This window comes from Ipomoea nil, unplaced genomic scaffold (assembly GCF_001879475.1).
Source record: "Ipomoea nil cultivar Tokyo-kokei standard unplaced genomic scaffold, Asagao_1.1 scaffold2516, whole genome shotgun sequence".
NCBI lineage: Eukaryota > Viridiplantae > Streptophyta > Magnoliopsida > Solanales > Convolvulaceae > Ipomoea > Ipomoea nil.
This window is the reverse complement of record NW_017618944.1, coordinates 862,440-934,360: the sequence shown is the minus strand read 5'-3', so window position 1 is coordinate 934,360 and position 71,921 is coordinate 862,440. Positions and strand designations below refer to the sequence as shown.

The 71,921-nt window shown below is 34.7% G+C and overlaps 6 protein-coding genes across 9 annotated transcripts; 2 read left to right on the top strand and 4 right to left on the bottom strand.

Annotated features, from left to right (window-relative positions):
- Window positions 1-19,708: 19,708 nt before the first annotated feature.
- LOC109153652 (protein COBRA-like) lies at window positions 19,709-21,877 on the bottom strand. Of its 2 annotated transcripts, none has more exons than XM_019301518.1 (4): window positions 21,770-21,877; window positions 21,563-21,645; window positions 20,631-21,096; window positions 19,709-19,992 (listed from the first exon to the last, which is right to left on the bottom strand). In XM_019301518.1, the coding sequence occupies exons 1-4, from the start codon at window positions 21,843-21,845 to the stop codon at window positions 19,940-19,942; spliced, it is 678 nt and encodes a 225-aa protein (XP_019157063.1). In that variant the 5' UTR covers window positions 21,846-21,877; the 3' UTR covers window positions 19,709-19,939. The 2 variants fall into 2 exon arrangements, with proteins under 2 accessions (XP_019157063.1, XP_019157062.1); XM_019301517.1 differs by having other exon boundaries at window positions 21,764-21,861.
- A 2,321-nt stretch (window positions 21,878-24,198) lies between these two features.
- Window positions 24,199-27,376, top strand: LOC109153651 (solute carrier family 25 member 44-like). 2 transcript variants are annotated; one of them, XM_019301515.1, is made up of 6 exons: window positions 24,203-24,509; window positions 24,785-25,166; window positions 25,494-25,690; window positions 25,886-26,027; window positions 26,793-26,949; window positions 27,179-27,376. In XM_019301515.1, the coding sequence occupies exons 1-6, from the start codon at window positions 24,454-24,456 to the stop codon at window positions 27,211-27,213; spliced, it is 969 nt and encodes a 322-aa protein (XP_019157060.1). In that variant the 5' UTR covers window positions 24,203-24,453; the 3' UTR covers window positions 27,214-27,376. The 2 variants fall into 2 exon arrangements, with proteins under 2 accessions (XP_019157061.1, XP_019157060.1); XM_019301516.1 differs by lacking the exon at window positions 27,179-27,376 and having other exon boundaries at window positions 24,199-24,509; window positions 25,886-26,111; window positions 26,740-26,797.
- Window positions 27,377-37,147: 9,771 nt separating this feature from the next.
- Window positions 37,148-60,960, bottom strand: LOC109153653. Of its 2 annotated transcripts, XM_019301519.1 has the most exons (3): window positions 60,758-60,960; window positions 43,853-43,946; window positions 37,148-37,405 (listed from the first exon to the last, which is right to left on the bottom strand). In XM_019301519.1, exons 1-3 carry the CDS (start codon window positions 60,861-60,863, stop codon window positions 37,225-37,227), a joined length of 381 nt encoding a protein of 126 aa, XP_019157064.1. In that variant the 5' UTR covers window positions 60,864-60,960; the 3' UTR covers window positions 37,148-37,224. The 2 variants fall into 2 exon arrangements, with proteins under 2 accessions (XP_019157064.1, XP_019157065.1); XM_019301520.1 differs by lacking the exon at window positions 37,148-37,405 and having other exon boundaries at window positions 43,652-43,946.
- Window positions 53,244-59,147, top strand: LOC109153650 (ABC transporter B family member 25-like). Its single transcript, XM_019301514.1, has 18 exons — window positions 53,244-53,319; window positions 53,416-53,517; window positions 54,070-54,144; window positions 54,243-54,278; window positions 54,995-55,069; window positions 55,236-55,360; window positions 55,595-55,694; window positions 55,929-56,100; window positions 56,433-56,551; window positions 56,627-56,737; window positions 56,845-56,989; window positions 57,231-57,363; window positions 57,497-57,572; window positions 57,712-57,777; window positions 57,886-57,993; window positions 58,079-58,186; window positions 58,273-58,470; window positions 58,781-59,147. Exons 2-18 carry the CDS (start codon window positions 53,434-53,436, stop codon window positions 58,982-58,984), a joined length of 1,935 nt encoding a protein of 644 aa, XP_019157059.1. The 5' UTR covers window positions 53,244-53,319; window positions 53,416-53,433; the 3' UTR covers window positions 58,985-59,147.
- Window positions 60,961-63,225: 2,265 nt separating the features above from the next.
- On the bottom strand, window positions 63,226-65,117 carry LOC109153654 (protein SPIRAL1-like 3). Its single transcript, XM_019301521.1, has 3 exons — window positions 65,010-65,117; window positions 63,796-64,088; window positions 63,226-63,471 (listed from the first exon to the last, which is right to left on the bottom strand). Exons 2-3 carry the CDS (start codon window positions 64,051-64,053, stop codon window positions 63,385-63,387), a joined length of 345 nt encoding a protein of 114 aa, XP_019157066.1. The 5' UTR covers window positions 64,054-64,088; window positions 65,010-65,117; the 3' UTR covers window positions 63,226-63,384.
- Window positions 65,118-65,819: 702 nt separating this feature from the next.
- LOC109153649 (glutamate--tRNA ligase, cytoplasmic-like) lies at window positions 65,820-71,382 on the bottom strand. The gene is made up of 7 exons (XM_019301512.1): window positions 71,272-71,382; window positions 70,343-70,491; window positions 69,604-69,700; window positions 69,328-69,481; window positions 67,749-68,827; window positions 66,987-67,454; window positions 65,820-66,420 (listed from the first exon to the last, which is right to left on the bottom strand). Exons 2-7 carry the CDS (start codon window positions 70,477-70,479, stop codon window positions 66,178-66,180), a joined length of 2,178 nt encoding a protein of 725 aa, XP_019157057.1. The 5' UTR covers window positions 70,480-70,491; window positions 71,272-71,382; the 3' UTR covers window positions 65,820-66,177.
- Between the last annotated feature and the right edge of the window lie 539 nt (window positions 71,383-71,921).

Below are 71,921 nucleotides of genomic sequence, written 5' to 3'. Positions count from 1 at the left end.
TTGAATCCCCGACCGTAAGGGTTGGCCCCTCACATTCCAGCCTGACAGAGTATTTGGGAGAATATAAATCTCCGCTGGGCCAAATGCCGGTGCGCACAGGGATCTGCCCACTTGGCCACTTTGGACATAATTTCCACACTGCCGCTGTTGAGGTTGAAACCTTCGTCTCTTCTCCCAAATATTGCCCACTAAACCATTGAGCTAAGCCCGTGCGGCATCACAAGCAATTCTTCTATATGTACGTTCTAGCTTTTAAGTAGTAACTTTTCTTTGGACAAATGGAATAATATTGGGTCGCATTATTCTATTTTCCATTTCTCTATTTTATTTTTTCATAATTTTCTTAGTTTTCTTTTTAAAAAATAAAAAATAAAAAATATATTTATCAACATATATTTTCCATATTATTTAGGATTGCTAGTAGTTTTCTATCTCCCACAATTGCCTCCAAATATGCATTTATTACAAGTGATAGGGTATTAGATCATTTTAGGGCATCTACGACAATTCTTTCCTTATTTTCTCAATTTGTGGGCTCTTCTGCATCACTATATAATCTCATATTTTATTTTCTCTCCAATCATTCTCTCATTTTTTCCCTTTTTGTGAGCCCGAATCTTTCACACTTCGAAATTAATCAAAAATGTTACAGATAAATTAAACCTGAAAAAAAAGTTAAAATAAATAAAGAATAAGAACTTAAAAATAAAAATAAAATTAACCTCAAATAGTCAAATGACTATTGAGATCAAAATATCAAAACAACCCCCAAAAACAGCACCTTGGAGGTTACTTTTCTTTCTCTCTTCTTTTTATTTTTAAAAATAAAACAAAGGGTAAACACCCTCTGCGCACGTCATCTCATTGGTGCATGATGACCCCCACGCTGTGCGCACAGTTAAAGTTACTTCAGAGAAAATTCTCTCCCTGAAGTAACATCTTTCTTACCACTCCATTAATTTTCTCCTTTTTCTCTCCCTATTTTCCCCTTCATCATCCTAACGTTGGAGATGTCTTTAGGAGTTCTCTAATTTCTAAATTTTTGGAAGCCCTTGTTTGTGCTAAGCATTGAATGAGGTTTCCCAATCATCCAATAGGAGTAGAGAAAAATATGGATGAAGTTGAAAATGTGGAGAAAGGTAAGTAGGTAACCTTTTTTTTTTCTTGGGTTCTAAGGTAATGAATGTTTAATGATATGAATTCTAATGTCATACTTGTTTTCCAAAATTGACAAATGGAGGGAGTGGTGGACCTGGAAGTTCTATTCCTACAATACCTATAAGCTAAGTTGTAAATTTATTATTCTCAATTTATGCCATTAATTCTATTATTTAAATTTCTTGATTAAGATTAATCTTTGTCTATGTTTGAGAAATATCAAATATGTTCTTATAATTCAGGAATGATGGAAGCGGACTTAATTGGCTAAGTTGGCATGTGCGCATATGGCTAGGCAACTTGATATTAAGGTCCCGCTGGGTAAATGACTGTTAGCTGATTAAGTTAATTAGAGGGTATAACTAGTTGATAACGTTTGTTGATTGTAGAAGGGTGTTTGGTAAATTAACTAAATTGATAGTTGTTTGATATAATTTCTTTTCTCAAAAAGTTAATTAAAAAAGTTGTTTTGAACAGCTTTTTTAATTTTAGTATTTTGGAGTTGTAAAAAGCTAATTAACCAAACATTTATGTTTACTTTTTAACCAAGTCAAACAATTAATAGTGATTAAATAAGAAAATTGACTGATAAGTTAACTATTTTACCAAATAGGACCTAAATGTTACGTTGCAACCAAGTTGTCACATACAAAGTTGGTAATGTAATGTTGGTAACCTTTTGGACTATTGGACAGTTTGTAATCTAGTATTTTTAATGTTAAAGCCCAAAGGTTAATCTAGTACTCCGTATCCCATTATCCCTTACTCTCTTTCTCTTTCATGTATTTTTAGAATTTTACTTAAGGTATTAAGTTAGCTATGAATATATTTTGGACATTTTTTGTCATTTCGATAACTTTTCTTGTGAAACCCTATTTTACAAAAGGGTATTTTTAATGACAAAAAAGAGGTTTCTCCCTCCCCTCTCTCTCTCTCTCTCTCTCTCTCTCTCTCTCTCTCTCTCTCTCTCTCTCCAACTATAGTAGATGATTAACATAATCATAGACTAAAACAATAGCGGTAAGACTGAAGGTGACCGAATGGCCACATCTTAAGCTTTCCAACTGTATTGCAAAATGATTCTCCCACATCCGAAGGTCCTTACGTACTAGGTATCGTCATTGACGAATGAAGATTTGGGTTTGAGTTGATGGCGATGAAGACAAGCGTCGGGTGAAGGAGATAATGCAATCTATGGCTGAAGAAACGAAAATCGGGAAAAAAATGAAACAAAACAAAAAAAACAAAACAAAACAAAACAAACCTTGCGCATAAAACCAGAAAATTCAAAAAAAAAAAAATTTGAAGAGATGAAAATGATAAAATGTTATTGCCTAAAATAGGGTTTCACTTGAAAAGTCACCGGAAGGACCAAAAGTGTTTAAAATATGATATTCTAAGTTGTTAAATGACAAAAATGATTGTTTGTGACTAAATTTGAAATTGCACAAAAGATAAGGGACCTCCACTAGATTTAACTTATTCAGAAAATAATTAAAAAATTGAAGAGACGAAAATATTCTTACATGAAATAGGATTTCACCAAAAAAGCTATCGAAATAATAAAAAATGCATGTCTAAAATATGATAGTTTGCGGTGTTAAATGACACAAACAATAGTTTATGACTAAATTTAAAATTACCACAAAACAATGTATCTTTGATAGAATTCACTCTTCACTTTTGCAAGTTTGCCTCCTAAATCTTTAAGTTATGGGTGCAAAATTGGCATGTAATGTACCATCATAATGTTGAATGAATTCAGCTGCCAAAAATTGAACCGTGCGAACACATCTTATACTATACGCACGCCTATATCAATAACAAGATGGTGCGTTAATGGGTGACTAATAGTCATAGAGAATAACAATGGTAAGGGTGTCTAACATTGTCTTTATATTTTTTAAGTTTGAGTCTGAAAGTAGAGATTTACAATGATGCTTAAGTTTATATATAATTATTAATGTAAAATCTGAAGCTACTTTGTTAAAATTGAAAATTTACAATGTAAATTTTAAAATTTCAAAAATTCTAAGTGAATCCACAAAATCAAAACCGACAATCTCAGTTGTTCGAAAAAGTTAGCCTGGCCAAAATTAGACTAAGTGACCTAATTGACATCCCTAATCTTTACGCAACATTACACAAGCAAGCATGACAATAATGGAGGGGAAAAAAAAGACACATACTATACACAAATAGTGATTTTTAAATGTTTTTTTTTTTTTTTTTGGTGAGAAATACACAAATAGTATTAATCATGTACAAGGCCAACTAACCCTCCGTCGGCTAATGGCGTCTGGGGAGACTAAGGAAATCATCAAGAACGTGAATGTCAACCCACCCACACGAACACAACATATTACACATATACCATGTTTTTTTAGGTCTTTTTTTTTCTTCTTCTTTTCTTGTGCTTTATCTTTCTTTTTTCTTTTTTCTTTTTGCCAAAAATAATTTAATTCATTTTTTTACAATGAAAAATCCACAATCACTATTACAAAGTATGTATTAAATAAACTCTACGCATTTGTAATAGCTCTAAAAACCACACAAAAAAAATACAAATAGTATATTAGAAAGAAATAATTTGAATTCTTTTATTGTTGTTCAATGTTCATTGAACAGAATGATGCAATAATTGAATTTTATATAGATTGATAAGGCCAAAGTTGCACGAGGCCTCTCTTTTGTTCTCTTGTACTTTTGGCTACTAGCTTCACTCGGTTGGTTGGAGACCATCCCCATCCACCCCCTCCATTATTTCCACAGCTTTTCACCATCGTTGCAGTTGTTACGTTGCATGCACATAATTAACCCTTAGCCTCGCTCTCTCTCTCTCTATATATATATATATAGTTACGATCATATGAGATCACATGTTTAGATGAGATTGTGAGATCAAATTTTATGCATCAATTTAATTAATTTTAATGATCTAGATAGATTAATCTAGATTAAGTGTGTGGGAATGCAATTAAGTGTGCGTGAAGACGATTGATCTAGATTGGTCTAGGTGAGATTGTGAGATCAAATCTTGTACATCAATCTAATTAATTTTAATGGTCTAGATTGATCTAGATTAAGTGTGTGCGAACACGATTGATCTAGACCATTAAAATTTATTAGATTGACGCACAAAATTTAATATCATAATCTCACATAAATAGGCGATCTAATAGGAACCTTCCCATATATATATATATATATATATATATATATATATATAGCAAAATCTCATTTATTTGTATTGTACTGTTTGTTTCAACTATCTTTGACAGAGGTTTTTCTAGATGTATCGTAGAACAACAGGACATGACCAACACCAAACGTACCACTAAGCTTTCCAATGTATGTACCACTGCTACTTTTTTGGCATGTCAGACAATAATGACTGTCCAAAGATTCATTTTGCCGCACCAAATGTTTTGTGAATATACCAATAATTCATATTTCATACTTTGATTTACAGAAAAATTTATAATTACTATTCAAAAATATAATTTAGATGAAATATGTCGGATGATCTTGACTGGTAAAGGATCACAAGTAAATCAGCATAAATTAATTATTCATAATTGATCAATTCAAATCATTAAAATTAATACACAACTTTCACAAGAATATTTTTGTTTTTTTTTAATGAAATGAAAAAAAAAATCAATTTTGATCTCTCAATATTATGAGCATGCATGTAGATTTACTTTCTAATCATTCATGATGTAGATTTAGTAAATCTATTGTTATTAATGATGGAAGATTTTGATTATAAATTTGTCAATTTGATAAGAACTAAAAGAGGGACTAATAAATTATCACATTTAATAATAATTGATCAGAGAAACTAATTCTATTTTATTATCATTGAATATTTTTGTTAAATTGTTTATTAGACTTAAAGCGGTTGTCAGTCATGCAACGTAGCCTCGCCTTGTTGGTTGTGACATCAATTTCTATCCTTAATAATAACATGATGTAATTCCTTTGTTGTCCAAACAATATAATGAAAAATTAAATATACAGGCTAATTTTTAATAAAATATTTTATACTATATATCATTATATAAAATTATATTTGATTAAACTACAACTAAATCATTTAGTTTACAAATAATTAGAGCAACTTTGAGTTGCCAATTAGGAGAAAAAGGAGAAAGAATAAGGAAAAAGAGAGAGAGAGAAAAAAAAAAAAAAAAACAGAAGACGCCCCAACCGGCGCGTGCAATACAACCCGGCTGGGCACTGTATGCATGTGCGCGAAACGCGCAACAGTGCGCCAGCTTCTCCAATTTCTCTGTGTCGCAGGACCCACAAAAAATCATCTGCGGGATGCCCCCAAATATTCTCTCCTCTCCCTCTCTCCTCCACCTAATCTTTGCCTCCTAAAAAACTTACCCAAAAAATGCATTGATGGGGATTATCTTAGTGATGTCAACGTACACGACACGTGTCGCACAAATTACATCAAATAGAGTACAAGAATTGATATAAAGAAATTTGATATAATCATGCAAAATGTATTTTTCTTCTGGATAATACTATATAATACTAAGTCATTTACTTCAAGCAAGAAATTTTTTGTCAAAAGTGTCGAGTAATAATTGATCGTTAGGCTGTCAATTATTGAGTCAATAATCAATCATAATACAGATCGTCGACCGAAAAGATTTGTCGTGGTTCGTATATTATATTATTATATACTATAATGGTCCATCATGCATGATTGAACGTACACACGCATGGTTTCAAGTATCAATCCAATTGGGATATAGTTGCAGAGGAAATGGAGAGCTGGAATCAATTTTCTTCACACAAATTAAAGAATTTTATTAAAATAAATAATTTAGTTTACAGTGATAAAGAAAAGTGAATAGTCGACTTTTTGTTGTTTACTTGTTTTGTACGTTATGTCTAATCAGAGCAGGTAATAAGTAGGGTGGTATGCAATAATTGACCGCACGTGTGGCAGGTCAATCCACGTGGAGTGGGTCTTGTCCATAAATTAGTTTTGTCTCCTCACAATTTTTATTATGAAAATTGTACGTTATTTGCTTAGATTTTATGAAAGAATCAAACGCAACACTTTTAAATTAGGTTGCTTAGAATTGGAAAAATAAAAAATAATAATAATAAGAAAATGAGACGCAATAATTTTTAAAATATAAGACACAAAATACATAAAATGCATACAAATATGGAGTAAATATAACTACGTTTTCATGTGTATATATATAATCAAATTCAAATGAGAACAAAATTTATTGTAAGAATCTGCAAATTGAACTCGTCTCATTTGTCTATCAAAGATAATTAAAAGTTTAAAATTTAAAAAAAGTAAAAAAAAAAATTGGTAGTATTTTTGGTAATTATTACTATGCATTAAGAAATAATTGATAGTACATCTGTGAATAACTAATAGTGCATACAATTGAGTATACTATTATAAATATGAGTGTTATACACGGATGCACGATCAAACTTTTTTTAGTGCATCATAATAGTTACGAAAATGTCATCACATTTTTTTAAATTTCCCGTCATTGATCATCATAGATGTGTGGATGAAATTAATCCACAGACTCTTACAGAAAGTATATATAATTCTTATTTCATAGACCCAGTTAAGCACAAAAAGTTATTTTAGGACTGAATCGAAAAAAATCACTATGGTGAGAACTAAATTGAATATTAATCCTTTAATATTAGTTATAACCAAAGTATTTATAAAAGTTACTACTTACAATTTTAATTTCTCAAACACTCTCATTGTTTTGTAAGCATTTTCATCTTCTCATTTTTTTGATTGTGCTCGAGCCCAATCTAAACTATGATCATTTGATTCAAGAGTCGAGCTAATAGAGACACACTGTTGATGGATATATTGTGAATGGATCCGAACTGACCCGAGAGCATGGAGCAAGAACGGGGCCTCGGGGCGGTGCCACGTACCTGCCCCGGCGCGAGGCCTCGGCACAAGCTTGGCTGGAGGTCGGCCCGAGCTCGGCAGCCGACCACGGCCGCGTTGCCCGGTCTCCGGACCGGGCGCGGTCAAGGCGAGGATAACCGTTTCCCCCGATTTAGGAGGACAGTTAGGAGGACATGACTTGTATAAAAGGCCTTCCCTTTGTCCAATTAAGACACATTCTATCTATCTTACATACTTTGTCCTAACAAATCATTGTAATATTCTATTTACAACATTTAATACGATATACGGTCCCCGCGACCTTTACAACATCGTTTCGTTCGTCTTATCTTATATTAATTACGTTCTTATCAGGGTTTAATAATTCGGACCACCCCGAATTAATTAAATCCATCAACTGTGATTGTGAAGACAAAGGATCTGATATAATTAAGCCACTCTGCCATTTCACCCACATATCTAGTAGACCTAAACAATGTGGATGTTGATTTTGCAATTGTCTTCCCTTGCCTTATTACTTTTTTTCCGTATTGAATCAACATATATTATTAATACGTTCATAATAATAACATATGTTTACTAATATAATGATGATTTTTTCGGGACCAGATCCACCATAAACTGAGTGTATGTGGAAGTACAGAACGGGAGGTGTAGGTAGGAAAATAGTAATTTTATTCTTCTTGAAGACTTTCCCATTCTTTTTATTCTTCTTTTCTTTTTTTTTTTTCTTTTTTTTTTTCTTGTCTAGTTTCTTCGAGAATTTTGGACTTTGATTCTTCATGTGTCCAGTGTTTCCACATTCATACCGCACAATATCATCTCCCTTTTATTTTCCTTTGTTACCTTTAGATGAAGATCTCTTAGATGATTCTCTGATCCCTCGCTACATTTCTTGAATTTCATATATCTTTTAAGCAAGGTTGTAAAAATCGCTAGGCGCCCTCTAGGTGCCTGGGGACCGCCTAGGGCGTCTAGAGTGATTAATCGGCGCCTAGGTAGCCGACCGCCTAGCGCCTAGGCGCGATTTTTGCAACACTGCTTTTAAGCATGGCCATCTCTTCATCATCACGTTCATATTCTTTAGTTGGTGCCACTTTAGGAGCTTTTTCTTCTCTAATGTTTAAGGTTATTGTTATTTTAACATTGTTCTTTATAGCTAGCTTATTCTTGGCAAGATACACTTAATTGAGAAGTGACCCCCAAAGATCATCCACTACTGCACTTTCATGGTCTTAAGATCTTTATTGAGAAATGTCCAACAATCAAATTTTTAAAACAGAAAGTATTGACGGGTCTGTGTAAATTAAAGGGGTTCACATTACCTTTGAGTAGGCTCGGGGAAAACATCCAATTCTAACCAACTACTAGAACGCTTGATGGGTTCCCTGCCAGGTTCAATACACCTGTTGTGGTCTACCTTTGAACCAATGGGTTTGTTCAATGGATCAATTGAACCCATTGATTGCACCACACTCTAAATGGATTGGTTTGTTGACCTCGTTGAATATATAGTACCTAATAAGGTATATCCTTCGCTTGTATGATCATAAACCTGTTTGTTATATATGCTGTAGGTCACGTAGGCCTCATCCCGAGCTGGGCCGACCCTACTCGAGTTCAAGTATAGTTTCGCCCCTTCAGACTGATTGCAGTTATGCCTCACGCCCGGTGATCAGAATTATCCTCCTGACCCAACATACTCAGATCGACTATACCAAATTTAAATTTCTCAACATTAAGGGATAGATGACACTACTCCTCTTTAACTGGTCGCCTTGCACCAACGCAAATGTCAGGAATCACCAACCAAGTGGACCTATGGGAAGTGCCACGCCAACCACACCACTCCACACCTGTGCATGGGGAAAGTGTGGTAGGCATGCCGAACGCACGACATGTGATTCCCAAAATCCCTATAAATAACGCATTTAGTGTCGGGTAACCTTCTTATCAGCAATGCATCTTAGCTTGGAAATGCCGAACCCACTGTCTCTGTTACATGAGCTTGTACACATATACCGTGGAGAATACTTTAGCGTATTCGTACATCTCAATGTATTTACCACATCAATACTGTTGCTTTCGATCTGCTCCTCGATCACTTGTTTAAAACAATTGCAATTGGAATTCCACACTAGGAGGGAGGTACACAAAGTATAATGAATTAAAATATAATGTGTACACTCCATTACAATTGTTTGTTAACATGAAAATCAAGATTATATAGCATATAAATGCTAACATATTCTAATTTTTTAAGTTAATAAATACAACTTTTGACTTTTAATTTGATGAGTTTCATTTGATTTTTTTTTTTAACATTGTTGATTCTTTACCATGTAGTATTTGTTCTATACTTTTTTAATTTTTTTCAACTCAAAAAATCAATGTCTTCACCGCCACCAAGGTTCGATTATGTTACCATCCATTTGAAATGATAATAAATGTGTCATCACATTAAAACTTAAAAAGTAGAAGATCAACTTGAAAATAATAGTATCTACCTCTTATATATATATATATATATATATATATATATATATATATATATATATATATATAACACGGCATTAAATAAAATGAATAAATCTGTCACAATAGTATCTACCTCAATCAAATATCAATGTCGTCAACACTATTATTATCACTCTTATCATGCTGCTGTTCCCTCACTTCTTTGTCTGTTTCTGCAACTTTCACTTTATAATAAGTCGGCCAAAAACAATTCATGAAGGATAGGGTGTATGGCTAACTGTCATTTTCACTCTCAGCTTTTTATCCCCAAAAACTACTCAACCTGGCGTTGGGTAAAAATTAATTCTCACATTCTAGTCAATAAAAAAATTATAACTTAAAAATTAAAAAAACTACTGTTATACAAACACAACAATTGTGTTAACCGTTATGTTGAATTAGTATTAATTATGAAGTATTCTTTTATAATTATAACAATATTAATAATAAAATAAAAAATAATTAATAATAACACAAAGTTAATAATAAATTATAAAAAATATTTAAGAGTTAAGTAAATAGCACAATACACTTATGCTCTTATAGGTTGTTTTACATGAAATCATCTAAAAGAGCAAATAATTAATTTATCAAACACCTTTCTATAAGTAGCTAATACTATCAGTTAATCAAACTAGCTAACACAATTAGCTATCACCTATCAACTAATTTCCAAATACTCCTATGTGTTTGTAGTTAACATATATTTACATTTGTAAATAATTTGAAAGCACGTGCATAATATGTTAACTACATACGCATAATATGTTAACTGCAGACACATAACATGTAGTTAACATATTATGTTATTGCAATTAACATATTATACGTCTGTAATTAATATATTATATGCATGTAGTTAACAAATTATGTGTTTTAAATTTATTTACAGACAAATAATTTATTAACTGAAAGCGCATAATATGTTTATTATAAACATATAATTTTACCAAGTTGTTTGTGGTACACTGGTATTTGGTTGCTCCCTTATGTGTAAGGTCTAGGGTTTAAGCCTTGGTGTAGGTGTAGATTGAATATGTGAGTATCTCCCTATTTCTTTTGTAATAAAAAATAAACATATAATTCGTCCCATGTGTGGTGGGTTGCCTCGGTGGAGGCAATTACAGTGACATTTGATATAGTACTGTGTGTATCTCATTCTTTTATAATAAATAAACGTATAATTCTTAGACATAATCCATAATACACAATCGTTATATCGTGCACCCCTAAAATATTCACGGTTTCGTATGTACAGAATTGTATGGTAGAATACACATAACTCTTAACGTAATACACATAAATTCTTACACATAATACACATAAACTCTTTAAAAAAAAAAATCTGTAACGGGATTGGATGGACAGAACAGTGTCCGTCGCGTCAACTCCCTCAACTTATAAAAAAAACATCATTTTGGATCATGGCGTACAATGCATTGTGCCTTCTGATGGATCGATATAATTTGCCTATAATACAAGGTGAACCAAGATCCATGATATAACAATTCGCAAATTATGCCCTGGAAACGTGTTCACCGTGAATGATGAACACAAGTCCAAACGGCGTCGTTTTTACGCAAAAAAATAAAATAAAATAAAAAATAAAAAAATCGCGGATGTGGAGTTAACGACGCGCGTTTGATCAAATTATGAATTTTCTGTTATGAGATTATGAATGTAATGTAAATTCATAATCTCATAACAGAAAATTCATAATCGCATAAAAGTAAAATATTTATTAAATTATGAATTTTCTGTTATGAGATTATGAATGTAATGTAGATTCATAATCTCATAACAGAAAATTCATAATCTCATAACAGAAAATTCATAATCTCATGGTTCCAAAGTGAATGTGTAGGCATGGTTCCAAAGTGAATGTGCAGGCATGAATTCATAATTTATGAATGTTCGTGATTTCCGACGGGAATGTGTATGGTTCCAAAGTGAATGTGCAAGCATGAATTCATAATTTATGAATATCCGAAATCATTGCTCACTTCAAATTAAAGTGAAACCGCGAAATGTAAAAATGAAGAAGAAAAGTCACGCAATTAATTAAAAGAAAAAAAAATAATAACAATGTACTAACACCGTTGGAACCGGTGTTCACCATTCCATGGCATAACGATTGAGGCAAATTATGCTGTGCATCCGTATGCACCATGCATGGTGCATACGGATGCAAAAACGACGTCGTTTTAATAAAACGCGCGTCTCTCCTTTAAAAAAAAAAAATCAGGTTCGATTCCCAGTAACAACATATGAACTAAAATTCCATAATCGATGAACTATAATTCCATAATCGATGAGCTATAATTCCATAATCGATGAACTATAATTCCATAATCTAATCTATGAACTAAAAATTCCAGAATGAATGAACTAAAATTCCATAATCTATAAACTAAAATTTCAGAATCGATGAACTACAATTCCATAATCTATGAACTATAATTCCATAATCAATGAACTATAATTCCATAATCTATGAACTAAAATTCCAGAATGAATGAAGAATATAATGTTGTTGCTGGGAATCGAACCTGGATTTTTTTTAAAGGGGAGACGCGCGTTTTTTAATAAAACGACGTCGTTTTGACATCCGTATGCACCATGCATGGTGCATACGGATGCACTGCATAACGATTGAACGATTGATAACAATTGCTAGGGTGTCACTTATTGTCTAATTACAATTTAGAGCCCAGCGGCAATTTGAAATTGGTCCAAATTGGTCAACCCTGCCCATATGTTAACAAGCCTGCACAAGGCCGGTACTTTTTTTTTTTTTTTTTTGGTCCCATTTACCTAACTGACACGGTAACTGTATTAACTGTGGTGCATGTTTCACTTTTTTGCAGGTGTTTCACTTTTCTTGGCAGCTTTAGATTTATCCACATCGGTCTTAATAATGCACTGTGGAATCTTTCTGTTCTCTTTGCTTTTGCTAGGAGTGGAACCAAAACAAACCTTATCTGTTTCTGTCAAACATGCGACCCATGCATGTATGTAAGCTAATTAATTGTGCACGAATGGATTAAGATCGAGAGAACTATACAATTATGGATGTATGTATATGTATATATGTGTAAATATTACGATGAATCAAATTAAAGAGAACTATACAATTATGGATGTATGTATATGTATATATGTGTAAATATTACGATGAATCAAATTAAAGGTGAATCAGAAATTTAAATTCCTCTTTATCAGCCTCTCTCATCATGAAGATAACAATTGTTTCAAAAGATTGAATTCTTAATCCCCAAGAGCTTTAATTTCCACATCCTAACCCGACAGTTAGAACATTTAAGACGATATAAATTATAGTGACTCAATAGTTCAAAAAGCAGGATCAAATGTCAATGTGAATCTGTTCACTTTGAACATAATTATTATATTTTTACAGCTGAAGTTTGAATTTTTTATCTTTTCTCCAAATATGTTTACTGAACCAGTTAACTAAGCTCGTGACTGAATTGGTACATTTCTTAAGTTTAAAAGAAGAGATCAGCAATATGGGGAAACGAGGTATGGCGACTGCATATACCTAGTAACCTAGCTAGCTAGCGCAGCTTTCTATCCGTTGGTTTGATCAGATGTGAAAATTATGTTAGCAGCAGATTAAATGGGCAGCGGATTGGTTTGGAGAAGCAGCCAAACCTCATCCGGACCCGTCTACAGAGGATGCCCATCATTATTAATTTTAATAGTGGAGGTGAAAGACTTAGAGCATCCACAATAATAATATGGGGAGAATGCAGCATTAATTCACTCAGTTTAAATTTATAGTTAATGTGATGGAGAATAAATTTGGAAAGAATGCCTCTACAAATGTAAAAAATTATGTCAGAAATCAAAAAATGGAGGAATAGATGTTGTGCGCGTTTCGCGCACAGCAGCAACCCATACAGGCGTGTGCAATCAGGTGGGCTTTAGTTTTTAGTTTTTTTTTTTTCCCCTCCCCTTCCCGCATTCTCTTTCCTAATCACTCTCACATTCTTCCCAACTGATAATTAAGAGATTGAGTTGACTATAAATAATCATTTTGGTTATTTGTATAATACTTTTTTTTGGTATGTTTAGGGTTTTCACAATGACAAATCACTTCGTTGGATTGTAGATTTTTTTTAGATGGTTGGATTTTAGACACCTTTTTTGGGTAGGACAACTGGCCTAGAGAATCGAATCATTGACCTTTGATTAAGGATAGATGAGTCTCTTCCACTCAACCACACCCCTAGATTTAGTAAAAATTATATTGATGGAATAATATTCAGTATGAGAAATCTAACATGGCGTTTGGTTCAAAGAATAAAAATAAAGGGAATAGAATAGAATCCAACAAGAATAAAATAAGAAAGGAGTAGAATATGAATACTATTTTGTTTTTCATTGAGAGCATCACACTAGAAAAATTATTTCCAGGCTTGAGACAAAATAATAATAATAATAATAATAATAATAATAATAATAATAATAATAATAATAATACTCCATCTGTCATATTTTATTTGTCTTACTTACTATTAATTGGTCAAACCAACTATTTATTCTTTGCTTATTTTTATTAGCATTTTCTTATAATTTTTAAATTTAATTTTTTTTTGTGTGTTTAATAGTACTTTAATTGTAGATTTTAAATATATAAATTTTACATACTAATTTTAAACTTCATATTATAAAAATTTAAATTGTACTCCGTAAATAACTTCAGTTAAATTTTGTTAACTGAACTCTGACACATTAAATGAGACGGAGGGAGTAATAATAAAGGGTTATACATTGGTCGCAACCCAATATTAATGAGTTAGTGGGTAACACATTGATTCATTTTGCTCATATGAGGATATACCAAAGAGGTATATATCCATAGATGAAGCACAAAGACTACTATAGGATGATGAAACATCCAATTGATGTGCTGGATACAGAAAGTTCGTTGATCCTTGAGAATTAAGAACATTTGAATAACTTATCACATTAAGGACAATGTGATTTTGATGAGTACGGAAATAATACACTCATGATGTAATGTTGTATGGGCAACTCAACTGATCATAAAGGTAAAAATTGAGCAAAGGCCTAGCCTCTGTGGTGCATGTTCAGTTGAGTTACCATAATTTACATCCTTCCAGATGCTCTGTCGGGCCGGGGTATGAGGGACCCTTAGGGTTGGGGTTCAATCTTTTGGAAAGAATGATGTAATGTTGTTGTTGTTATTATTATCCTTTATCCTTTATATAATAAAGCTATATGGTTTGGAAAATAATTAATGTAACACCATACTTTATTATAAAAAAAAAAAAACACAACATTTAAAAAAATAAAATAGCTATATATTATATAATCATATAAAAAATATACTTTTGAAAAATAAAATAGCTATATATTATATAATCATATAAAAAATGTGTTCAATTAGAGTTTAAATTTACACATACAAAATTTGAAATTTGCTTTCCAAATGTAATTATCTTAGTTATTATTTGTATTGTGAAAATTATAATATAGATGAAATACAATTAAGAATAAATCAATGTAATTATGTAAATTATCTCTATAAGTTTATTTGAATATATGCACATAATTAGAGATTATATTAACCATACAAAATTTTAATTTTAATTTTGTATTCTATAAAAATAATAAATACTTGACCAATGAAAGCTAAAAAATATTATTATATTAAATAATTTAAAATATTTTAATTTTTCTATTTTTTATTTATATTTATAATAACATAATTTTTTTCCGTGCATTGCGCGGGTGAATTACTAGTTTAAATAATAACAACTATTCTAGGCATTTAATTGACAGTTATAACAATTTACAAATATTCTAGTTGAATAACAACTATATAGGCATTTTATTGACAGTTATAACACTTTACAAATAATTGGGTTAGTGGGTGATTTTTATGATCTTGTATATATAGGCATAGAGTTACCTATGCAAGTGAAGAAGGAACCAAATAATATATTAAATTGGTTTGGAGACTTTATGTTCTCTTATCTCTATTTTTTGGAGTTGATGGTCACTTGAAGCATAGTCATATCTTTTTTCTCCCACTTTCTTTGAAGTTTAGATCTTGATTTGAAGAATATTTCATACAATAAATTTACAATTCTTTCACTAATTTATCTACATTCTTACAATTCTCTCCTACTTTCAAAAGTGATCCACTTTCACATCTCATCTCATTATTATAATATAATATCAAAATAATAATATAATAATAAATAAATTAATTAAAAAGTACAAAAGTATTTTGAAAGCTTTCAAGCCACATAGGCTTAAAAAAATTAATAAAAAAATCCACATAAGTTTGAAAGTGGGTGCTAAACTTGTTGGCGTGCATGGTGCACACGGAATTGGATTCATAATTTCTAGATTATAGATTCATAATTACTGAGCTCTATATTCACAATTACAAAACTCTATGTTCATAATTTTCAATGTTCATATTTCCAATTGTTGAACTCTGTATCACAAATCACTTAACTATACGTCCATAATTTGATAATTATACAATTTATAAATCATGAATCTATAGTATAGAAATTATGAATCTATATTATAAAAATTATGAATGTATAGTATAGAAATTATGAACTTATAATATAGAAATTATGAATCCAATTTCGTGTGCACCTTACATGGTGCACACTGTTGCATAGCATAACGCTCCAAACTTGTTAGGATAAAAACAAAAAACAGCCCATGCATCGAGCAAAAATTAAATTTGTGGAATATTGAGCTTCGACTTATCCATACATGAAGCACTTTGCTTTTGGATTTTGTATACAGCAAAAAGAGGGTAATTGACCCATCACAATTTTTATTTCAAATTAAAAAAAAACTATTTTAAATAAAAAATAATCGAGCCCAATGGGGAGGCCCAACAAGCATGGGAAGGCAAATTATATCGTGCACCGCAGTGCATAATAGACTATGCACCGAACTTCTAAATGACGTTGTTTGTTTAATGAAAAGAAACGGCACTCATTTCGCACTGTTTTGCACTGTTCCACAAAAAGTAACTCTTTTATTCAGTTTCATTTTGTATATACTGCAGTTTCATTTTAACACAACCACAGTTTCATTTTGATATAACTACAGTTTCAATTTGATATTTATACACTCAAATTTGTGAAAATGTTATTTAATTTTATTTTATATACACTATAGTTCATTAAAACACAACTACATTATCATTTCAATATAACTATAGTTTCATTGCACAATATACACCCAATATGTGAAATGTTATTCAGTTTTATTTTGTATACACTGCAGTTTCATTTCAACACAACTACATTTTCATTTCAATTCAGTTGCAGTTTCATTTGATAATATAAAAATAATACCAGAGACAGTGTCAGTTTAGATACAATGTAGTTTCAGTTGGTAATTAATACACCAAACATGCGCACCCCCGTTAACTGTAATGGCGAGCCGTTTCTTTTAAGTAAAGAAACTACATCGTTTTTAGACCGCGGTCCACAATATAATTGCTGGCATGGGAAAGCTACAAATTAAATACAATATTAGTAAGAGTAATACAACCCACTCGCCCCAAATGTTTCCGTAAAAAATGTAGTACTAATTAGGAATAAAGTGTTTATTCTTTCAAGCACCTTGTGTTCAAATGACACCTCTATGGCTCTTTATTATGAAGGAAGGTCACGGGATCGAACCCTGGTGGTGGGTAGGGGTGATCGCAGTTCCAATTCCGATTCCGCAAATGGTGAAACCGGAACCAGAACCTTATATTAAGGTTCTGGTTTTAAACTGCCGTTTCTGTCCGGATTTTTTTTTTTTTTTAAAACTAATGTTAAAAGTTTTGGCTAATGGCCATGCTATTGGCAGCCAGCAGGCCACTGGCCTACGCTAGTGGCCTGGTGGTCTAGACTTTTGAAAAGCCAAAGCCTTGCTGCTCTGGCTTTTCAAATTTCAACTTTTTTTTTTTTTTACGGTTTGGAACCGGAACCGTCCGGTCTCGAATCAGAACCAGCGGTTCCGATTCCAATATTTTGAAAATCTTAACCGGAATCGGAACCGTACGGACGGTTCTGAATCGGTTTTGGTTAGCACAGTAACAATTACGGTTGAACCGAACCGTGGTCACCCGTAGTGTGGTGGGTTTTTAATAGAGTCAAAAGTACTAAAAAAAAATGTGTTTAACCCTTACATAGGAAAAGTTTAATACCTTTGATTAAAAAAAAATGTAAAAGTTTTACATTTTGACTTAAAAGTATTACATTTTTTTCTTATAAGTATTACATTTTCTCTTATAAGTAACAAACACTTGTCAACATTACTTATAAGGAAAAATGTAATACTTTTGATGAAAAATGTAATACTTTTACATCAAAATTTATAAGTATCACATTTTCTACTCAAAAAATATTATACTTTCCTTATAAGTAATAAACATTCTATTCCTGATTAGTATTAGAGTAAAAGTATTACATTTTTATATTGAATGGACCTGACCTATTTCACATATAAGGATCCGTGAAACGGTCTCACCCAAATGTGACCCATTATTTATATCAACCTAACTTACTTATCTGCGATTAGAGTTAGTCATTATTTAAATTATCTTAATTAATTAAAGTCATATATACTAAAATCAAACACAAAAATATAAAACATGCATATACAAGAATATTGTGAATCTTGAATCTAAAACGTCATTTGACATATTAATTTGAACAAATTGCATTTTTAGTCCTGTGAGTATTAGGATACTGACAATTTGAGTACATGACTTTCAAAACTCCCAATTTAAACCTTTACCTATGCAAAAATTGGCAGATTTAGTCCTCCGGGCCAAATTGCCGGCCAATTTTGGCCGGAAAAACATAAATTGGCTCGAATTTATTTGTGTCGATGGCAAAATCGTCATTTCACTCCCTTCTTCTTCATTCTCCATTTCTTCTTCGTTCTTCTTCTTCTTTTTCTTCTTCGTTCTTCTTCTTCTTTCTTTCTTCTTTGCTGCTTCTTTAATCTATTACTTGTAGCTTTTGTTATCATTAATAATTTATTTTGAATTTCTAAATTGTTAAAGAATATATTAATCATTTCGCAAAATTTTCTTAAATTCCCTTCATGAAATAATCTTCATATATAAATCACTATATCCACACGCTTATGGAGATGCCTTCCGAGCTTCTAAGAACGGACAGGGCGTCGCCGACAGTGACGGAGACGGAGAGGGACCTCAGCGGCGGCTTGCCCAGGCAGAGCTCGGAAAGTTCATGAGCCAACAATATATGTTTATGTATTTATTGATTACATATATGTTTTTATGTACAACCGTATTATTTTTATGTATTTAGGAGAATGGAAAATGGGTGATTGTTGGATTTACCAAATTTGGTTTGAGAGAAATTTAGATGATTTTTGTTTTTATTAAATTAATTAATCATGGCTCATGCATTGTATTGGGTCGGTAAAAAAGCAGCAAAGAAGAAGAAAGAAAGAAGAAGAAAGAAAGAAGAAGAAGAACGAAGAAGAAAGGGAGAATGAAGAAGAAGAGAGTGAAATGACGATTTTGCCCTCAACACAAATAAATTCGAACCAATTTATGTTTTTTCGGCCAAAATTGGCCGGCAATTTGGCCCGGAGGACCAAATTTGCCAATTTTTGCATAGTTAAAGGTCTAAATTGGGAGTTTTGAAAGTCACGTATTCAAATTGTTAGTACCTTAATACTCACAGGACCAAAAGTGCAATTTGTTCTATTAATTTTATAGTGTTATTGGAACGACTAAGCCTGATTCTTGTACTTGTTAGGTTCCTCCCTCATATGAGATTTTTATTTTATTTTACTTTTTATGGAGTGATTAAATTTTTAAAATGTATTTAAAGTTTAGAATATATGATCTATCACTTTCAAAAAAAAAGAATATATGATCTATCAAAAGCGTTGAAAAATTTAACTAAAAAATTGATTAGACGGTAAAACAGGCATGAAATATTGAGATTGATTACCCAAAATGTTTCACAACACTAGAATCAATTAGGGTATGTTGTAAACGAAGATCTCTAATCTTTGTTTTAATGATTTTTAAATATTTGAGAATTTAAATTTTTCATTGAAAGATTAATAGATCAATTAGTATGTAAGTTGGATTGTCCCATCTCACTGGATATAAGTGCCAACAGGCTACAAGCAATATGATTAATAAGTAAATTCATAATTTTCAACGGAACAGGACTGAAGTGAAAAAAACTATGAGGATCATATATATATATAGCCCTCTAGCTACGAGGCTTCTTCCGGAGCATTTTGTTTTGAATGAGGATGAGGAGGAGCAGATTATGCAACTTTTGGAAATTTGTTCGAGTACAAGCAACTCAGCTTCCATGTCACTGCCATTCACAAAAATCACAATCGAGTAATTAATGAAATTGTTGGGTGAGGTTAGTGAAGGACCAAGTCCAACATCCTACCTTTAATTTTGAAAATATGACTGAATAAGAAAATAAAGCCGTGTTTTTTCTACTAGCTATACCTTTTGGCATAATGGTAAATGATTATCTAAAAGAAGCTATGGACGAGGACAGTTGTGGACAGTCGGTGTTTATTTTCTTCATGGTGTCGGACGGCCGCGGAAAAGTGGGTGTCTTTTTTTTTTTTTTAAATAATTTTTAATAAATAAATAATTGTTTTAAAAAATAAATTTAAAAAACATGTGTCAACACCGCAAAGATTTAACCTGCTAAACAAGTCAATTTGGACTTAATTGAACAATTTTACTGATTTAGGGGATTTGAATGAAACTTTTTATACTTAAGCAAATCTAATTACACTATCCAGTTGACATAGTGGTCAATTGGACCCTTTTTCCTAATTTATATTATGTAAATTCAGTACACAAATAATATATTTTTAATATATATTAAAAATATATTTTTTTTATGGTCCAGGACCATGCATCTTGAAAATGTGCCATAGCAAAACATTTATTTTTGGGTTTGGTGAGAAATTATTTATCTGAGAAACTTACTCATAGCGTGTGTCACTCTTCTCCCATATGAGGAAACGAATCTTGTAGGCTTGACGATTTTGGCCGGTCCACAAGCATATCCTCCGCCGCTCCCCGGCGCTTCAAAGGTGAAATTCTTGGGCAGGCTAACTGTTTTATTGGTGTTTCCGGCTTGCCCGACAGAGAGTTGGAATTCACTCACGGAGGCTCTAGATCCATTCCTGCCCCACGAGCTAAGCACCCCTCCTTTGCAGCAGTTTTCTATCTGTTGGTTGTAGGGAGTACCGGACAGCAAGTCCACAACTTCCGGAGTCCTCCTACAGGAATGTGGGATGTTTCCTTTGAATCTGGAACAATCTCCTTGCATTGTTGTTTGAGCTCCCATCATGGTCCATATCACCTCGTACTTTGCCCATCTCCATCCCAATGTCCAACCTGGTTCTCGGATCTTCCTCAACCTCTGATAGTTGTATATGGTCACAATCGCCTGTCACATTTCACAATTGCAATCAATGATGTAGAAGAGCCTAGGCATTAGTCGGGCACTCGGGAATGTCTAGCGCTTAGGAAGACGAGTAATAATATTAAGAAAAACACGACAGTGTACACCCAAAAAAATATATATAAAGCACTCATGTCGAGATAGGCGCTGAGTTAGCAACTCAAGCGCCTAGTCGGGAGCTAAGTTTGACCAACTCAGATATCAAGTTGTCGATTCGGGCGCCTAACCAGTTGACTAATGTCTGCCTAAGAGTAAGATCTCCTTAGCCTTGGCAGAAATTACAACCGTGATTGAAATACAAGATGATCAGTTGATGACAAACATGAGGAAATGAAAACAAATCTTTAGATTCACTCGAGAAAATTGAAAAAAAAAATAAAATATTGTCTGTCTCAACTAAAATATTAAACTGATCGGATATGCTTAACAGAAAAAATGTAGATGAGCTTACAACGTAACCATCAGCTGTCCAGAAGATGACATCCCAGTTTATGGTGATGTTTCCACCATGGTTAAGATCATGACTGGCAGCATCTGGAAGAGATCCAAAAGGGGGGAAATGTCAAAAGGGAAATAAAATTGAAAGTACACAAATAAGAATTGAAGATTATAGCTAGTGCATTGCACATTACAGTAGAAATAAAGTAATTACAATTACCAGCAAATGAGAAGCTGAAGCAGCAAGTGAAGAAGGCCAGCACTAGCAGAAGTAGTATAGACCTGGAAAAGCCCATCTCCAAACTTAGAAAATGAATTGAAATTATTGGCAAATGGCAACACCTTCTTTAAAGACTTCATATTGTTGACTTAGTCCACGGAGCTGTCATAGTCCATGGTCCACATAATAATGATTGGGTCCTGGGCAAATTATTGTATGGACCATGGTCCACACAATGTTATGTGGACCATAACAAAAAGTACATTTTTAATATACTAAATGTACATTATTTTTGTACTGAATGTACATTATATAATATAATATACACTCAGAACAAAAATAATGTATATCCCCTGTATGCAATATACATTATTTTTGTATTGAATGTACATTATTTTTGTACTGAATGTACATTATTTTGTAGTAGACAAAATATAGTCCATATAACTTGTGTGGACCATGGTCCACACAATAATGATTGCAGGTCCTGGGGCATGAACTGTAATTTTAGAATTTGTGTTATTGTTTAAGTCAAACATGAGGGCGGGGTGGCAAGAAAGTAACCCTTAGGGGGTGTTTGGTTCAGGTCATCTTAGATTACCTAGGTAATATGAGTCTGGTAATGTTATATTACCTTGTTTGGTTCAAGTTATGAGATTACCAGGTAATGTTATATTACCTCAAAGCTGATGTGGCGGTAATGTTTCAAGGTAATGTGATTACCCCCATTTTTTTAGGTAATCTTAGATTACCTTGAATTATTCCAACTTTGCCCTTGTTAATTAATCCTTATATAATAATAATAATAATAATAATAATAATAATAATAATAATAATAATAATAATAATAATATATGTTTATATAATCAAATATACATATGTGTATATTTATATATTTAGTTTTTTTAAATATTTAAGCTTTGATATACATTCATAGATATAAATAAATGCACACATAATATATATATATATATATATATATATATATATATATATATATATATATATATATATATTATTGAGGGCATTATTGTAAATTGATCCATATAATCTAAAATATAACCCTGAACCAAACAAGGTAATATTATATTACACCATCCAAACCAAACACACAAGGTAATCTTACATTCCCAAAATCTCACATTACCTTCTCGGAGGTAATCCTATTACCTGGGGTAATCCAAGATTCCGTGAACCAAACGCCCCCTTAAAGTGAAATTTGTTACAAAAGATCAAAAGTTAAATCTTACGAGAGTAATATTTAACATCCTTTTGACAGATTAACAAACGGAGGACAATATTGAGCGATATTACAAAAGTCTGAGACTATTTTATGACACCAAAGTCGTTTAGGACAAAATTGAGAAAAATCACTATAGTCGAGAATAATTTTGGGTATTAACTCATTTTATTTGGGTTAAAACGCTATTTAATTCCAATTTTTATTAAAGTATTTGGATCAACTATATTTTAAGAAAGGGTCAAATTAAATTTGTGAATAGGTGAGACGGGTCATGTCAATATGAAAATGTATTACTGATAAGAAATAAAATGTTTGTTCCTTATAAAGGGAAGTGTAATACTTTTACATTTTAACGTTGGCAAGTGTTTCTTATTTATAAGAGAAAATATAATACTTAGAAAAAAAATGCAATACTTTTAAATCAAAATATAAAAGTGTTACGCTTTTCTTCAAAAATATTTCATTTTTTCATATAATACTTTATTCCTTATTAGTCTTACATTTTTCAGTATAAGTATTATATTTTCATTTTGAGATAGTGTGACACAAGATTTTGACTTTAAGAAATAATGCATTGGAGATAGATTAATTTAATTAATTACTATGTACATAAATTGCATATTTGATTTATGGAATAAATCTACAATGAGACAATGAATTAATAAATAATACCATGTTATGTGTGAACACTATGAGAAAAAAATCACATATCACTTAATATACTTCAATAAAATATTTAATGTAAAAAAATTAATAGTGATATCAATTTGTAATTTTAAATTATGCCATAAGTTAAATCCAATCCCTTAGATATAAACCCCCCAAAAAAGCAAATAAAAATATAAATCTATCCTTTTTTAATTTACTCAAAAATCAAAATGAATAAATGATATATACTCTTCAAGAGCTAGTCAAATGTTATTTAATCAATTAAATATGTTAGAGGCCTTATACTGTGGATCACAATCCATTGTACAAAGTAAACTACTAACATAAAATTTATTTTTTATATATTGAAGATTTATTTTAAGTATATTATTTTAAATCTAATTTTCAGTACGATAAAATGAATCTTTAGTATATTAAAAATAAATAGGATATAATTTGCCAACACGATGAACCTCCAGTGCAACTCTTCAAATTTTGGAAGCAATGGGGTATAAATACTCGGCGAACGGTCGGAGCCGTTCTTTCAACGAAAACTGGAAAAGTCAACCAAAATTTCTCATAGAGTCGCACGGCACGGCTCCATTGTGCTTCCGCTCCAAGAAACCTGTAATTCGAATATTCCTACTTCTAATTAGCAGTCGACTCTTTAGATTTCGATTTTGAGGAAATTGTTTGAAAATCCTTTTTCATTTCCTTAATTTTGGGAACCCTTAAGTTTGAGAGTAGAAAAAGTTTTTGGATTTTGTACTTGCTGAATTGGCGTTTCTCCCTAATGGACGTAAATGCTCGATCTAGCCCAAGTTTCCAAACCGAGATTAATTGGGACAAGTAAGAATCCCTTAGATTTTTTCTTTTGTTTTGTTTCATACTACTATCTCTTCAATTCTGTATGCCAATCGTAGAGAAAATGCCATGATTTTATTGATTTGGATTGATGAAGTGTTTAATTATGGAAATAATCTATTTTGCTGTTTCCTTTTGCAGCTTAATCACTGTTATGTTATGAAGTTATCATTATTCGCACTCTTTGTTAAATTTTGCAGCTGAATTCTGATTTCTTGTAGATTTTTTAGATTTGTTCATATTACCCACCTTTCCTGCAGGCTTGATAAAACTAAGTTTTATCTGGTAGGAGCTGGGATATTTTCTGGGCTCACGGTTGCCCTATATCCCATTTCAGTTGTCAAGACAAGATTGCAGGTGGCTGACCATTATGCTGCAGAAAAGAATGCGTTTTCAGTCTTCAGGGGAATCTTAAGAACGGATGGGATTCCCGGTTTATATAGAGGTTTTGCCACAGTTGTTACGGGTACGATTCCTGTAAGGATTATATATCTGACAGCATTGGAGACAACCAAAGTAGCTGCCTTAAAGATGGTTGAACCATTCAAGTTGTCAGAACCAGCTCAGGCAGCCATAGCAAATGGTGCAGGTGGATTGGTGGCATCGCTTTGTTCACAGTCTGTTTTTGTCCCGATTGATGTGGTATGCTGTTCTTGTCCTAGCGTTTTACTTGTCAGGATACTGAATTGAATTCCATATTGCGTTGACTTTCAAATGATCAACTTAATGATTAATTGGATTGGGTTTTGCAATCGTATTCATATGTGCATTTGTCAATCCTTACTTCTATTGTCTCTTGAACTGATGTTGGCTTTATGGACTTATCAAAGATATATTTAACAGTCAATGTATATCGTTTTTTGGCTTTGATTGGCTTCATTTATGCTGCATGTGAATATGTTGGATCATTCTTTGCTAAATGAATTTCGTTGACATTATGGGAGTAACTTATCAAATTGGATGATGAAGGTTAGCCAAAGGTTAATGGTGCAAGGATACTCAGGCCATGCTAACTACAGTGGGGGCTTTGATGTTGCTCGTAAAATTCTGAAGTCCGAAGGCATTCGTGGCTTATATAGGGGATTCGGTCTCTCTGCTATAACTTATGCCCCGTCAGGTGCAGTTTGGTGGGGAAGCTATGGCGCAAGCCAGCGCTTCATATGGAGGTGAGACATGCGTTCTCATTTCATATAGATGTATTGAAGTACATTTTCCGAGTATACCTTTTCTTTCTCTTCATTTCTTGCATACCTCTAGATTAAGGAATAACGGCTTCTTTTCTGCTAGATGTAGTCCTTTGCAATCTATACTTATGATAGGAAACTGTTTCATGTGTCAGTGTTATAATTTGTTTCTACCAGGCACCTGTTTGGGAGTGATCAAAGTCAACATGCTCCGACTGAGGGAATGATAGTGGCTGTTCAGGCTGGTGGTGGAATTATTGCTGGTGCTACTGCATCTTGTATCACTACTCCGTTTGACACTATTAAGACACGTTTACAGGTATCGAGGAACTTATCTTGCAAGCTATTATCATTACAGAATAAAAGGTTCTTGCTAGGATTAACATTGCAATGACATATTATGTATGCTGTTCTGACATTATTAAGACCCATCTTAACTTATTATGCAAATTCTTTTTGTTACGGAATAAATTATCGTTTTGAGATTACCTTTGCAATGACACTGTAAACCATACTGTTATAGACTATAGTGCAGTGCAGTATAAATTAGACGAACTTATACTCTCTAATGCCAGCTTGTATGCTTTCTCTCATCAGACTTTGTTGTTTTTTAGTCATATCTTTCCTTTGTTTTGTGGGCCAAGGTTGCAGAAGGCGCTAGGCGTTAGTTGGGTGGCCGGGGGGCACCAAGCGCCTAGGGCGCAGCCTAGGCGGCTGAGTAAAATAATACGGAGTAATAATAATAATTTGTAGCCGCCCTAAACCCTAAAAAAAAAAAACACTCGGCTGAGTTGGGCGCCTAGTTAGGCAGCCGACTAAAAGGCGCCTAGGGGTGAAATCTCCTCCGCCTAGGGCGCCTAGGCCGATTTTTACAACAGTATTGTGGGCATGAAGTGGTTAGTTGTGCATTAGATATTTGCTGATTGTACACATTCCATCATTCTCCATTGTTTGTTCTCACTTTCTATTTAATGGCGGGGAAGAAAGGGAGACAATTTAGAATTAGTTAAAGCTTCTATACTACTATTATCTCCATATAGTATATTTGTGCCTAGTTTCAATGTAGATATTTCATGCATTGCAGGTGATGGGGCACAGCAACAACAAACCTACTGCAAGACAAGTTGTTAAACAGCTTATTGCAGAAGATGGTTGGACGGGATTATACAGAGGTTTAGGTCCGAGGTTTTTCAGCATGTCAGCATGGGGAACATCTATGATACTAGCCTATGAATATCTCAGTATGACTCTCTCTCTCTCTCTCTCTCTCTCTCTCTCTCTCTCCCTCGCCCAGCACACTAGCTGCCCTCAAATTCGATCTCCCCACCATACTATTTAGCTGGTTTGATATGCATTCTGCAGTAGCCATCTCCTTTCGACATTTTTTCCCCGTTGCCTATTCTTTGTTCTGCACAGCAAGTAATCTGATGAAAAAAATGTCTTTTTTTTTGCTTTGGTTTTTGAATGTAGAGCGCTTGTGTGCAAGCAATGATGAGGTTCATTGATCAGCTGCATTTGGGAGCTTATTTGATTTCGGCTGCCTAGAGAAGGTATATTGTTGGAGATATTATTTCATGAAATTAAACATGGCAATCGAACTTCATTTGACAGGGATGCAGTTAAATCCATGATTCATTAGTCTAACAAATATTTACAGTGATGTTTTCATTAGTGTGAATAAACCCGAGTCTTTAATGGAGGATAGATTCTGAACTGATTTGATCTTATATGATTTGTTATTGTTGAGTATATAATATATAAATATAAATGTGCAATCCAACTGTCAATTTAGGTTTTAGTTGAGATGGAGCACATGTTTCAATTATCAGAGCCAGTTCTATGCCAAAGTTTTTTTTTTTTTTTTTTTTACTTGGGGGCTCAATTGCATTATGCCATTATCCATTTGACTTAGAGAGTTAGGGGGTCAATTTGACCCTTTTCCCTAAAATTTTTAAGGAAAAATATTACTTGTACTCTCAAATTCTACTTCCAACTTTTATACTATTTGGCACCAGAATCTTACAATTAGATGTATGATATTCGGAAAATAAATGTCCAAAATATTACTTTGAAAACAGTTCACAAGTGGGTTAAACACTTAAACCCAAAGAGAATATAAATAATATAAAATTAATTTATCTAAGGTTTATTTTCAATCACGATTTGAACATAAGTTTTTCGCAAATTATGCCCGGAAAACGTGTTCACCATTAAAAAAAAAAAGAAAAATGGCACTTTTTCTCCTTGAGTTATATACTTATAGCACTTTTTCCCCCTCAATTATTTAGGTAAGCACATTAGCCCATTCAATTATTCTAAAAGTGGTTGTTTTTCCCCCTAATATATTAAATTGACATTTATACCCTTAAAATAAACATTTTATTTATTTTACTTCTCCAACAAATTATTGCGTATACGTAGGGATGACTACGATTCGGTTTGAACTGAATCGGACACTATAGCAATTGAATTAAAAGTTTCCGGTTATGATTTAGATCTAGAACCCAATATTTGGATTTCAATTTATTAAAATTATGAATCAAAAAAATTGGATCCTGAACCGTGAACTGGCGGTTCCGGACCCGATTCGCGATTTTGAACCGTTTTTATTTTAAAATTTTATTTTTATTTTAAAAATAGTCTAAATTCAACAATAAATGTATTTTATTTTTCAGTTCGGAACATGAACCGTCCGTTCCGGGATTTTAATAAACTCTAAATATCGAGTTTCGATTCTAAATTGTAATTGGAATATTTCGGTTTGGTTGCTATAGTGTTTATTTGGTTTGAACCAAATTATGGTCATAATTTGTTGGAGAAGAAAAATAAATAAAATATTTATTTTAAGGGTAAATATGTCCATTTAACATTTTAGGGGGAAAAACAGCCACTTGAATAATTGAGGGGGGGAAAGTGCTATAAGTATATAACTCAGGGGGAAAAAGTGCCATTTTCCCTAAAAAAAAATGTGTTAATGTGGTGTTAAGCGTTTGGTCAGATTATGAATTTTCTGTTATGAGATTATGAATGTACTATAAATTCATAATCTCATAACAGAAAATTCATAATCGCATAAAAGAAAAACATTTATTAAATTATGAATTTTCTGTTTGAGATTATGAATTTACTGTAAATTCATAATCTCATAACAGAAAATTCATAATCTCGTAACAGAAAATTCATAATTTATGAATGTTGAAGAAGCTTGCGCTACAGAGGAGCAGCCATGGTTTTGGACGGGAATGTGTAGGCATGGTTCCAAAGTGAATGTGCAGATATAGATTTATAATTTATGAATGTCCGCCCGCATGGGTAGCTCAACTGGTTATAGAGGTGAAACTTTGGAATAATGACCAAGGATCGAGTCTCACACAGCGGCAGTGTGGGAGCAACCTCTCAAAGTGAGGGGGGCTCCTTGTGCGCAGTGAGCACCGGTCTAGCCTCTATGGTTCATGTTCAGTTGAGTCACAATGATTGCCGGGGTGTGGGCGTTAATTAACAGCACGTTAAAATAGGTGGCGGCGGCGATGACGACGATGGTGAAATATGATAAATTTATATATAGGATAATAAAATTAGGTTAAAGAAAGGGGTAAAAAAGGGATTTTAAAATCTATTTCTGAGCGTTCAGTAATAGGCTAATACCAGGGGAAAGGGGTAAAAAAGGGATTTTAAAATCTATTTCTGAGCGTTCAGTAATAGGCTAATACCAGGGGGGGCCCTAGTAATAGCTATTACCTTATTTGAGGTAATAGGCTATTACTAGGAATATTATTCCTGGTAATAGAAATGGTTACCAAACAACGGAATAGGCCTATTATTGGGAATGCCATTCCCGGCCTATTCCATGATACCACGAAATGTGAAAATGAAGAAGAAAAATCACGCGATTAATTAAGAGAGAAAAAAAAAAGATAACGGTATACTAACACCGTTGGAACCGTGTTCACCATGGACCGTGAACACGGTTCCATGGCATAACGATTGTAAGTTTTTACAGTAATCAAAATTCATGAAATTATCATGTATGAAATTCATCCGACAAGAAAGGATATTTAGTTAGTTCTCTTGCTTTAACCTTAAAGATCTATATATTACCAGATCCATGAATAATTAAATATGCCTCTTCAAAAAATTAAACTACACTCAATAATAATGACATAAATGAGGGTATGATAAAGCATACCTACAAAGTGTTTTTTTTTTTTTTTTTGAAACAATAAAGTTTATAAAGTTAAAAGAGTAATCTTACACATGACATGAATTTTTTTTTTATTTAAAAAAAAATGAAATATAATTTTATTACTGTTTTTTCTCCATTAAATTCAGAATTTGTTTTTACAAAAGTTTTAATTTTTATAATACATTTAACATTTTTCAAAATTAAATTAATGACAAATAAAGATTTAAACTTTTTCATTAATACTATATATAGTGGAAATTATAAGTTATTATGTAAATAATCAAAGTTTAATTATTGTTGCTAATTTTTTATTTTTTTTTGAAGATATTGTTGCTAAAATTTTAAACACTTAATAGGAACATCACATGACAATAAAAATGTGGTATGAGTATGAGATAGGTAGAATGGTCAAATAGGCTCATCTAGTACTTATGAGTGTTCAACTCACACCTTGAATTAAAATAAGATTTAATTTGACACATTAACTCCCAAAATTTCATTCATTTAGCATTTTTTTTTAGGTTTTCCCTAGCAGCAATTATATCGTGGACTATGGTCCAAAAACGGCGTCGTTTCTTTAAAACGGCTGCCGTTACAGTTTAACGGAGCCCGTATTTTTTGGTGTGTTAATTATAAAATGAAACTACAGTATATCTAAAATGAAACTGTCTCACATATTGTTTTTATATTATCAAATGAAATTGCAATTGAATTGAAATGAAATTGTAGTTGTGTTGAAATGAAATTGCAGTATATATAAAATGAAACTGAATAACAGTTTCACATATTTGGGTGTATAATGTCCAATGAAACTGTAGTTATATCGAAATGATAATGTAGTTGTGTTGTAATAAAACTATAGTACATATAAAATGAAACTGAATAACAGTTCCACATATTTGAGTGTTTAATGTCGAAAGAAACTGTAGTTATATCAAAATGAAACTGTAGTTGTGTTGAAATAAAATTGCAGTGTATATTGCCCAATGAAATTGTAGTTATATCGAAATGATAATGTAGTTGTGTTGTAATGAAACTATAGTGTATATAAAATGAAACTGAATAATATTTTCACATATTTGAGTGTATAATGTCGAATGAGACTGTAATTATATCGAAATGAAACTGTAGTTGTGTTAAAATGAAATTGCAATGTATATAAAGTGAAACTGAATATGTTACACAAGCAGATCTACTTTATGCGGAACGGCGCGGAACGAGTGCCGTTTCTTTTCATTAAAAGAAACGGCTTCGTTTTGGACCACGGTATAATTTGCCTTCCCGGCCCTAGGTAACCCTTCCACAATGCTGACATGAAATTAAATAAAAATAAATTTGCTAACTTGGTAATTTGTCACCACCTTCATGGTTGATTTTTAAACCCAATCAAATCCAAATTGTCTCTAATCAAACCCAATTGTTAGACTGTTAGATAGTTGTGGGACGTTATAGTTTTCCTTGGGTAGTTTCATATTCATTAGGTAGCTTTCTGGTTGAACTCTGTGTATAAATAATGTATAGCTTTCATGAATAAAATCATCCAGAATTCTAAACACTTCATTTGGTATCAGTTTTAAGCCTTAAGATCCTATGGCCTCTGAACAAAGCCTTCCAGCCGCTGGCTCCAATGGCGCATCGGCACCACCCGCCACCGCCGCAGAGCAACGCCACTCCACCATGCTCCAGCAGGCTCACCATTATCTGTCGCTCAAGCTCTCCTCTTCGAACTACTTGTACTGGAGAGCTTAGTTAGTACCCTTTCTACGTGGCCAAAATCTCTATGGCTATGTAGATGGCTCTCTCGTTTGTCCACCGGAGAATGCTTCTGCCACCACCAACCCAACCCGTGCTATGTGGATACAACAGGATCAATCGATCCTTAGTATGTTGATATCATCCATGGCGGAAGAAGTATTGTACTTAGCCATTGGTCACTCCACATCGCGGGGTGTTTGGATGGCTATCGAAACGGCACTGGGCTCTTCTTCACGAGCCCGATCATTCAGTTTACTCACGCAGCTTCAAAGCCTCCGACAAGGTGACTCGACTCCGGCCGCGTATCTGGGAAAGCCTCAAGTACTGGTGGAGCAACTCGCCCAGGCAGGCCGCCCAGTGGGGCTTGACGAACAAAACCTCCACGTGTTCCGCGGCCTTCGACCGGAATACCGGAGTCTCGTTGCTTCTCTCACGACGAAAATAGCACCCTTGATGATTCCCGAGGTGGCCGACCTTCTCTCGACGCATGAATACTTGTTTCCGGAGGAGGTGCCGACACCGGCGGCATTGGTTGCTCAACATCACCCAGTTCCTGGAAATAGCAGCCGCGGCAGAGGTCGGAACAACAATCGAGGTGGCAGAAGTGGTCGAGGAGGCATTCGTTGCCAACTATGTGATGTGCCCGGACATACGGCACTCACTTGCTACAGGTTTGTCGATCCTACCTATCGTTGGCCGACTCAGCAACAATCTGGCCAGCGTACAGGTTCAGCACCGCAAGCTCACATGGCCGCTCAACAGCCCCAAGAGGATTTCAACAATGTACCCTTTTCCAACGTTTGGTATCCAGACACTGGAGCCAATGCCCACGCAACACCGAATGGAGCAGTCTTAGATAATGTTGAACCGTACACCGGGGACGACACACTGCGAGTGGGCGATGGTTCAGGTCTGTCCATATTAAACACAGGTTCTTTAAAATTACCCCTTAAGTTACGGTCACTGTCTCTAAATAAAGTGTTACATGTACCTAAATTACGTGCCTCGTTATTGTCTGTTCAAAAGTTCACTCGTGACAACGATGTGTACTTTGAATTTCACCCTTCTCATTTTATTGTGAAGGATCGTTCTACCCAGCAAGTTCTTCTTAAAGGTCCGAGCAACGGGGGGTTGTATTCACTCACTACGTCCACTCCAGTTGCGTTACTGTCAGCCAAAGCTTCTCCTAATGTGTGGCATAATCGACTTGGGCACCCACACAGTCAAGTCCTCCGTCAGGTTCTGTCTAATTGTCCAGTTAGTGGTTCTATCAATTCCGTTAATAATGTATGTACTGCGTGTCAGTTGGGTTAGTCTGCGCGCTTCCCACTCACGCGAATTGCAAAATCTAGTGCGTCTGTACTCGATCTTATATTCACAGACATTTGGGGGCCCTCTCCGGTTTCGTCCGTAGATGGGTATAAGTATTTTGTTATTTTTGTTGACGATTTTTCTCGGTTCATTTGGTACTACCCGATGAAATTAAAATCAGATATTTATGCTATATTTGATAAATTCCGTACGTTTGTAGAAAAACACTTTTACACTCCCATTAAATGTGTTCAGTCTGACGTGGGCGGTGAATATCGCAAACTAAACACGGTATTCACCGCTGCCGGCATTCTACACCGTCAATCTGCACCCCACACACACGAGCAAAATGGCCGTGTGGAGCGCAAACATCGACACATAGTCGAAACTGGGCTAACCTTCTTAGCCCAAAGTCATGTTCCAAAACACTACTGGTCCTATGCGTTTGAGTCGGCTGTTCACTTGATCAATCGCCTTTCGTCTACTGTAACCCAAAATGTGAGTCCGTTCTCAAAATTGTTCCATAAATCCCCAAACTATAGTCTCCTTCGTGTCTTTGGGTGTGAATGCTTCCGTGTTTACGCCCATATAATAAACACAAAATGGACTATCGTTCCAAATCATGTGTTTTTTCTCGGGTACCCCAACTCTTTTCTTGGCTACAGGTGTTTGGACAGAGAATCAGGCCGCATCTATATTGCAAGGCATGTGCGTTTCAATGAGCAGGTGTTCCCTTTCCAACACGTCCAGCAGGATTTCACTGCCTCTGCACCTCAATCCGCGGCGCCTTGGGCGAGTGCACAGGTCCATCATCCACCAGTGCACCCGCCTGCACCACCGTCACCTCCGGTTCATAGCCAATCTGGCCTACCGCCACCCAGCGCTCGACCGGCGAATCGAGCAGCCTCTTCCTCGACGGCACAGGCAGCATCTTCATATTTCCAACCCACCACCTCGTCGACAACAACAACCGGACGTCGACGCGTGAGCCGAACATCCGGACGCATGTCATGCAACTTCGGACAACTACGCATGCACGTCGGCATCCTATGAGTCAACAACCAACGGCAATGGTGGCTTCGGTCAACGATAATGAGCCAACCTGCCACACGCAAGTCATTAAATTGCCACATTGGCGAAAGGCTATGGACACTGAGTTCAATGCGTTATTACAGAATGAAACTTGGCGTCTAATACTGGCACGGGATGACATGAACATAATAGGATGTAAATGGGTTTTCCGTGTTAAGCGCAGGTCCGATGGTACTATCGAGCGCTACAAGGCCCGTCTCGTGGCCAAGGGGTTTAACCAAGTACCTGGTGAGGACTATTTCGAGACATACAGCCCAGTGGCCAAACCGACTATTGTCCGTCTCCTATTAGCATATGTTGTATCAAATAAATGGTCTATGCGTCAGCTCGACGTCCACAATGCTTTTTTAAATGGGCACATTGGTGAGGATATATATATGCGACAACCGCCAGGCTATGCGAATCCTAATTGTCCAGACTATGTGTGTAAACTCCAGCGCTCGTTATACGGCCTAAAGCAAGCCCCTCGGGTGTGGTTCAAGAGATTGCATGACTTTCTTCTGCAGGTTGGGTTTCGTCCGTCAAAAACAGATGTTTCTTTATTCATTTTTTATTCAGGGCAAGTGCGGGCGTATATCCTAGCCTACGTCGACGGCATTCTGTTGCTAGGCTATGATCGTGACATGATCAACACTGTGCTAACTAAATTGTCCACGACGTTTCGCATAAGGGACTTTGGTACGCCAAGATTCTTTCTTGGGATTGAGGCGGCATACAAAGGTGACACGGTAATGCTATCACAACAGCGGTATATGACGGAGTTACTTCGCCGAGCTGGCATGGAGTCCTGCAAACCACTGACAACTCCGATGTCTCTTACCACCTCAAGTGCCGCCACTGAGTCGCCGTTACTAGATGATCTCACGCCATACCGGCGTCTCAGCGGGTCTTTGATGTACCTACTGATCACTCGGCCAGATTTGTCTTTTGCAGTGAATCGCTTGTGTCAATTCATGCACAAACCGACAGAGGATCATTGGGCGGCACTGAAACCGGTGCTGCGCTATGTGCAAGGAACACGGGATTTAGGTCTTCGTCTCACTGCCACATCCTCACCAGTTCTGCACGTTTTCTCCAACTCCGACTGGGTCGGGTGCTCGCTTGATAGGAAATCCACAGTAGGTTATGCGGTGTTCCTGGGCCTCAATCTGGTGTCCTGGGTCTCAAAGAAGCAAGGCACAGTCGCCCGGTCTTCCACCGAAGCTGAATACAAGGCCCTAGCTGATGCTGTAGCCGAGGTCTCGTGGATTCAGTCTCTCCTACGTGAGCTTGGCCTGCATCCACCGACTGCTCCGGTACTCTGGTGCGATAACTTGGGAGCAACTTATCTTTGTGCTAACCCAGTTTTTCACGCGAGGACTAAACACGTCGAAGTGGATTACCATTTTGTCCGTGACAAGGTGGCAACCGGGGGATTGAAGGTGAATTTTGTGTCCACGCACGATCAGTTAGCTGACATCTTTACGAAGGCGCTCGCCTCGTCTCGCTTTGGTGATCTCAGGGTCAAGCTGGGCGTGGTCCCGTGTCCCTCGTCAGCTCGAGGGGGAGTGTTAGACTGTTAGATAGTTGTGGGATGTTATAGTTTTCCTTGGGTAGTTTCCTATTCATTAGGTAGCTTTCTGGTTGAACTCTGTGTAAATAATGTATAGCTTTCATGAATAAAATCATCCAGAATTCTAAACACTTCATTCCAATCACCCATTGTTGAATTTATTTTATTTTATTTTTTATTTATTTATTTTTTTTTTGCAACAAATGACACCATGAATTTTCCAAGTTATTAGTTGTTCAAGAACATAGGGAAAACAAAGACCCAATCATCAATGTTGTTGCTGGTTAATCCATTTGTTCATACGCAACAACAGTTTGGCGGAAGCGAATGTGGATGATACATATGCGGTACTTACTCGCGTACTAGGGCTTTCGGCAGCCCTGCCGAGGATAATTTATTTGAAAAATTTGGTTTCTGAGATTAGTTATGATTCGTTGTCTAATTTCACTTTGTTGATTATGAAGGATTCGAAGGGTTGGTTGGAGGTCAATGGAATTGATGTGTTAATGGATGCCAAGTTTGAGTAGTCTATTCGCTCAGATTTTAGTGAAAGAAATTGATTTTGTGTATATTTTTGACAGATCTTGAGCTTTTCATCAAATTAGCTTCTCATAGAATTTACAGATACACATCAATATATTAATCTAAACTTTAACTACCTAATTCAAACTTCAAAAGTGATGATGTTGATAATTGCGCGCCCATGGAAGTGGTACAATCCCCAAAGCTCAAGATTGAGCTTTGTTCAAATCAAATGAAAAAAAAAAAAAAACAAACAAACAAAAAACATAAAGAATACAGCTTGAAAGACGAGGGTGAAAGCTGCGATGATGGATATGGTGGTGGCTGGATTTGGTCTACGACAGTCGACAGTGAGATACGTACCCAGCCGGTGATATAGTTGTACAGTGCCCACTTTTCTAATTTTAGTTGAAACATTACTTTTTGCAAGTGCTTGCAAGAAAGAGCAAGTTTTGTGCAGAGGTTGAAAATGAATATTGATTTTGAAGAGAGGGTATTTTGCATTTAAAATAAATAAATATCACTTGCTACATCATCAAAATCGAAGGAAAACCTAGAGAAAATGCTTAGGGGGAATTAATGTGTCAAATTAAATATTATGTTAGCTCTGGGTGTGAATTGAACACTTAAAATAGTAAATGAGCATATTTAACCATTTTGTTGTATGTGATATGATGCTCGATGATGACATGTGGACAATGACATGGCAAAATTACCATGCTTTAGAAAATATTTTCAAAAGTCTTCTTCTAACCCATCCCATTTGAAGGGCCAAATAATGACTACTTGTCCTACTTTCAAGATTTAGGCCATGTTCCAATAATTTGTTCTTTCGTCTCTATTATACTCTCCATTCCGGCCAAAGATTCATCGTCTGAAAGTACCCATGCCGAAATCTGGTTTAATTTCACGGTTAATCGTTAGCCAACCAGAAAATGAGCATGAAAGATGCAAGACAATCCAAGCAGACACACATATAATATATATATTATTATTTAAAATTTTTGATAGACGATGAACATTATTCACAATACACGAAGTAGTTAAGACTTAAGAGCAACACTTGGGTGGCAGTTGAGTAGGCAGCTAAGCTAATATAACCTAGGAACCACCACCACCACCACAAGTCCGATGATACGGCCCACAATTCATCTTCCCGTACTTTTTGTCGGAAAAGCAGCTATTTTGTACCGCCCCCTTACAAGCCGTCGCGTTATCCAGCACCGACGTGTAACTAAGATAAGGGTGGTTGCCTGATGTGCTCTCAAGTAGTTTCTTGCTGGTTTCGAAATCCATCATCACAAACTCTTCCCAATGACGCTGGTGTATTCGGGAACCCGACCGCTATAAATGGCCACTGTAATTATCATAACACGGGAATACACCATTGGTGTGTTTTATTACACTATTGGTGTATGTTGTCAACACTGTTGGTGTATTCTGGAACCGGCCCGCTATAAATGGCCACTGTAATTACCATAACACCCCCACTTACCAAAACGCGCAAAAATCTTTAGAATTACCACTGGCGTTAGATTAAACTGATTCAACGACATATATACGATCACACCTAATGACATGACCACATATGAGCGCTCTTCTATATATATATATATATATATATATATATATATATATATATATATATATATATATATATATATATTTGGGTAATATGGTTGAAAAATCCCAAAAATAATAATCCTACGAAAAGATTAATATTATATGGGAAAACAGAAAATCTGGGAAGAAAAATGTGGAGTGTTTGGATATAGGTTTAGCACGAGTTCGAACACGAAGTTCTTTTCCTTAAAACCTTATTTGCTACCACCCACAAGTGCTAGGAGCGTTGTAGCCTAGGTTTCCCAGGATAAAACGTGCTACGATTCTTTGTTTAAGCACCTAAACAAAGAACCCGGCAAACAAAGCAAAACAGTGAACACTAGTTGGTAAAGAAGAGAGTAGAAGCAGAGTTTTGAGAAGCTGAAAGCTACTGGAATTCCTTTCGTTTTTGTACTGTGTAGAATGCTACTGCTCTACCTATCTTTATATAGGGATGTTGGAGTGCTAGCATTCAACATGACCATTAAATTGGTATTAAAACCAATTGTGTAATACCCACCCACTAAGTAGGATTAAACTCAGAATTTAAAATTGAAATTAAAACAGTATTAATTCCGTAACATATGAGCTTAATCTGTACAACAGGCTGAACTTTCGGGTTTCAGACCGTTGGGGTGCAGGTGCACACGAGAGCATAAGGACTAGCAACACGAGAGTGCACCTCTCGTGGTCACAGATGCACGAGAGTGGGCACCTCCGGACAACATTCGTGCCCGCAGGTGAGCTCGGGCTTGAATCAAGCCTTTTCGATCTCCTCTAGTTAGATTTTGATTTCCAACAATATATATATATATATATATATATATATATATATATATATATATATATATATATATATAATAGGATATTTTTCTTTCACTTTTTGGTCACTGTTCTATCCAACAGTACGTACACTTGGAAGAAACTAATGTGGCTGAAAATTAAGATAAGGGTTTCGTGGAAGAACGCGACAAATATAAAACCCGAGAAAAGGAAGCCCATAAACTTTACATGAAAAGATAATTTTAACGTCCAAATTTATAAAAAGTGTAATTACACTCTTTAATAATTTAATATTGAGATAATGAAGTTTAAAAATCGATAAATGGTATGCTATTAGCCTATAATAGGTCATTAGGGTTCTGACATCAATTTTATCTATTTTCGGTGACGATTCACACCCGAAAAGCTAAGGCGACTAGATATTACTGAAAATTATGAAATTTCCGACCACCTGAAAGTGATCTTAAATCAAGTCGAAAGCTTTGTTCCGACCACTTTTGGTATCCGGAAAAACTTTTGTTGCTATTTCCGACAACTTTTTGGACTTTTTGGTATCAACTTGATTTAAGATCACTTTCAGGTGGTCGGAAATTCCATAATTTCCAGTAGTGAGAGTTGGTCGCCTTCTCTGACGGTAGACTGTTGCCTTCCATGAAGAAGGCGAACGGTTGCTCAGAGAAGGCGACTACTAGGTGGTCGCCTTCGCTGGAGAAGGCGACCAACTAGTCGCTAGTCGCCTTCTCTAGTAGACGGCGACGGTTTGACCGTCGCTGATTGCCGGATTGTCGTCGAAGCTGGATAAAATTGATGTTGGAACCCTAATGACCAGTAATAGTAAATTATTTATTGGTGTTTAGACTTCATTGTCTCAATATACCATGTTAAAGTATTACATTTTAATTAAAAAGTATTATAGATCTCACGTGAGAATGTCTTACATAATATGGATCAAGTTAAGCCAAGATTTTTATTGTTCGGTTCAACCCGATCCACTCATATTTTACCTAGAGTAGTCTAGTCCAATTTAAAAAAATAACTGGAGAACATATGGCGTACCTACCCACCCATTTGATCAATTGTTATATTGTAGTCCGCATGAAGAGCTCAGTTGGTCACATGAATAAAATTTGGAAAGAATTGTTATATTGTAGACCATGGGAGATGGGGTTTGCATGGAAATAATTGCTGCATTTGAATGGTGCAATTGGCATTGATGGTACGGTGATGTGATGGTGATGGGATGGGGATGAATAGGGGAGGATAGATACTACTAGGAATAAGTGAAATTAATAAATTTGTATAAAATATAACATTATATTTATAATTTATTTAAAGTATAAATTATATGTAAAATAAATATAATTAGTATAAATAAAATTATTTAATATGAATGTGTTTGATAAAATGATAATACTAAAAAAAAGTTAGTTAAAATGATAATTGACGCACAAAAATAATCAAATATAAATATACAACAACAAGAGAATGTATTGGAAGACATGCATGCCCTTAGGATTGAAATTATGCACCAATCAACCACTATCTTTATTGACAAGTAGTGAAGTACACTTGACTATAACTTCACTTTTTCATTTGTATAAGGTCACATGCACCTAGAAGTTCAAAAAGATGACATTGATTCATGGTTTTATCTTATTACAATATACATCATGGCTGATTATTGGTAATATAATGGTTGGCGATAGCTTTAAGATATTGTGATTTGTGAATGATCAAAAGTTGGTGAATGAATTTGTTCATTAGTGTCGGTCGGTAAAAGAAAACAATAAAAACAAGACAAAATTTAATCAATGAATTTGAATTATTAATAGCTATTAGCTAGAAGAGAGAGATCAGACTTTGATTTCGTTTTCATTATTTTTGTTTGTTTCCATTTTCGTGTCGGGCCAAAGATTCCTCGTCGTCTGAAAGTAACAGAACCGGAGTCCGATAAAATTTCCCGTTTAATCACCGTCAACATAAATGAAGATGAAACACAATTCATGTAGACAAACACGTTTAGATAATATATTGTTTGAGCAAATATCAATTTTGGTTTCACGAGCATTAACAAAATGATAGTTTTGATCCATATGTTTAATTCAATCAATTTTTATTCACGATTATTATTTTATTAGTACCAAAATTTATCACGCTGGTTACCCTTCCATTTAAAACATGTGAAAATCTAAAATTTTTAAGGGTATTTTCATCTTTTTAATTTAAAATCTGAAAAGTCCTAAGATGAATCCTAATTCACAGTTCTCCTCATCATCTTACCTTAATTATATTAATCTAAAAATCAATATGTATGTGCAAGCTTAAGCAAAGCCCACCCAAAATCAGCAAGGCACAATTTTGCCAATCCTTAAACAAAAGCAAAATTCCTAGGCTTAAAGAAACTAAACCTAGTCTAACAAGGGAGGGACCTTGCCCAAGTAGCAGCAATTACAACATAGCCAGCAACATAAACAAGCGAAATAAACAAATAACGCCTCAATTTTACCGAAAATTCGGCAGTATAGCGGCTATGTTTAGTAAATGGCTGTTAGCTGATTGAGTTAATTAGATGGTATAATTAGTTGATAACATTAGCTGATTGTAAAAAAATATTTGATAAATTAACTGTTAGCTGTTGTAGAGGGCCAGACAGACTGTCAAATTAAATTATATTTTTTCATAGATGAAAAAGATACGTACACAACAGTATATATAATATCAAGAGCAGCATATCACCGAGTACAAAAGCCATTATTCCGGCAGCTATGCTATTGGCCACCACCACCACCACCACATCCTCGATTATAAACGTTACAGTTAATCTTGGGATTGTTTGGGTCGCCAACGCAACTTCCATATTGTCTTGCGTTACAAAGTGGCCCTCTATCCATCGAGTCGTAAGAAACATGGTTGTTTGATGCACTCTCAAGAAGTCTCCGGCTGGTCTCCGAATCCATCATCACAAACTCTTCGCCGATGACACCGCCGCCGCGGACGGAAGCCACGGACGGCGGCACAGAAAATAAAGATTGAGCAGCTCCGGCGGCGCATTTGTATATGTTTGGGAGGAGTAGCAGCAAGAGGAGATTAGCAGCAATGCAGCTACACTTGAACAGCCTGTACTTAGCCGCCATCTACACTTTTGCCTTTGATCTATGCAGCAACAGTCCGAATATATAATGGGAATTTTAAAAAAAAAAATCACTTTTTTGGTCACTATTCCTTTTTTTCTTTTTTTTTTCTTTTTTTTTTTTTTCCTTTCATTTGATCGTTATATTCTAATTGGTATCAATTCTTATACTATGGACGAGGATTAACATATGTATTCAGTTGTTGTGTCTTGTGTTTTGAATTATATATGTACCTGAAATAAATTAGTAATTATGTGTTATGTTATGAATTTTTATGTTTTGTGTTATGAAATTATGTGCCTGTGAACACAAATTATGTACATGAATCATATTTAAAATATAAGTAAATATACAACATATGTATGTATGTTGTGATTTTTTATGTATGTTATGAAATTTTATACCTTAAAAGTATAAATTCTATATATACCTTGTCGTTTAGATTTAGAGTCTAAAATACTATGTGGACCTTGTTCCATGATATAAAATGCCAATTGGTATAAAAAACTATTAATGTAAGATGAGTTGGGGTTAGCTCACCCTCACGGGATCGCGACGCTTTGTCCCAACCATTGTAGCACGTGTGTCGCCCAGGGCATAAAGGGCATGATGACTTGACGTCATCCTCATATTCCTCCGGCTTATCACCGGCAATCTGTTCAGGGTTCCAAACTCAACGATGTCAACAAATATTCACACGGCAAATTATTTTGTGGATTTAGGTCCATATTACAAGGTGGACCCCAAGTCCAAAGATACACAATTTACATACTAAATATTCACAAATTCACTTTTTAAAAATCCACAAATTGTAATGATCATGTATTATATTCACAAATTTCCCAATCATAGAAATACAATTTATATTCTAAAAGTTTACAATTTCAATATTAAAAATATACAATTTAGGACCAGGGTACACCTTGAAAGGTAAACCCTGGTCTATGGTATAACAAGTGATATTCACACACTAGATTTGTAAATGAAGGTGACTAAAATTAAAACCCACGTTAGTAATAAGGGGCAATACAATCATATCAACTTTTTACTATTTTTAATTGCATGTATATGTATGCTAACGTAATATACCATAATTAATACGGAGTATAATTTTTCTTTAAGAGTATCAAAGACATATAGTTAAATTCATTGTTGCAAAAATCGCGCTTAGACACTAGACGTCCGGCTAGGCGCTCTAGGAGCCCGCCTAGGCGCCCTAGGCGGTCCCCAAGCGCCTAGAGGGCGCTTAACAATTTTTTCAACACTACTTAAATTAAAGTAACATTTTCTGAATTAAAGAATAATTAGTTCGGGTGGAAGCTAGGGACCTAAAGCAACATCCTTGTCTCCTTGTAAATAAAATATAAATACCTATACAATATGTATATAAAATAATTTAAAAAAAAAAAAAAAAAAACACCGTATGAACAAATTAGCAACGGAATGCAAGAAAGATGACTGTGCAAAGACTTTTGTTTGAACGTTTTGTGGTTTAATTATGACGTCTAGAGTTATTATACTTCCTTGAATACTACACCTAAAAGAAAAGAACTCCAAAATTTAATATAGTTGTCTCATTCTTGTAAGTTATAAAATGCGGCTTAGGCACTAGGCGGTCTTAGACCGCGGTGGTTTCGCCTTTAGGCGCCACCTAATCAGCCAACCGATTAAGCGGTCGAGTCGATCGGCGGACATGATTATAGTAGAAATGATAATAGATTCAAGATCAAAGATGAATTCCATAACAATCACAAAGTAGTAAAACAAAGTAACAAAGCAATAAGCAAAGTTATAATGAAATTAAATTTGAATGGACTTTATCTTATTGGAGATGAATTTTCAATCCTTACTTCAAAGATAAAAATGAAACTTGAATCTAACTAATGCTGATCGAGTTACTCATAATAGCTATTAGTTATAAAAAGATATATGGAGCTTTTATATAGCTATTAGGCAAACAAATTAAGATTATATACATGTTATTTGAAATTTTAGATAAATGAAAACGATACACAACAATACAATATACGAAGCACCGAGTAAGAAGCCATTAACCACTACCACTACAATCTCGAGTATAGTTGCCACACTTTATCTTTAGGTTCAGTGGTTTATCAAAGCAGTTTTGATATTTTGTTTCGTGACAAATTGGCCCTTTCTGCAACGAAGCGTAGATAGGGCTGTTTGTTGCCCTCTCATGAAGTCTCTTGTTGGTTTCGGAATCCATCATCACAAACTCTTCCCCGATGACGACGCCACCGCCTGCGGTGGCGCACTCGGCGGCGGTGCGGCAGCCACCCATCATCAGGGCCGGATTTTAGGTTTTTGTGGCCCTGTTATAGTAAATAACTGAGGCCCCCAAAATCTTAATTTATAAAACTAACATATGCGAGTTTCGAACCTTTGACCTTCAAGTTAAAATACAACAAATACACATTTCTACCATCACTTCATAAAACCTTTTAAAATCAATTGTAAACTTTTAATTTTTATTTCTAAACTAGCTAGGTAAATATTAAATATTGGGCCTCTAAAATTTGGGGCCCCTCTTAAATTGGGGGCCCTGTGCGGTAGCCCAGCTTGCACAGTCTCAAATCCGGCCCTGCCCATCATCTCAGCTCCGGCGCCGCATGTGTATATGACGTTTGTGAGGAGGAGCAGCAGCAAGAGGCACTTGAGCAGCCGGTCGTTACCCGCCATATATCTACACTATCCTTAGCTTGTGTGCAACAATACCGCTGGCTAATCTGTATATATATATTGGGATTTTTTTTCCGATCGCCCAGTTTTTTTGTCACTATTCTAATCGTACTGTAGGGTCAAACTAAATGTGGCTGAAATTTAAGATAAGATGTTGCATAAAGAAGACGACAATCATCGTAATTTATTTGGTAAGGTAGAACAGTGATATAAAGTTTAATTTTTAATTTATTTTGTAAGGTTTATTTTCTAGTAATGAATATTTACTTTTTTCTTTGGATGCATTATTTTCTTTCGTTGGGTGCATAATTTTAAAATGTTATCTTTGCACTGTAAGGTGCATATAGTTTAGCCCGAGTGCACACATTTTAAGATTTATGTGTCTAAATAAAGATAACTCCAAGAAGTGCATTCTAAAAAAAAAAAAAAAAAATCCTTCATTCTGGACAATTAATCTAGATTAGATCAACGATTTAAATCTCATCCCATTTTTCACCTGAAAATTCCTTCGTACGCGAATCATCCCCTATATATATGCGAGTGTACAAATTAAATAGATATAAATTTGTGTATGTATGTATATACATACGTGTATACATACTATATATACTACACACACACACAACAGTGACAGTAAGAACGTGATAATGGGATTGTAGCATCACATGAAGAAGAACTACTGAAGAAGACAACCACCTGCCCACCACTTGCCTAAATAAAAGATTCCCCTGTACTGTTACATTACATTACAACCCTTACGCCAAAATGGCTTCATTCCTCCATATTGACCACTCTTGTTCACAAATGATTAATTGAGTGAGTGAAATATAATTTTAGTATTTGAATGGTCACAATTATAAATTTTATCACTACATTTTTTTATCGAGCTTGTCGTATAGATTTTTTTAGTACGTACAATTTATTTTTCCTATATAGTTTGTTGTTATTATACACAAACAGAGGTTACCCAATTAATACACACGCACATTCAAATGTTAAATTTAACTTTAGTGAATTTGGTCATTATAATTATATTCTTTTAAAAAATTTTGGTGCAAAAATTTTAAAGTATTTAAATTTGGTTTCCCACTATTGAGAATAAATAAATAAGTGTGTGTGTGTGAACACTGTACCCTTTGCACATAAAAATTATGGACAAATTATAGCCATAAAAAATAAGTGACCAATGTCCTCATATATATATATATATATATATATATATATATATATATATATATATATATATATATATATATCAATTAATGTGCAAATTAGTTCAAACAAAATTCTAAATTTTTGTTCAAATAGGTAAGTCAACGACAAAATAGGAGTTCCTATATTATTAAATAAGTTTATTTTATTTAGATAATAAATTATTGTTGTTATTATTAAATAATATAAGAAAGTTAATTGTTTTGTTAATGTTCGGTACTTTAATTTAGCGAGACAAACACGTGAAGCAGGCAACAGTACAGTAGAATGGGTTGTTGTGTAGTGCTCAGTTGGGTGACTATTGTGCATCGTAGAATGTTGTCAGCATTGTGTGCTCACACACCACACGCTACACTTATACATTAAACGATTGTGCAACCCTAAAATTGCAATGTGCACATACACGTTCACAATAAAATGCACACATTGCATACACATCATGCACCACCACAAGTAAATGCCCACGCAAATTTACTATTTGTTGAGAAAATCAAAGATGAAAGCTTTGTTATGCGTTGGTCCACATCATACCTTCTCATTAGTATGACATTTTATGTGGTTGCCATCTTTCACTCAAAATGAGTGAATCTCATTTATTGAGAATGAGGCGTGTAGCATGTCTTTTGGACATTAGTGGCCAAGAAGTGAAGACTATATTACTATATATAGCATACTTCCTTTGTTCATTAGATACACACAAAAGCTTCTTCCTTCTTTCTATATAAGAATTAATATATATTATAATATATATAATATATATAATTCGTGTCTGCCGGTTAAGGTATGAGCAATAGTGAGGTTCGCCTATGTGATTGCTAGTGCAAGTTATCCGTAGTTGGTCTGTGTAGCCTGTCGAAAGCTTGTCTGGGTTCTATCAGCACCGTTACCGGACAAATAACGCTTTTAAGGTAGTGTTATTGTAACACAGCACAGCTTTTCTTTCAACCATACACCAATAGTGTCCGTGCTTCTTAAAAGGCTTCCAGATCGCGCGTTGACGTTGCGATTTTCCCCAACAGTTAAAAGCGTTATTTGTGCAACAGTCAACCTTTAGCAATATGACACCTTCTGTCATATCAGATCTATCAAAAATCACCGCGCTTGATGGGAAAAATTACAGTAGGTGGGCTCAAAGAATGCTTATTCTCTTTGAAAAATTAAAGTTGGTTTACGTGCTATATTCAGTTACACCTGAACCTACTCCAACAGTGTTCTTTCCCTCTGGTGCTACAAAAGCTAACCATGAATCTGATTACACTCCAGGTGAAGAATCGAGAGAAAGCAATCCTGAAATAGATTATATTCCAGGTCAAGAACCAGGTGTAACTCTGATGCAGTTTAGAAATGACAATGCGGCAGCCAGAGGATACCTTCTGTCTCAAATGAATGACGATTTGTTCGACATCTATGTCAAACAAGACTCGGCAAAAGTCATTTGGGAATCACTGTCAGAAAAGTACGGTTCCAATGAACCTGAAAATCAAAGTGTCAGAACTGTCTACAACAAAAGGAGTAGAAAAATCAAGAAGTTCAAAGGAAGGTGTTTTACATGCAAAAAGCAAGGACACCGAGCACACCAGTGCTACCATCACAATGGCAAAACTAGCAAAAGTTAATCTGACAGAGCAAGATGAGTATTGAGTCTCTTTAAATAAGTAGTTATTTTTGAGTAACTATATTTGCTCTAGTTCTAAGGGTTTACATGAAGTATGATTGTCTTAGTACCGAATTCTAGTTGAGCTGTCTAGATTTTGATTACTTAGTAGTACTTATTTCTTTAGTATTTTGAATACTAATGACGTTGATTGAAATAATTTGTGCATAGATATTGCTCAAACTTTTTACTAAAATTATTTGTATAAAAATAAGAGCATATATCATAGGCTTCAATTGTAATTTAGTGAGAACATGGAAAAGTCATCATTCTTAAACACTCTGTCTAGGAAGATGGTTTTTAAGTAAACTTCGGTTTCACCACTCGACCTGGGAGTACTTAAGAAGTAGGGCGTTGATCATGCAGGCTAGTTAGAGCGCCACTTGATCTTCACCTGAAATGAGGTTGACTTTCATATGTTGTTATTCAATCAAAGTCTTGCAATAGAAATTGTTGAAGTACTGCAATAGTAATATTGATCTGCATCCTATGAATGCTTTATATGAGTTTTGATTTCCTCAAGGGAATGGAAAATTGTGCAAGTGACAACTCTGAAGTCTCATTGTTGAGAGATATTTTCAAATAAATGTGAGCTCGAACATATTCCTTGTGTATGAGATTAATTTCTTATAAGAATATGATGTGAAATTTGTAATTATATTGTTCAACTTGATGTAGCATGTGGACAACATTATTTCTATGGCTTACTAACAATGAGTATTTGTATATATATATTAATTAAACTCTTGGTTGAGTCATATTGAAATACCTATAATTCCTAGTTAAAGGGTAATTGTGATCAATTGAGATAATCAAGTTTGTTGAAATATATTCAATTGTTGAGCATGTATCAGGCAGAGTGCGATGCTTCTATAATGCTCCACAAAGCAAGTCGGCAAAACTCAGTCTACAAAGGAGCTAATGTTGGGCACCAAAGATCAGTCTGGGTAAGAGATCAAATACATTTGACAAAATTATTTGTAAGTGTTTCATTGTGAGGGTAATAAACTCCTTATATTTTCATCAAAAGTTTCTCTGTGGTATTGAGAATAATGATGAAAGAGGATGTTTCATGTTAAACATGAAAATCTCAAGAGATTATATCTGAGTAAACGAAGTACTCGTCAAAGTACATGTAAGTTTGGTCAAGAGAATCAACTTATTTGAGGGCTAATTATGATGATTAGTCGTTGACTCATTGGAAGGACTTAAAGTCCAAGTGGTAATGAATTCGTGGTGGATCCCACTTCTGTGGTCAAACGAAGCCATGAAAAGAGTTACAAAATAGTACACTAGTTGGTCATTCCGACAGTGTGTGTACTTGTGAGGTTGAGCTACAACTCTTAATGAATTCATAACTCTTTGAGAAAGGGTGGTTTTGTTGAGACAAACCTAATGAATTCACTGCATAATGACATGAGTACAAAGTGGTCTTGGTGACTTATACTCAATTGGGGTGGTCTATGTTGAGGTAGACCTAAAGAGATCCCTAACTTGAGTGGAAAATGGCTAACCGCCTCTTATGAAAGACAATGAGGTTATCCCAAGAAGCCAAGTGGCTAAGAAACATGGTGATAACCGTGCAATTGTGGGGGTGTCCAACACCTTCACCACATTGTGATTCACAAACTGTCATTTGCGCTGCCAATAACAGTACCTATGATAGAAAGAAAAGACTTACAACTGATTTATGTCTTTAACTACTCTATAAGCCTTTAATGGTAGTCTATACTAAAATAGACTTGATAGAGTTAAAAGTCTATACTGAGATAGCCTTGATAAGACATAAAAAATTTGTAACGCGGTAAGACTTGTCAGAGATAAAAGTCTATTTTTGAGACAGACGTAACATTCTTTAATACTAAGGGTGTTCATAAGAAGTCAAAGAGTTTGACTTTTGTAGGACCTGTTTTTTGAGTTGGTGTGTGCATTCGAGTTCAAAATTTATCTAACCGGTGAGTTCAAGATTCACATCACTCCCGAGAAGAAAATTACTCAGTGTCACTACGTGTCAGTTCAAGTTCTCAAACACTGACATTAAGATCAACTCATTTGTATTGCTCAGACATTATCCTTTTCCTTTCCTCTTTGAGTTTGTGGGAGATTGTTAGGAAAATCAAAGATGAAAGCTTTGTTATGCGTTGGTCCACATCATACCTTGTCATTAGTATGACATTTTATGTGGTTGCCATCTTTCACTCAAAATGAGTGAATCTCATTTATTGAGAATGAGGTGTGTAGCATGTCTTTTGGACATTAGTGGCCAAGAAGTGAAGACTATATTACTATATATAGCATACTTCCTTTGTTCATTAGATACACACAAAAGCTTCTTCCTTCTTTCTATATAAGAATTAATATATATTATAATATATATAATATATATATAATTCGTGTCTGCCGGTTAAGGTCTGAGCAATAGTGAGGTTCGCCTATGTGATTGCTAGTGCAAGCTATCCGTAGTTGGTCTGTGTAGCCTGTCGAAAGCGTGTCTGGGTTCTATCTGCACCGTTACCGGGCAAATAACGCTTTTAAGGTAGTGTTATTGTAACACGACACAAATTTTCTTTCAACCATACACCAATAGTGTCCGTGCTTCTTAAAAGGCTTCCAGATCGCGCGTTGACGTTGCGATTTTCCCCAACATAGTGCACAGATGATAAGTTTACAATACACATACATCACATGAACACAAAGTGCACACTAGACCACGACGAGGTACACACATACAACAAAAATTCAACAGCGAAGACCAAGCGTGCAAATGCAAACTTATAAAGAACACAATGCACGTTAGTACATTGCCCGTGAGAACTAAACATAGATCAATCTCGTACCAATTGTCGGGTCATTCTTGTCGAAGGGGCAAATTATGTTGTGCATCCGTATGCACCACGATTGCAAAAACGACGTCGTTTTAATAAAACGCGCGTCTCCCCTTTAAAAAAAAAAAATCAGGTTCGATTCCCAGCAACAACATATGAACTAAAATTCCATAATCGATGAACTATAATTCCATAATCGATGAACTATAATTCCATAATCTAATCTATGAACTAAAAATTCCAGAATGAATGAACTAAAATTCCATAATCTATAAACTAAAATTTCAGAATCGATGAACTACAATTCCATAATCGATGAACTATAATTCCATAATCAATGAACTATAATTCCATAATCTATGAACTAAAATTTCAGAATGAATGAACAATATAATGTTATTGCTGGGAATCGAACCTGAATTTTTTTTAAAGGGGAGACGCGCATTTTTTAATAAAACGACGTCGTTTTGGCATCCATATGCACCATGCATGGTGCATACGGATGCACAGCATAACGATTGTGTCGAAGGAGCCAATTTGCGTTGGTTTTTGTAGTAGTCCACCACCCTTTCATGGTAGAGCACTAGAGCCGCAGCAGACCCACTGCCCTTTCTGCCGCAATTAGCCGGGAGGCCGGACCGAGAACTTTGTTCGACAACTACCTAAACATTGTTCTTCAAAAATTTATTTTTCTTAATTCAGTACTACAAAAAATGAAACTTCTAAAATCATACACAATATCCGTAAATTATATCAGAATTCTTAATGCAATACAATATTACTAATTCACTCATACATGTAAATAAATAATTCAACAAATCTAAAAATATTATGACCATATACGAACCCAAGATAATCAAATGCTCAAATTACTCTCTTTGTCTCATTTTATCTATTTTATTTACTATTTATTAATTAAACCAACTTGTCAACCTCGCTCAAGGGAAAGACGGGGGCACATGGGTGCTCACGGAAACAATGGAAAGTCTGATTTCTCTTCTAGCTCGCGACATGGGAGATGCTAGCATTTGTAGAATTAGATAGTTGAGGCCCAACCTCTCTTTCCTCGCAAATTATGCTGTGCAACCGAATGCACCATGCGTATGGTGCATTCGGTCCAAAACGACGTCGTTTTAGTTAAAAAACGTGCGTCCCACTTAAAGAAGAAATCAAGTTCGATTCCCGGCAATAGCATTTTTATATATCCATAAATTCATAACTATATATCCATAAATTCATAACTATATATCCACAGTGAATGAATGAAGTAAAAATTCACAACTATATATCCATAGTGAATGAATGAAGTAAAAATTCACAACTATATATCCATAGTGAATGAATGAAGTAAAAATCCACAATGAATGAACTAAATATCCACAATGATTGAACTAAATATCCACAATGAATGAACTAAATATCCATAAATTCATAACTATATATCCAGAAATTCATAACTATATATCCATAAATTCATAACTATATATCCACAGTGAATGAATGAAGTAAATATCTACAATGAATGAACTAAATATCCATAAATTCATAACTATATATCCAGAAATTCATAACTATATATCCACAATAATGCTATTGCCGAGAATCGAACCTGATTTTTTTTTTAAGTGGGACGCGCGTTTTTAGTCAAAACGATGTCGTTTTGCATCGTATGCACCATACGCATGGTGAATTCGGTTGCACAACATAACTATTGCTCTTTCCTCGCCAAAAAAAAAAATTTAATTAATTAAACCAAATCTTTCTTTTTGTTTATTTTCTTTAATATTTTTTTTATTTATTTTTAAATTTGATTTTTTTTTTTGTGTTTAATAGTACTTTTAATGTAGTTTCTAAATATATAAATTTTGTATACTAATACTAAACTTAATATTATGAAAAATCGAATTAAAAATAATTTCAGTCAAACCTTATTAGTCAAACCAAACAAACAAAAAGGAGACAAAGGGAGTAGTTCTTAGTTTTCATATGGTTTGATCTTGAATCTCTCTCCCCCACACACATAGAGTCAGACTACCGTGTGAGAACTTGTAGACAAATTCAAATCATTGATCTAGTAAATCTAATGGTTTAAAATAAAGAAAAAATTAAAAAAAAAAAGATAGATTGTTTTCATAAATATTACAAATTTCAAAAGTTTGTAATATTTATGAATATGATCCCGTTCTTTTTTTTTTTTTCTTTATTTGTTTTCCTATCCATCAGATATGGCAAATGGATGGTTTGGATTTGTCTACAGGCTCTAACTTAGGGAGTGGTTCTCATTGTTCTCATAATCAAATGAGAATAGAGTCTTCTTGTAAAAAGTGATGATTGATTTCACTCATCAATCAATGTTTATCAATGATTGAAAATTTTAGTTTAAAAAAAAAAAAAAAACGTCTCAATTTTATAATTATTTAAAAAAAATTTAAAAGCGAGATTCATTTTATAATTATTGCAAACTTAAAAATTTAGTAATAATAATATCTTAACTTTTCTCAATATGAAGAATGTGGATGTGTTCACATTTTTTTAGAGAGAAATGTTCTCAACCAAGTGAACCAACTAAACATTTAAATGTAATATATTATATAATTTTGTGACTTAACTAAATAATAAAATACAATTTGTATTCTATTTATTCTTTATTCCATTCTATGGAATCTTATTCTTATTTCCTTTTCCTCTATATTTCAATACGTGGATCAACGCCACATAAGTGTTTACTTCGTTTGAAGTAAGGGTATTTTGTAGGTAAAATGGGTAATGTTAATATGAAAATGTAATACTAATACTAAAATATATAATACTAATTAAAAATAAAAATTTTGTAATACTTAAGTATAATATTTTTGAATAAAAATTTTGTAATATTTTTACATTTTGATTTTAAAGTAGTATATTTTTTTCTCAAAGTATGATTAATATTACATTTTTCAATATAAATATTACATTTTCATTCGACTTATCTCACAGATAAGGATTTGTAAGACGGTCTCACAAGAGATTCACTCTATTTTGTATAACAAATAATTACAAAAAAAAAAAAAATTAATATTCATTGTATATAGTGTGAAGAGTTTATAATTATATGTTTGTAAATATTGTTTTGAAATGAATGGGTAATTTTATCAATAGAAAACAAAAAGGAATCTTTTAAAGAAATTTTAAATGATTTTTTAATTACACGGAGGGATATTCTTAAATTCTTGGTTTTATGGTATGGGTAGTTGTAGACTTGTAGTAGCTTATTAGCTTATATTCTCTGTCAATGTCTTCATTTTCTCAGGTAAATAATCATTAAAGTGTCTTTCAGATGATGAATTCTGAAAAGATCATCTCTCTTATTTTATTCATTCATTTTCATTTTCTTTAAATTGCGCAGAGAATTATCTTCTGTTAAATGGGGAAGAAACAACATTTGGATTGGACGACACGATCGATCATGTCCACAGGCAGCGAGCGAGTCTCACTCTTGAACAAAGAGGTTTTTTTTTTTTTTTTTTTTTTTTTTTTTTCTTTAATTATTTTTTTTATTCATTGCTGTTCATATGTCAACCTAGTTGTCTGAGTTCCTTTCATTTTGGTTCTTGCGCTCTATATTTTGATTATATGTGCAAATCATGTAATAGGATGTGTTTATCTTCTGCTAAGCGGAAAGATTATTTGTGACCTATTGGGTATGGCTTGAAATTTATGGTTTGATTTTACATTGAGTGAAAGCCTGATGGAGTTGCAGACTTGCAGTTTATAGTTTCAAATTTTATGATGCCTTTCTCTGTTAAGAAATAAACCTAGAGATAGCAAGGCAGGGGTTAGTAAAATTCTCAAATTTATGTTTTAGATGCTACAGAAATGTGATATATACTCAGTATTCACTCTAACCCTTTTGTTTTTCTTTGATCGATAGTGGCTTCCCTTCTCATATTACTTCCGTTATAGTTCAGCGAGTCTTCGATTCCTGAGAAATTGTAAGGTGTTCCTGTTCTTCATTTTGGAATAAGTTGTAGTGACTAGTGAGTGTGATTTGCATTTCTAGGCTAAGAAGAAGACAAGTGAGGATGGTTCCTCGAATGGTCCCGTGACAGACTTAGAGGATGGAAATGCAGTAGAGGTAATTGCTTTCTGTTTTATTTGTACTGCACTGTTATTGTGACTGTCACAATAGCTCATATAAGAAAAGAGTGCTCACTTTCTTTGCTTTTTGTGCAGGCTGCGAATGTTCGGTTTTCCAGAATATTCCTTCTAGTAAGTGGAAACCTAGGCCCGTTTACTAACGGAAACTGTTTTTTGTTTTCTAGTTTTTCAGTTTTTATTCTCTGTTTTCTGTTTAGAAAACTTGTTTACTAACACTTATTTTTTCAATTTTTTTTTTTTTTAGATTAACGTTATAAAATTAACAAAACTTTCATTTTGAGTGATTTTTAGACCTTATATTTAAAATATATTTGGTTTAAATAGAATAAATATAATTTTTACTTTTTAAGTCCAATATATGTAAGATTTTTACATTTGATATCTGAACCAAATTTATATCTGTATATAACATAACTAAAAATATATCCGAACCAATAACCTATTAAGCAATGCAAGTAGAAAAGATAGAAGATGGTGATAAGTAAAAGAAGATGATAATGAATGTAATCATAGTAATGAATAAATATATAAGTAGATAACGGTGAGAATGTGGTTATAGTGATATATAGCCAAATAGATGATAGATGATTCTGTTTTCTATTTAGAAAGCAGTTTTTAATAGTTATCCAACTGGAAAATTGTTCCCTGTTTTGAAAATGGAAAGCTGTGCTAGTAAACCTGTTTTATGTTTTTTGTTCTCCAATTCTTGGAAAAAAATTTCCAGTTAGTAAACGGGCCCTTGTTTATCAAATTCTGGAGTCTAGCTTTGTAGCTAAGTTTCTTTAAGTCATTTGCACTTTCTTTGTTTTCAATTTTGCAATAAACAGGCAAAGGAAGATGCGGGGAAGATAATTATTGCTACTGTTGCTCTGCTGATAGCATCAACCTCAAATCTTCTCATAGTAAGGCATTTCCCCTTGTTAATCTTAAGTTCGTTCAGTCCCCACTAAAGTGTGCCGTGTTATCAATGAACGCAAAAACAAGAAAAAAAAAAAAAAATTGAAACTTCTCTGCTAACTACATACCCAGTTTGCTCTCTACCTTAAAAGTGTCAAATTTCCCTTGCAGCCAAAATATGGTGGCACAATAATTGACATTGTATCAAGAGACACGAGGACTCCTGAGCAGCAAGCTGAAGCATTAGATGAAGTCAAAAACACTGTGCTGGCTATTGTCTTAATAGTTGTTATAGGGTATGAACATCTTCACTTCTCCCATTTAACATTTATGGGCATATAAGCAGATATAGTCGCCATCTATTAACTAACATTTAAATGTCATTTTCTGAGATAAGCAGATAAGCTTCCTTTTTCATACTCACAATACATAGTTAATACCATTCTCGTTTTACTCTGACAAGATTAATTTGTGTTGTATGATCATTGCTGCTTTTTTATAGTTTCTTATCCATTGGAATTTCCTTTCAGCTCGGTTTGCACTGCACTTCGGTCTTGGTTATTTTCTTCAGCCAGTGAAAGGGTTGTTGCTCGACTAAGGAAGAATTTGTTCAGTCACCTTATACAGCAAGTATGTTCCTTTGATTTTCTGATCAAGGCAACTTGAATATGATATACTAATGTCAAAAGACTATGGCAACCTCCTAAAAGAATTGTTTTTTATTAACGGTCCTTTTATACAGACTCTTCTTGAAGACCATGAAGGAAACTCCCTAAAAGGAGGATTTCATATTATAATTCTAATTGTTCACTGTAAGTTAATAGTTCAGCACAAAGTCTATTCTTACAATTAACTCTTCTGTAGGAAATAGCATTCTATGATGTTACTCGGACCGGTGAACTTCTGAGCAGACTATCAGAAGACACCCAAATCATAAAAAGCGCTGCAACCACTAATCTATCAGAGGCTCTACGGAATGTGACAACATCAATGATTGGAATTGGTTTCATGTTTTCATCATCATGGAAGCTGACATGTGAGTACTTCAGACGTTGTTCTGCAATAGTCAATTCATCAAGATAAGCCTATCCCCTTATTGGTGTGAATTGAAGCATGTGCTCCATCTCAACTAAAAGCCTAAGCTGATAGTTGGATTGCACATCTATGTTTATATATATTATCAACACGCCCCCAAACGTGTCCGGGCCGATTACTTTTGATGGGCTCCAAGCAACACGTGGACCATAGTCTCTTGATACCAAATTGAAGCATGTGCTCCATCTCAACTAAAAGCCTAAGCTGATAGTTGGATTGCACATTTATGTTTATATATATTATATGCTCAACTGGCCCTTTGCGATCATGTAGTGCTAGCCCTGGTAGTTGTTCCTGTCATTGCCATTGGAGTGCGTAAATTTGGGCGCTATTTACGTGATCTTTCACATGCTACTCAAGCAGCAGCAGCTGTAGCTGCCTCAATTGCAGAGGTAGGTATTTGTTTTGTGCACTTCAATCCCCTGTTATGCTGACAGCAAGTAGAGCATGCTTCGATTAATATGTAGGAGTCTTTTGGGGCCATCAGAACTGTGAGATCTTTTGCCAAAGAACAATATGCAGTCTCAGGATACTCAGAAAAGGTCGATGAGACACTGAAGTTAGGGCTTCGCCAAGCAGTGAGTTCACCCCCCACTTCCCTCTCTTTAAACACTCACAGCAATTTGGATAAGAAATGAAATTAATGATTCAAAGGATTAATTGCCTTGCTGTCATTTTATCTCAGAAAGTAGTTGGCCTATTTTTTGGAGGACTAAACGCTGCAACAACTTTATCAGTTATGATAGTGGTATTATATGGAGCTTACTTGACAATAACAGGCTCCATGACTGCAGGATCTCTTACTTCCTTCATTCTCTATAGCCTCACAGGTAATCTGTTTTTCTCAGATGTTTATATACCTTCAAACACGATAGATATACGTCTCACTAATCAAAAGTGGAAATTCGGCATTGCCAAAATATTGTGGTAAACTAACTTTATAACATGCCTTCATGACTCAAACCGTCAAATAGTTAATTTTTTCCCCAAACGATCAATGGTTTTAAGCCTGAAATGGTGTTTTGAGGTTATGGATAAAGTAACACCCGTAATGTCTATATTCCCCTGCAGTTGGGTCTTCTATATCTTCATTATCAGGACTATATACAACAGTAATGAAAGCTGCAGGAGCAAGTAGAAGAGTTTTCCAACTTCTTGATCGTGTATCAACCATGCCTAAATCTGGAGACAAATGCCCCGTAAAGTTAGTTTCTTTTCTTTCCCTCAAACACAACCCCCAGAGTCCATTAAGATATGGAACAAGTTATATACACCAGTGTCTGCCTTTGATGAGTGAAAGCTGTAATGCTTCTCTGATACTCTAAATATGGTTCCAGTGATCCAGATGGAGATGTAGAATTAGAAGATGTCTGGTTTGCATATCCATCTCGCCCAAATCATATGGTACTCAAGGTACGTATACTTCTTTAATTATTTTATTTATCACACTAATTTTTATTATTTTTTTTAAAAAGCAAATCTTTGTGGTAAATTAACAAATCATGAATTTTGTGCTTAATACTTGTGTGATCCTGTGTCCTTGAATTAACAGGGAATATCTCTAAAATTGCGACCGGGGTCAAAAGTTGCATTGGTTGGTCCAAGTGGAGGCGGAAAAGTATAACTTTTTAATTATCATATTTCTGTACTCGTTAATTGCCTGCTGTCCAAATTTCAATCTTATCAGATGATTAGATCCTTGAACAACCTCGTAGTTTGTTTGCAGACAACCATTGCCAACTTGATTGAGAGGTTCTATGACCCGTTAAAGGGACAAATATTGCTTAATGGCGTTCCTTTGATGGAAATATCACATGAATATTTACACAGCAAGGTGATCCAAACTTGTTAAAATTTTAATTTGTTAGATATTAATGTGCATATATAGCTTCTTCTAAATGATTAAATTATTTGTGTAGATTAGTATAGTAAGCCAGGAGCCTGTTCTTTTCAACTGTTCCATTCAAGAGAACATTGCATATGGTTTTGAAGGCAGCACCAGCAGTGATGTCGTAGAAAATGCAGCAGTAAGCTTCAGATTCCTTTTTAACATTTCTTGATCTGATTTCTTGTTTCTTCATATGACAACCGCTAATGCATTAAAGTGCTGCAGAAAATGGCGAACGCTCATGATTTCATTGAATCGTTTCCTGATAAATATCAAACTGTTGTTGGAGAACGCGGACTCAGGCTATCAGGAGGCCAGAAGCAACGAATAGCAATCGCTAGGGCTCTTTTGATGAATCCTAGAGTCCTGCTATTGGATGAAGCTACTAGCGCTCTAGACGCCGAGAGTGAATACCTAGTACAAGTGAGAATCATACTTCCGTATTCCTTGTGTGGCTTGGCTTTTACTTGTGCTCACCATTATAAGAGGGAATATATATGAATTTATAAGGTCATGGGTTAGACTAGCTAATTGATTGGATTCAGTCTTTTAGTGTGGTTTAACCCATATCCATTATAGCCGAATTAAGTGATCTTGGCCCAATCTTATATTATAACATGGTATCAGAGCCTGTTAAGTCCACTTCTTGGTTGTCTACCACATGGCCGTTAGACTAACCATGAATGGTGTTAGCGTCTTGAAGATTTGACTAACTGGCGAGTATGTTGTGTAGGACGCCATGGATTCTCTGATGAGAGGCAGGACAGTTCTTGTAATCGCCCACCGGCTATCAACCGTAAAAACTGCAGACACAGTTGCAGTGGTGTCTGATGGACAGATAGTAGAGAGTGGGACGCACAATGAACTTCTTGCCAAGGATGGCATTTACACTGCACTGGTCAGGAGGCAATTGCAGGCACCAAGAAATGAACTCTAAGATCAGTCACTTGAGTGGTTTGTTATTTGCTTTATCTATTCTAAAACTTTCATTTTGCTTGTGAGAATTGAAGGCTAACCAGATAAAATGTTGTTAGACAGAGCTTATGACTTATAGATTATGATTATGGATGGAGTTAACAATAAATTTAACTATTTTTGTATGATTATGGATTTTTTTATTTAATAAATTTAACTATTTTTCTTCTTCTTTTTGGTGACTTAATCTAAACTTATTTGTAGTATCTGTTCAACAACATAATATGATAACATCTTTGATTGGGATGAGACTCGAACCTGTGACCTTTCGTTTGGAAGTATTACAGTGAACTATTTTTCTTACAAGACAGAAATATATAATACCATAGAAATTTTGGAAATGAACATATTCTATATTTTATTTTTAGAATAGGGTTAATACCACCTGGGGCCTTTGATTATTGCGATTTACTTGTAAAGGTCATATGTTTAATTTTTTGTTTGATTTAGTACTGACTACTAATTAAAACCTTAAATTACTCTTCTGTTACATTTTACATTATGTCTTCTTCAAAACCAACGGTAAAATTGTTCTTTTATTTTGTTAGTGCTTATATATACCTTCCAACACTAAAATGGAAAACCCCTGACCAGCTTAGTAAATCGTGATAAGAGGATTTTGAATCAATTTTTTAGGAAGGAAGAGTGAGGTGGAAGAGAGAGTGGGAGAGAGATGAAATGGGTTACTCCGATAAACACTCCAAATTTTGCAGAATATGCGTGAGGCGCAACTCTCACATGCGCCAGCCTAGGCGTATAAATCAATCTAGCGCAACTCTCACATGCACCAGCCTAGGCGTATAAATCAATCTAATTTTTTTTTCAACTTTTAATTTTATTTTTTTTCTCTCTCTCTCATTTTCTCTTTTCTAATGACACATACAAAAGCTCTTTAAATACCAAACTAAAATCCCCTTCTATTGTGGGCGTCCTTTAACTCTTTGGAATATTAGTAGGTATTAGGTAGGATGGGACCCGCCGAAATAATAAAAGACTTTGATACTCATTATTACGTATTATTGTATTTGTTTGGTAGCTAGCTACCATTTTCCGGTCAAAGATTCATCCTCTGGAAGTAACGATGCCGGAGGTCCGGTACAGTTTCCCGTTTAAACGTCAGCTAGCCAGAAACCATACAACAAGGAGATGCAAAGACAACTGAAATAGACATACACGTTATGATTATATGTTATTCTAAATTTCTGATACATGAAAATGATTCAGTACAATATAAGAAATTAAACACAGAGCAAAGAAGCCATAGATATTTCACACAACAGCAGTTTGACATAGTCACTACTCGAGAATGTTTATTGAGTAAACTCCGACTTATAATTCTAGTCGATAAAGAATCTAGATGGTTCATAATTGATCGACATACTCAAATCAAGAGGTTGGGATTTGAACTCTTGATCTGACTGTAGCCATCTTGACTGGTTATTATTTTTTTAACCACTACCGCCGCCACAAGTCCGATGATACACGGCGCACTTCTTCTTCCCGTACTTCTGCTCGCCCAAGCAGCTATTGTGCACTGCTCCCTTACAAACTGGCTTTGGACCGAGCGCACTGTAAATAAGAGAATGGTGGTTGCCTGTTGCGCTCTCAAGAAGTCTGTTGTTGGTCTCGGAGTCCATCATCATAGGCTCTTCGCCGGTGACGCCACCGGCTGCAGCGGCGCACTCGGCAGCGCTGCGGCAGCTACCCATCATCACACTACTAATGGAAGCTGCGGCAGCTCCGGCGGCGGCGCGTGTGTATATGGTTGGGAGGAGTAGCAGCAAGAGGAGATTAGCAACAATGCTACAGTTGAGCAGGCTGTAGTAGTTACCCGCCGCCATGAACGCTTTTTTGCTTCTAGCTTATCTGTGCAATAACAACAATACCCCAGTGTGGTTTGTATATATATATTGGGAATTTTTTATTTTTTTATTACTAAAACTCATTATTGGTAGAGGCATGATTAGTCATGCACCGTGGTCTTTTAAAAAAAAAAAAATGAAAATAAACAGTGTTTGTTTTTCGCCGTTTCGCACCCTTTTGCAAAAAGTAATTCTGTTCTTCAGTGTCATTTTGTATACACTGCAGTGTCAGTTCAACACAACTACAGTTTCATTTCGATATAACGATAGTTTCATTCGATATTTATAGATTCAAATATGTGAAAATGTTATTTAATTTTATTTTATATACACTATAGTTTCATTAAAACACAACTACATGATCATTTTGATATAATTACAGCTTCATTGTACAATATACACTCAAATATGTGAAATGTTATTCAGTTTCATTTTATATACACTGCAGTTTCATTCCACTATAACTACAGTATCATTTTGATATAACTGCAGTGTCGGTTTAGATATACTGTAGTGTCAGTTGGTGTTTAATACACCAAACAAGCGGACTCCGTTAACTATAACAACGGGCCGTTTCTTTACTTAGAGAAACGGCGCCGTTTTGTGCACCGCGGACTATGATATAAGAACTGATTGGTAGATATATGGGCTACTTCAACTACCAAAACCAAAATGTAAACCCCCACCCCCCACACCAAAAAAAGAAAGAAGAAACGGTTAAAATATACCATTAAACATTATACAAAAAAATAATTAGACTTAGGATGAACTTTAAAAGTTTGTAAGTAAACAATCTAACTGATCATTTGATTACATTTGGACCCAATAACCAGTTATCTACATGAAATAGTCGGCCATTAGAGTTCCGACGAAGAAACTGGAGAATGATCACTGATCGCCATTGTCAAAAAACTATCACCGAAAAAGGCGACCAACGGTTGCTTTCTTCTTCAAGAAAGCAACTAGCCGGTTGACTTCTTGACTAAAGAAGGCGACCAGTTGATCACCTTTTTCAGTGAATGTTGACAACCTTGTTATCAATGACAACGTTCAACGAAGGCTAGATGCGGCCAATAGCAGCCAGCAACGGTCAACGACAATTATCATGCTATGTCATCATAATTTTATCGATCACCTATTGGTTACTGGTAAACAAGACTTATTTGATCACGTTTAATAAGTTGGAGTGTTTAGTTACAACTTTTTAAAATTTAGACGCCTAATTATTTTTTCGTATAAAATTCAGGACCTATTTGACCATTATTATTATTATTATTATTATTATTATTATTATTATCTATATTTTAATTTATCCATTATTTTCTAAAAAATATAATTATAAATTCTTTAATATTGGTAGATATAAGTTACTCCAACTGCCACAAACAAGAATTTATGAATGTCCTTCCATGTAATTGATAATTGGGTCCGTTCCACAGTTACTTCAACTATCTAAAAATGAAGAATTTATGAATAGGATTGCCCTTCCATGTAATTGAAGAATGGGTCTAGTCTGCACACACAACTTAAGCTACTATTTCAGTAGGCAGTATTTAAGGTAAAAGATCAATGTTCAAAACTCGACCCAGCGACAATATAATAATTATGTCAAAATCGAACACATTCTTTGTGCGCATTAGCGTTTGACTTTGTCTACTGAATTATTAAATTACCGTGATTTACATCGTTTGTGACGATTCAACCTTTAGGGGCAAAGAAAAATGTCTGTTCCCTAGCTACTTCAACTATCAAAAAAATAAGAATTTATGAATTAGAATTTAAAAATGTCCTTCCATGTAATTAAAAAATAGGTATGTTGGGGTAACCCAGGTGGTCATATTGTTGATTTGATAACCACAAAATTACAATTTCAACTTTCAGAAATAACAACGGTCAACTATGGGCGACCTAGATTGGGATTAGTTTACCTCCCTACGCTCCTTTATTGATTAGGATCGGAAAGCGTGGTGTATAAAATAATGAATAGTATTTAAAACTCATATCCTATTTACTATTCATAGTAGGTGGAATTTTTAAAACAAAATTTACAAGGAATATCTACGAAACAAATGTCACTTGTCATCTCTACACATTTGTCTACTCATGTAAATACGTGAACCAAACTATCTCATTTCCTTCCTATTGATACAATTCCACACCGACAACACCATTTAATAGGACACCTAACGCCGCACCCAGCACGGCTTCTGAGCTGATTTCCAACTATCTTTTTATAGTAGCATTTTAATTTCGTATTAGTATTGTGTATACCTAAGTAAAGTTTCACTTTTCTTTATAAGACCTAGTTCTGTTATTATTTTTAGCAACACGACCACCAAACAAGTTAAAGAATACAATACAGTATTCGCAAAGATACCAAGCAAAGAAAACGCTTGTTTCACATTCATACACTTATGATATTCATAATCTGGAAGTTCAGAGCAGCCAAGTCTAGATAGTAGTAAAGGAATCCCTTCAAATACAGTAATGATATTCAAATTCACTTGCCATTGCCATCGCCACCGAATAGGTAACCCAGGGAAGAGCCACCACCAGGTGCAGCTTGGACCTTGGTTGAGCGCCTTTCCTGCAATCATAGGAAAACTCATTTTGCTCAAATGGAGTTGGTTTAGAACTAGCAATAATAAGGACAAATGCCTGGTCCTGTTATCCAGTGTGGGTAAGGAAGAGTGGTTGGTTTTATCAGAAAATGAGCACAGGGCCATAGCCAAATTTAGAACAAAACTACCTATTCATGGATGGTATCTCAGCAATACAAGAGCGGGGAGATGAGGGGCATGGAAAGTATCTCATAATACCAGATCAGGAAAAGAGGGGTTGCTTTTGTCTATTGTAGAATAATAAAGAGGTGAAACACAAGTTAAGAACTGAAAACAAGAACTGCATATACCGTAAGAAAGTTGCCACAATTCTGACCATCTGCACGGGTATAGTTGTTTGCATTGCTGCTGAGAATGCCTGCAGGAACTTGCTTACTGGCATCAGCAGGTTGGGAAGCAGCAGCAGCAGCTGAAGGCTTGGGAGCAGGTGGATCATTTGAAACCTTTTCGGGGTTCTGAGCAGGTTGAGGCTTGTTAGGAGCCTCTCCACCTCCAAACAGATAACCCAATGAACTCTGCCCACCTCCAGCACTTACTCCACGACCCATCCTTGTATAATTGGTTTCTCAACAACACGAAAGAACTGCAAAGTTATTCAAAAACAGGAACAAAGCTAGGTAACTTTAACCACCAAATGAATAATAGCCCAGGCAATTGACTATTCAGTTGGAAATTGGAATCTAGTGGAAATTATCTGTGCAAAATACACACAACTATTTGTCAAACTCAACCCCCGAATCTTAAACCATGAGTAATCAAACCCCCCTAATGTTTAAGAAAGAATGAGCAAATCTAAACTCATATCATTGCACCAATAGCAGTGAAGGGACATCTTTGCTTTGTCTTACTGATTAGTCTGATTTTATATCTTAAATAAGAAGCAACATAGTAAATTTGCTTCCCACAGCCCCCAAAACATTATGAAAATAGTTCTGTACTAAAATTTACACTCACTTGTGTGGCTTTACAACCCTTTGATAAATTGTGAATTTGTAGATCCTAAAAGAATTTAATCAAATGAAACAGTCATTTCAATTTATACAAAATTGAATGTACCTAGCATCATCCGAGCTTTATCTATGCGGCCAAATTCATAATCATAATTTCAAGTACTAAAATATTTCGATTTAAGATGTAATTAAGTTCAGGCGTAGTGATGGGACCTAAGATTTTAACAATTGAACATTAATTCAAATAGGCATATGAGATTCGATACGGAAGATCGGCTAAATTCTCAAAATTTTTAACAAAAATCTCTTTTCAATCAACCGTTCATCACAGCACAAAAAGCAGAACCAGATCTAACATCAAAGCATATCTGCGAAAGATCTTCAACATTAACAAACGAAAATCCAGCAACGATGAGCGATGAAACATTTAAATAAATAAATAGACGAAAGTTAAAGTTCGAAAATGAAAGAGGAAATGTTAAATCATACAAAAGCATCAAAATCACAACATTAAATTTCATGCGAGAAAAAGAGAGAAGATTTCGGGATCGTACCGTTCAACACCGAAGCAGGTTTAGAGAGAGAGTGATTGAGAGAGCTATGAAGGGGGAAGAGCAATCAGCTTTAATTTTCAAGGCTTGTGAGAAACCGACAAACGGATGAACTAGATAAGTCCGCGTTTGGCGATAGCAAAGTAAATCAGCAACTCTTCAATTATAGTACTCCGTATTTCATTATTTCCTTCTCTTTATGTTGCCCTGTCCAAATGCGGCCTTACCTCGTGTGCGTGCTCTTAAGTCTTAATGTGTCACCTCAATCTTCGTAGCGATTGAGTCGATTTCGCATCTATTCAATGTCAAATCCATAATTTTTTTTAATTCAAATTTGAAAAAGGAGTTAACAACATCATTATTTTATGTTAATATTAAAAATAATTTATTGTGTACATTATGCACACTAATTATGTAACAGTTGTAACGGTGACAGATTTATATTTATATTCATGCAATGATACATTAAGTTTTACTGTTCTGGACTTATAATTACACAAGATTCACGCGGTGATACATTGAGTTTTACAACAATATATAGTTATATGTAATTAATTTTTGTGTTAAATTGAAATAACCCAAATCAAATTGAACAAAATTTCATAGAATTTTCCTTGTAACCCAAAATTTGTGTCAAATTTATTATAATTTGATTATTAGCATACCATTATCATGATTCAACCGCTAATAATACTATTGTCGAGATTATATGCAATTTTAGCATTGTTTATCGTTAATTATAAAATACCAAACTACATAAGTATATAACAAATTGAAATATTATGTAAAATATTTTGAGATGTACGGAAATGCTGTAGATGAACATATAAAAATTCCATTAATTGCTATCATCTCATGTAACATACTAACATGCATATTTGAAAAATAGAAAATTGCAGCTTCTTAAAGTCAGATACTTTGGGTTCTTTGTCAAATGCTATCCAGTAACACAGGCAAAGCGGCAAACCCTTTTAGTTCAGTAGTGTCTGCCCAATCAAACGCCAATTCTCCTTCTTTCCCTTTGGTTCATTCGAATCCTTGTTTTGCTCAAACTCAAAGCAGTGAAGAACAAATGAAAAATCACAAACTAAATACACCATAGAAGATTTAGTAATGGAGGAAACTAATGTTACAAGTTCTTCATACCCTCGACACAGGCATCTGATATTCATTAGTGTTTGCCCTCTGGAGTAGCGAACCTCATCACAGGCTGCTGCTTTCCATCTGGTATCGCGAAGAGAACAATGGGCTGTGTTGGGTTGACAAAGGGAACATCACATCTGAAGTAGCCTTTTCTCTCCAGCTGCAATATATCACCTCTCTTCACGTCCCTCATGTTTGAATCCCCAATCGCACAAGTCTCCTTTTTTGTGCAGGGGTTGACAACATCAATGAAGTCTTCATTTTCCTCGAGCTGCAAGAGGGCACATTTTATTTCTCAGTCTCAGAGTAATCCAGGGAAACAAGAAACTTCTCTCACTTAACTCAAACATTGCTTTTACGGCCACTCACTATGGCTGAGTGATCCATCCCCAAATTAGTTACCCTCCCCAACACAAAAGGGCACCAGAAAACACGAAAGTTCTACACCCACATCATCCATTGCCTAGATGCCAAAAAAATCTAGTTGATCATCACTGATAACCCCCCAGGTTCCACAAAAGTGGAACCAAGTATAACACAAATATTAACTAGTTGACCAATAGGGTGCTATTAGAAACTAAGGAGTAATTTCTTTCTCCATGGAAAAATAGTTTAGAACTCTTCACTAAATTTTCTTCATCCAGCTTATGACAATGAAACATTTTGTTCTCAAACCTAGAGAACATTTTCCAATGTATTCTGGTGGGATGATATATGCAAATATGTGCAAGTTCACCAACCAAACCAAAAAGAAACAAATGAATAGCAGCTAGTTATCCAATAATCCCTTCTCTGAAATGGAAAAAACTATGTATAAATGTAAGTAAAGAATCATACCTTCTTTTTGGTGATTAAGTAGTCAAAATCAACCAAAGAGAGCTTCACAAGTTCATCCGTATCAGGAAGCCAAGTGAGCTTCAATTTGGTAGTCTTGACAGAGCCTTCAAGATGTAATACCCCAGTCAAATTTATAATATTCCCCTGCTGGTCTTTTTCTATATCCTTCACTATAGAGTTACCCCAATCCATTAAAGTGACTTCCTCATCAATGGAAATCAACTCTGCATCGGCATAGTCAATCCAAACTCTCTTTGTGTAAGTGGTCACCTTTTGCCCAGCAGCTTCATATTTCTTGTGCTTCGGTATGGTACGCGTGAATGGATCCTCTGGGCCATTACTCAAAGTCAATAAGACACGTTTTTCTTCTATAACAGCAGTATGCCGGGGACACACAGGATCAATTATCTTCTTATTAATGGCCCATAGCTTGTCCCACTCCATGAGATTCAAATTCTTTGAGGCTCCCTAATAATAATCAGGTAGAATCTTTACTAAGTTTCAACATACAAATCAAAAATTCAGGTGCTTTATGACATATCACTTGCATGTAATAACAAGTTCAACAGGACATTGATCAGAAACACAAATTTATCTAGAATATAAATAGACAAAAAAACAAGTTAAGGCATCCATCTCCATTCCCCAGTGGGAAAAAAAAAATCCAACCCAAATTCATGAGATAAATTGAGATTTGCTTTCCTTCCTGCATTTATGCAAATTAATGTAAAGTAGAATACCAGAACATTCAAAACATCTTACTTGTTCAAGTATGAACTGTATCAATGCCTCAATCTTCAATCCTCTCCGCACTATTCCTTGCACAGTCGGAAAACGTGGGTCATCCCACCCTTCAACCAGACCATTTTTAACAAACCAGAGCAGCTTCCGCTTACTAAGAAGTGTATAGACCAAATTCAGCCGACTAAACTCGTATATATGAACTTTTTTGAACCCCATATCAGTTTGTATCCGATAGTACTGATCATTGCGATCATGATACTCACTAGACCTAAGTGCATGTGTTATACCTTCAACAGCATCAACGAAGGGGCAAGCAAAATCATAAGTTGGGTATAGTTTATATGCGGAACCAATCCTGTGGTGAGCCGTGTCATTGCAGCGGTAATATACTGGATCTCTAAGTGACTTGTTAGGATCCTGCATATCCAACTTCCCTCTAAGACAACACATCTTGCCCCTTTCAGAACCCGCAATCATTTCCTTCCATAATTTCAAGTTTTCCTCGACAGTGTTGTTCCTACACCTTGATTCTATACCATTCATTCTTTCCTCCCTCATCTGTTCTCGTGCTGTATCATCAACATATGCCTTCCCCTCTAGAATCAATTTTTCTGCCATCTCCATCAACTGAGGAAAGTAGTCTGACGTGTATGTTACAGCTTTGTATTTAATTCCCAGAGTCTCAATATCTTTCAATAGATTATCCACAAACTCGTTGCTCTCTTTATCAGGATTAGTATCATCAAAGCGCAAAATGACTTCACCTTTATACCGCTCAGCAAAATACTGGTTTAGAAGTGCAGCTTTAGAGTGCCCAATATGAAGAAATCCACTAGGCTCAGGTGCAAACCGTACCCGTACCTTGCCAACCTCAGCATCTGGAAGATCTACCTCAAATGTAGCAGTAGCAGGATTAGCATTTGAAACTTGGTGTTCATTTACTTTGGTTGCTGCCTTTGCAGAGCTCTTTTTCCCAATATATGTTGTGATGACTTCACCCAGTTCAGCTTCATATGCTTCAAATATTGAGTTGAACCACCTTACCAGATTTTGGAATTTCTTTGATCTTCTGAGGCTTTCCCATCTCGGCCCAGCTCCTGTAAAGATTGGATTCCTAAATATTGATCAAAGTAAATATAGACTGGACCTCAAGGCATAAGATTGTATAGCCTGTTAAGGTACACAAATTACAGGAAACTACTCCAAAAGAAAATCACATTCAAATGTTCAATTTAGCTCTACTTTCTGGAGGCTGGGGCTGAACAACCACTCCCAGGAAAAAGAAAAAAAAAATTAAGTAAAGAGGGGGAAGGAGGCCTTCAGACCAATCAATCATATTGGAGCAAGGACATGAAAATAAATAAACAGAAGCAAGCTCTGCATCCATGCCTCCTTAACTTCTAAGCAATCCACCTATAGTATCTTAGCATGGTCCATAATGACTTTCACTATGACCAGCTTAACTTAGTATACAGTCAAATCTAACAATCAACTAGCAAGCTAGGTCAGGAAAATACCAATACGTTATTTTTAAAAAAAAATCAAGAAAATTATCCATGCATATTGGAAATTAAATGAGTCAAGTCCAGGCATTTACCTGCAAGACCAGACCAGACAGCAATATCTGCAATTGAAAGGCTGTTCCCAACCAAAAATGTGCGGTGAAGCAGAAATTGATCCACATAACCACATGCAGCCTGAAATTCAGAGCCAGATGCAAAAATAGGAGCATACTCTAGCCATTCATCTATCTACAAGAACAAAAAAGGATCACAATATTACAACAAAATCTAGAAAGATAAGTGCATTGCCCAGATACCAAAAACATTGCTCAAAGACAATGTTTTGAACTTCAATGAGTTACAAATTCCACCTGGCTAGACTCAAAGGAATCCCGCTGGTAGAATTCTGGAATCCTTGCTACACGACCAATATACCTTAAGAGAACAAAAGTTCCCTGCAACTTTGATCTGTACATTACACTTAGTTAGCATTGGGATGAGACAAACAAAAGTTCAAGGAAATTATAGGACTGCCATTTATTTATCATTTGCTGGACCATTAAGCTCATCTTACCCAAAAACTATCATAACCAAGTCATGCTGTGACACCTAACATATGCTTTTTATAGGTAACTGAAAACTATACTATGCTGTAATGTGTGTGTGTGTGTGTATTTTCAAATCTATTACATTCACAGCTCAGTTTTTTTAAAATATACATATCTTGATCACAAGAATGCATGTACACACTTAATATTAGCTTCCTATAAAAAATGTCAACAAGTACATTGTGCAAACTTTTGCTTAAGAAAAACAAAAAGAAGCTAGTTACTTCATCATTATAAAGCTCACACTAGACAATTAGAAATTGAATTACAGGCAAATGAAATAGAAAGCATGACCACACAAGTATGCAGAAAGATTAGTACTTTTAGAATTCAAAGTCATAAACACAATGCACAGTAAACACTTCCCTTTCATTGTAATATATTTTTTTATCAACTCTATTTTAAAAGTTTTAAGAAATAAATATACAGAATTTGCATGCAAAATTGGTCCAAGTAATATGGCATTTATTGTCAATTTATAAACGAATGGAAGCTAACTAACCCATTAGGTAAAAGAATCGTGGGCGGAGAACCAGGGCTGAGGGTTGCATCAGTGGAAAAAGAAACTCCAGAGATTTTTGCAGCAACAAAGATGGCCAGTGGAGGACTATCAGATGAAAATAAGATCTTGATTTCCATCACCGCTGATTACTGGATTGAGAAAAGGAGCCAATTCACAACTTCCAAAAGTTACTAAACAAATTGTAATGTATAGCACAGAGAATCATTTCAAATTGTGAATTATTCCAGAAATATTTTAGAGCAAAAACACAACAAAGCAACAAGCAATGCAGCAATAACAGTTTTTAACAGCTGGAGTATGTATATATATAATATGATTCACAATGATACGTAAAAGGTATGATAATGCAAATACGTTGATTATGCATGCTATTTCATAAATTCATGTCTGTATACTACTACACAATCCTACAAGTTCAACAAGCCTGCTCAACCGGTCAACCAGCTCAAAATAAGTTCATAAGTTTTGCTTTGTTGCAGGGTTTGAATCCTACCAAAAACAAAAAAGGGAGGTATGAATTTGGCCTGGACACTTAAGTGTACAATTTATTTCCTCCACCGGTGTACAGAGGAGCACTTCCAATAAGTTCAACAAAATTAATCAAGCATCAATATTCAGTATCCGTTCCAGAACTTTCAGTTTCTTCATCATTTTCCATTTTTCCTTCCAACTGCATCAAAACGCTACTAATAATCTATTAACGAATGAACAATAAAGGAGTCTCCGACTCTCTGGACAGTGGACATCGAAAGACTCTCGATGGAGGTCAACACCATTGAAGGCGACTGGACTGCTCGCCATTTCGCAGAGAAGTGCATTGCTTGGATTATATTTGTAATAAAATTAATAATTATGAAAATACAGCGGAGCAGAACTGTAAAAGAGAAAAGCAGAGTAGGAGTTTGTACCTGGAGAAGGAGATGGCCGCACTTGGAGCCGATCGAGAGGGACTGGGGACTGGGGAGCTGAGGTCTGGGGGATACGGTTGGCGTATCGACTATCAGGTTTGGGCTGGGCTATCGACTGTCAGTGATCCGATCAGATCAACCCGAGCCCGGCAGGATTACAATAATTGGGTTGGGCCAACTACTCCGGGAAGGCAAATTTTATTGTGGATCATGGTAAACACAGCTGTATGGACCATGGTAAAAAACAACGTTATTTATTTTAATGAAAAGAAATGGCACCATTTCCATGTAATTAATTTTGTTTGTATAACATATTTAGTTTCATTTTATATACATTGTAGTTTCATTTCAACACAACTAAAGTTTTATTTTGTTTCAACTACACTTTCATTTGACATTACATTGAGATTTGAGACCTGTTATTGAATTTCATTTTATACACACTGTAGTTTTATTACAAAATCACTAAATTATAATTCTAATTCAACTACGGTTTCATTGGTTAATATACACTCAAATATGTGAAACTGTTATTCAGTTTCATTTTATATACACTATAATTGAATTAGAACACAACTAAAGTATCATTTTGATATAACTATAGTTTCATTTGACAATATACACTCAATATGTGAGACATGTTATTCAAT

Excerpts from the sequence above, each read along its gene's own strand:
- LOC109153652 (XM_019301517.1), bottom strand. The coding sequence starts at position 21,845 with ATGGGCTTTTCCAGGTCTATACTACTTCTGCTAGTGCTGGCCTTCTTC. Across the intron at positions 21,646-21,763 it reads CTTCTCATTTGCTGGTAATT|ATGCTGCCAGTCATGATCTT; the intron begins GTAATTACTTTA and ends GATCTCTTCCAG. Across the intron at positions 21,097-21,562 it reads GGACAGCTGATGGTTACGTT|GCGATTGTGACCATATACAA; the intron begins GTAAGCTCATCT and ends GAAATGTGACAG.
- LOC109153651 (XM_019301515.1), top strand. The coding sequence starts at position 24,454 with ATGGACGTAAATGCTCGATCTAGCCCAAGTTTCCAAACCGAGATTAAT. Across the intron at positions 24,510-24,784 it reads ACCGAGATTAATTGGGACAA|GCTTGATAAAACTAAGTTTT; the intron begins GTAAGAATCCCT and ends CCTTTCCTGCAG. Across the intron at positions 25,167-25,493 it reads TTTTTGTCCCGATTGATGTG|GTTAGCCAAAGGTTAATGGT; the intron begins GTATGCTGTTCT and ends TGGATGATGAAG.
- LOC109153650 (XM_019301514.1), top strand. The coding sequence starts at position 53,434 with ATGGGGAAGAAACAACATTTGGATTGGACGACACGATCGATCATGTCC. Across the intron at positions 55,070-55,235 it reads CAACCTCAAATCTTCTCATA|CCAAAATATGGTGGCACAAT; the intron begins GTAAGGCATTTC and ends TTTCCCTTGCAG. Across the intron at positions 56,990-57,230 it reads CATTCTCTATAGCCTCACAG|TTGGGTCTTCTATATCTTCA; the intron begins GTAATCTGTTTT and ends ATTCCCCTGCAG.
- LOC109153653 (XM_019301519.1), bottom strand. The coding sequence starts at position 60,863 with ATGGCGGCGGGTAACTACTACAGCCTGCTCAACTGTAGCATTGTTGCT. Across the intron at positions 43,947-60,757 it reads ACGCGCCGCCGCCGGAGCTG|TGATGATGGGTGGCTGCCGC; the intron begins CCGCAGCTTCCA and ends AAAATCCGGCCC. Across the intron at positions 37,406-43,852 it reads GTGATGATGGATTCCGAAAC|CAGCAAGAAACTACTTGAGA; the intron begins CAACAAGAGACT and ends GGATTTCGAAAC.
- LOC109153654 (XM_019301521.1), bottom strand. The coding sequence starts at position 64,053 with ATGGGTCGTGGAGTAAGTGCTGGAGGTGGGCAGAGTTCATTGGGTTAT. Across the intron at positions 63,472-63,795 it reads ATTGTGGCAACTTTCTTACG|GAAAGGCGCTCAACCAAGGT; the intron begins GTATATGCAGTT and ends CTATGATTGCAG.
- LOC109153649 (XM_019301512.1), bottom strand. The coding sequence starts at position 70,479 with ATGGAAATCAAGATCTTATTTTCATCTGATAGTCCTCCACTGGCCATC. Across the intron at positions 69,701-70,342 it reads ACGATTCTTTTACCTAATGG|ATCAAAGTTGCAGGGAACTT; the intron begins GTTAGTTAGCTT and ends TGTAATGTACAG. Across the intron at positions 67,455-67,748 it reads TACAGTTCATACTTGAACAA|GGAGCCTCAAAGAATTTGAA; the intron begins GTAAGATGTTTT and ends GATTATTATTAG.